Source organism: Heterodontus francisci, chromosome 31, assembly GCF_036365525.1.
Source record: "Heterodontus francisci isolate sHetFra1 chromosome 31, sHetFra1.hap1, whole genome shotgun sequence".
NCBI classification, from domain to species: Eukaryota; Metazoa; Chordata; class Chondrichthyes; order Heterodontiformes; family Heterodontidae; genus Heterodontus; species Heterodontus francisci.
The window spans coordinates 42972907-43044995 of record NC_090401.1 but is presented as its reverse complement, the minus strand read 5'-3'; the positions used below and the strand labels follow the sequence as shown (position 1 = coordinate 43044995).

General features: G+C 44.5%; 2 protein-coding genes and 1 long non-coding RNA gene across 5 annotated transcripts; all 3 read right to left on the bottom strand.

The window, feature by feature from the left end:
- Positions 1-16711: 16711 nt before the first annotated feature.
- On the bottom strand, positions 16712-27785 carry LOC137346982 (putative transmembrane protein ZNF593OS). Of its 2 annotated transcripts, XM_068010956.1 has the most exons (3): positions 27705-27785; positions 22791-22909; positions 16712-18284 (listed from the first exon to the last, which is right to left on the bottom strand). In XM_068010956.1, exons 2-3 carry the CDS (start codon positions 22839-22841, stop codon positions 18090-18092), a joined length of 246 nt encoding a protein of 81 aa, XP_067867057.1. In that variant the 5' UTR covers positions 22842-22909; positions 27705-27785; the 3' UTR covers positions 16712-18089. The 2 variants fall into 2 exon arrangements, with proteins under 2 accessions (XP_067867057.1, XP_067867059.1); XM_068010958.1 differs by lacking the exon at positions 27705-27785 and having other exon boundaries at positions 22791-22971.
- Positions 27786-29608: 1823 nt separating this feature from the next.
- On the bottom strand, positions 29609-39465 carry LOC137347203 (uncharacterized). The gene is made up of 6 exons (XR_010968908.1): positions 39349-39465; positions 34744-34764; positions 34629-34655; positions 34203-34247; positions 30469-30561; positions 29609-30155 (listed from the first exon to the last, which is right to left on the bottom strand). It is a non-coding gene; the product is annotated as an uncharacterized lncRNA (long non-coding RNA).
- Positions 39466-49450: 9985 nt separating this feature from the next.
- Positions 49451-68922, bottom strand: dhdds (dehydrodolichyl diphosphate synthase). Of its 2 annotated transcripts, none has more exons than XM_068011419.1 (9): positions 68828-68922; positions 67209-67319; positions 66027-66143; positions 57482-57624; positions 56343-56459; positions 55979-56080; positions 55559-55673; positions 51610-51717; positions 49451-50774 (listed from the first exon to the last, which is right to left on the bottom strand). In XM_068011419.1, exons 2-9 carry the CDS (start codon positions 67269-67271, stop codon positions 50523-50525), a joined length of 1017 nt encoding a protein of 338 aa, XP_067867520.1. In that variant the 5' UTR covers positions 67272-67319; positions 68828-68922; the 3' UTR covers positions 49451-50522. The 2 variants fall into 2 exon arrangements, with proteins under 2 accessions (XP_067867520.1, XP_067867521.1); XM_068011420.1 differs by having other exon boundaries at positions 67209-67391; positions 68828-68896.
- Between the last annotated feature and the right edge of the window lie 3167 nt (positions 68923-72089).

Below are 72089 nucleotides of genomic sequence, written 5' to 3'. Positions count from 1 at the left end.
GAGAGAGAGAGAGAGAGAGAGACACACACTGGGAGTAGAGAGAGAGAGAGAGAGAGAGACACACACACACTGGGAGTAGAGAGAGAGAGACACACACACTGGGAGTAGAGAGAGAGACACACACACTGGGAGTAGAGAGAGAGAGAGAGAGACACTGGGAGTAGAGAGAGAGAGAGAGAGACACTGGGAGTAGGGAGAGCACCAGGTTTAGATAGACACCATTTTCCTCCCTCTGTAAACCAGCTGATTTGGAGCTGTGCTGTAAAGTATTTATTACCCTCGTAGTGAGATAGGTTTTGCATGCCGTCTCCTTGGCCTGACCTGTTGGTACTAGTGTAGCAGGTTTGGAAAGAGCAGCGGGATGATTATCAGACTCAAGGCCCTTTCTAATGAGGAGATCCTATTAGTTCTGGCAGAAAATTCCCAGGCCAGCACTGCTGTTTGTCTCTCACCCTCCCCAGTGTAGGCGGCAGACAGTCACGAGCAGCATTTGCGAGAAAATGGATAAGGAATAAAAGCTAGTCAGGAGGTATAACCAGGAACATTGTACAATGCACAAGGCAAGTACAGTGTGTTCCCATGCGCTGTCTCTTAGCAAATGCAGACAAGTTGAATTTGTCTGTGAGTTGTGGCCTAGCAACATGCTTCCCCCTAGCAACTGACGTGGTGAAACTGCAGTGGAGCCTCCCTCTGTATATAATTATTCTATAAAACATGGCCTGACACCCGCCTTTTAAATACCTTATACATGTAACAAGAGGCAACATGTATGTGCACACCCAGAGGCATTTGATAATGTTCCACACAGGGAATTAACAGCAAAAATGAGAGCACATGGAACTGAAGAGAAACTGGTGATGTTTGTTGATAATTGGTTGGGAGGTAGGAGACAGAAAGTCTGGCTAAAGGGTTTGTTTTCTGGTTGTCAGAATGTGACATGTGGTGTTTCCCAGGGATCTGTACTGGTGCCTCAGGTTTTCACCATATAGATCAAATGGCTTGGATGAAAGGATAAAGAGATGTACATCCATGTTTGCAGATGACACTAAATTAGGAGGGACACGGTTTTTTAGATCTTGTTTTGTGCAATGAGGCAGGGTTAATTAGTAATCTCATAGTAAGGGATCCTCTGGGAAAGAGTGATCATAAGATAATAGAGTTTCACATTGTGTTTGAGAGTGACATACATCAGTTGGAAACTAGAGTATTGAACTTAAATAAAGCCCATTACATAGGGGCCTGGTGTTTGTTCTTGGGATGAAGGGCCCAGGGTTTATTGGGGAAGGGGGCTGGGTTTGTTTATTGGGAGAGGGGCCCAGGTTGTTTATTGGGGAGGGGCTGGGGTTGTCTATTGAAGAGGCCCAGGGTTATTTAAGGGGAGAGGGGCCCAGGGTTGATTATTGGGGAAGGGGCCTAGGGTTATTTAAGGGGAGAAGGGCCTAGAGTTGTATATTGGGGTGAAGGGCTCAGGGTTTATTGGGGAAGGGGCTCAGGATTGTTTATTGGGGAGGGGCCCGGGGTTGTTTATTGGGGGAGGCACCTGGGGTGGGTTATTGGGGAGAGGCCCAGGGCTTATTGGGGGGAGGGTCCAGGGCTGTTTATTGGGTGAGGAGCTCAGGGCTGTTTATTGAGGGAGCGGCCTGGGGGCTATTTATTGAGGGAGGGGCCCCAGGGAAGCCTGGGGGTTGGTTATTAAGGGAGGGGCCCAGGGTTGGTTATTGGGGGAGGGGCCCAGGGTTGGTTATTGGGGGAGGGGCCCAGCACTGTTTATTGTGGGAGGGGTTCGGGGTTGGTTATTGGGGGAGGGGTCGAGGGTTGGATATTGCAGGAGGGCCCTGGGGTTGTTTTTGGGGGAGGGGGTTCAGGGATAAGGATTGGAGCAGAGCGCGGGAGCAGAAATGGGGAAGAAAGTGGGGTGGAGAGTGTTGGCAGGGAGTGGGGCAGAGAATGGGGAAATGTAAGGGGAGAACTGGATAGGTATTTGAGGGCTGGGTGTTTGAGAGGCGTTACTGCTGGGCCTGGTTGGTTGAGCTGTAGTGTTTCTGCTTTTGTATTTTCCTGTGTTGAGTGCGGAGGACATGAGCTGACTGGTGAGAAGGACAAATCGAGAAATTTAGCTCAGTGGTGACACCTGGAGGACAATGGAAGAATGCAAGAAAAGAAATTCAACCCAAGAGGAAAAAGAATGCTTACCAGAGCTGGAGAGAAAGACAAGGAATTAAAAGGATGAAAGAAGGGGAAAAAGAGGAGAGGATTATGTGAATACAGGGAAAGAGTTGAAGGAAGAGACTAGAAATCTAAAGTAATGAAAGATAAAGGTGATGGAGGGAGTGGCAGAAGGACATGTCGAAACTGCGGATATGGATCTGGTATAGATCAAGATGCAGGAATTGGAGAAGCCCTGTGTAAACCAAACAACTCAAGGAGGGGAAAGTGTACAGATTACTGATAGAACGTTTGAAACAATCCCAGGGCCTTCTTCAAGCAACATTGCCAGAACATAGGACACAAATGCCTGCTCACGTAATCGTGCAGCAGCTGTTACAGCCCTTGAGAGCAAAGAGGAAGGAGCTGGAAAGTTTGGAGACTGATGTCGATAAGGTAGCAGGAGAAAGACTAATGACATGAGGGGAAATGACAGATGCTGGCTTGCTCATAGACCCGTTGGATCAAAATCCTAATTTCTTTTTGCAGATCTTTGCAAACTCATATGTGGAATATAGTAAGCACAACTTTGCGTGGCCATTATCTATGCAATCCACTGCCGCCTGAATTTATAAATTTAAAACTCAGGAATTTTAGGTCCTGCTCATAGTTCTTACAATACCTGCCCATGTCTGAAAACTATTGTGAGCAGCAACAACAGTAACAATAACACAGTTGCACAGCGGCTAGCACTGCAGCCTCACAGCTCCAGCGACCCGGGTTCGGTTCTGGGTACTGCCTGTGTGGAGTTTGCAAGTTCTTACTGTGACCGTGTGGGTTTTCGCCGGGTGCTCTGGTTTTCTCCCACAGCCAAAGACTTGCAGGTTGATAGGTAAATTGGCCATTGTAAATTGCCCCTAGTGTAGGTAGGTGGTAGGAGAAAGTGGTGGGGATGTGGTAGGGAATATGGGATTAATGCAGGTTTAGTATTAATGGGTGGTTGTTGGTCGGCACAGACTTGGTGGGCTGAAGGGCCTGTTTCAGTGCTGTATCTCCATAACAGCAACTACGTGCATTTATATAGCACCTTTGATGTAGTAAAACGTCTCAAGGCACTTCACAGGAGCATTAACAAACAAGAATTGACACCAAGCCACATGAAGAGATATTAGGACAGGTGACCTAAAGCTTGGTCAAAGAGGTAGGTTTTAAGGAGTGTCTTAAAAGAGGAGCGAGATAAAGGGAGGTAATTTCAGAGCTCGTGGCCTAGGCAGCTGAAGGAACAATCGTCAATGGTGGAGAGATTTAAATCGGGGATGCACACGAGGCTGGAATTGGAGGAACCCAGAGATCGCAAAGGGTTGTAGGGCTGAAGGTAGTGACAGAGAGTGGGAGAAGTGAAGTCATGGAGAGCTTTGGAAACAAGGATAAGAAATTTTAAATTGCAACATTGGCAAACAGTAACAACAATAAAAGTAATGACAACAACAACAGTAACAATAATAATCACCACTTACATTTATATAGAGCCTTTAACGTAGTAAAATGTCCCACAGTTCTTCACAGGAGCATTATCAGACAACACCAATAATAACAGCAAATTTAATAACAGTAATATATCTGCTCCATCACTAAGACCATCTACTTCCACCTCTGTACCAGTGCTTGAATCTGACCCTGCCTCAGCTTATTTGCTGCTGAAACCCTCATCCATGCCTTTGTTACCTCTAGACTTGACTATTCCAATGCTGTTCGGGCTGGCCTCTCATCTTCAACTCCCCATAAACTTGAGCTCATCAAAAACTTTGTAGCCCGTATCCTAACTCACACCAGATCTCATTCACCCATTACCCCTGTGCTTGCTGACCTGCATTGGCTCCCGTAGCTAAACTTCAATTTTAAAATTCTCACTCTTCTTTTCAAATCCCTCCATGGCTTTGCATCTCCCTATTTCTGTAACCTCTTCCAGCTCTGCAATTCTCTGTGATCTCTGTGCTCCTCCAACTGGCCTCTTTCGCATCCCCAATTCTAATCACTCCATCATTGATAGCTGTGCCTTCAGCTGCTTAGGCCTCAAGCTCTGGAATTCCTTCCTGAAACCTCTCCCTCCTCCTGTAAAGTGCTCCTTAAAACCTACCTTTTTGACTAAGCCTTCGGTCACCGGTCCTAATATCTCCTGATGTAGCTTGGTGTCAATTTTTGTTTGAAAACACTCCTGTGAAGCACCTTGGGATGTTTTACTACATTTAAGGCACTATATAAATGCAAGTAATAGCAGCAACTGTAACAATAATTACAGTAACGGGAGAAATTTAACAGCAACAACAGTAACAATATAACAGCATCAATAGCAGCAACATCTGTCTCTCCTATGCCAATCATTCAGTCTCTCAGACACTGACCCCAAACAGCGAGACTCTCCTGCTTTGAATCTCTATCAGCAAAATATTGACCTTTTCCTTCTCTCTGATATGGTGGCTGCTCCTAAGTCTGTTCCATCCTCCTGTGTTTCTGTTGCCCCTTTAAGCAGCTGCAGGTTTTATAACCAGCTGTTGTGGCAATATTCAAAGAGTAAAGAGGTCTCCTGATCAATGCTACCAAAAGCAGATCAACATATCATTCATCTCAGCACAGTTTATAGCATATTTCTGCCTTGGTTCTTTAAATAACATGAACAGTGTTGTTAGATTTGTCTGAGATGTGATAAGGCACGATACAAGTCTTTCATTTCAATGACTGCCCTTTTGAAATGGTTATGCAGTTAGCCACCAGGAGAGGTCACCATTTACTCATGTTCTATTTAATAGTTGGCCAGCACTGAATGAACAACTCTCAATTGATTAATTAATCATTAAAAAGGCAAATGAATGTTGCCCTTCATCTCAAGGAGGTTGGAATACACTGGTTATTCCCCATTTAGAGCACTGTGTTCAGTTCTGGGCACTGCACCTCAGGAAAGATATACTGGCACGGAAGGGGATGCAGTGCAGATTCCCCAGAGTTATACTGGGGTTAAAAGGGTTAAATTATGAAGACAGATTGCATTGGCTTGTATTCCCATGTGTATAGAAGATTAAGGGGTGATCTAATTGAGGTGTTTAAGATAATTAAAGGAGTTGGTAGAGAAATGATTTCCTCTGTTTGGTGAAATGCAGAACAAAGGGAACCACAGTCTGAAAATGAGAGCCAGGCCTTTCTGAAGTGAAATGCGTCACACAAACTCTGTTCTCCCAAAAGGCTGTGGAGGCTGGTTTGATTGAAAATTTGTAAAAACTGAAATCAATGGGTTTTTGTTAGGCATTGGTATTGAGAGTTACAGGTAGATGGAGTTGAGATAAGATCAGCTGTGATCTAAAAGAAAGGCAGAACAGACTCATGAGTTGAATGGCTTTCCACTGTTCAGTCCAGAAATGTGAGCAGATTTACACACAAACAGATACAGTGACCAGCCAGTAGACAGGATTGTTTACAACACTGGTAGTGTCAATTATGGCTGCATTTATATAGCGTCTGCAACATAATCAACCATCGTAGGGAATTTTTCCACAGGATATGCAAACAGTGAGCAGCAATGAAAGAGTTAGAGAACATTCAAGACACAGGGATGGCTGTTCTAAGATACATATTGTCATTTGAGTATATGTGTATGGTGTGTGTGTATATGGGGTTGGTGTGTACATGGGGATGGTGTATATATGGGGGAAAGTGTTTCTCAGTCTACCAATATATTTACTGAAGTTATATTTACAGTTGCTCTTGGCAATTTGAAACAACCATAGGAACAGGAGGAAGCCGTTTAGCCCCTCAAACCTATTCCGCCATTCAATTAAATCGTGGCTGATCCGTGACCTAATTCCATATATCCCCCTTTGCCCCATATTCCTTAATACATTAGGTTAACAAAAATCCATTAATCTGATTTTAAATTAACAAGTGATCTAGCATCAACTGCGTTTACAGAAGAGAGTTTCAAACTTCTACTATCCTTTGTGTGTAAAAGATTTTCCTAATTTCACTCTTGAAAGGTCGATCTCTAATTTTTAGACTCTGCCCCATAGTCCTGGACTCCCCAACCAGGAAATAGTTTCTCCTTATCTACCGTAGCTGTTCTCTTTAATATCTTGATCCTTCAATTGAATCACCTTTAATCTTTTAAATTCCAGGGAATGCAACCCTAGTTTGTGTAATCTCTGCTTGTAATTTAACCCTTGGAGTCCAGGTATCATTCTGGTAAATCTATGCTGCACTCCCTCCAAGGCCAATGTATCCTTTCTAAGGTGTGGTGCCCAGAAATGCTCACAGTACTGCAGGTGAAGGCTAACCAGGGCTTTGTATAGCTGAAAAAGAACTATACGCCCTTGTACTCAGTTTGACGGTGAGAAACTGGAGTCCCACACTAACGTTCTGGAGTTAAACAAAGGTAATTACATAGACATGAGGACAGATTTGGCCCTAGTGGACTGGGCAGGAAGACTAAAAGGTAGGACAGTTGATGAGCAGTGGCAGATGTTTAAGGAGATATTCAATTCCTCCCAACTGAAATATATTCCAGAGAGGAAGAAAGATAGTAAGAGGGGGAAAAGTCATCCATGGCTAAGCAAGGAAGTTAAGGGTAACATAAAGACAAAAACTAAGGCATACCACATTGCAAAGGCCAGTGGCAGGCTGGAAGATTGGGGAACTTTTCAACAAAGGGTTACTAAAAAAGTAATAAAAAGAACAAAGGTACATTATGAAAGAAAACTAGCATAAAATATAAAAACAAATAGCAAAAGCTTCTATAAGTATAGGGTGGCGCAGTGGTTAGCACCGCAGCTTTACAGCTCCAGCGACCCGGGTTCAGTTCTGGGTACTGCCTGTGCAGAGTATGCAAGTTCTCCCTGTGATCGTGTGGGTTTCCACCAGGTGCTCTGGTTTCCTTCCACAGCCAAAGACTTGCAGGTTGATAGGTGAATTGGCCATTGTAAACTGCCCCTAGTGTAGGTAGGTGGTAGGGAAAATGGGATTAATGTAGGATTAGTATAAATTAGTATAAACCACTGACCACCTCCAGGCGCGTATCCATTGTCTCTCGAGATAAGGAGGCCCAAAGAAGAAGAATGAGTATAAATGGGTGGTTGTTGGTCGGCACAAACTCGGTGGGCTGAAGGGCCTGTTCCAGTGCTGTATCCCTAAATAAATAAAAGGGAAGAGAGTAGCTAAAGTGAATGTTGGTCTCGTGGAGGATGAGACTGGGAAGTTAATTGTGGGGAACACAGAAATGGAGACGACACTAAAATCAGTATTTTGCCTCAGTTTTCATGGTGGAGGACACTAGTACCATCCCAATAGTAACAAGTAATGCAGAGGTTATACAAAGGGAGGAGCTTAGAACAATCATTGTCACTAGGGAAAAAGTACTGAGCGAAATATTGGGATTGAAGGCAGACAAGTCCCCAGGGCCTAATGGCCTACATCCTAGGGTCTTAAAGGAAGTAGCAGCGGAGATAGTGGATCCATTGGTTATAATATTCCAAAATTCCCTGGATGCGGGAAAGGTTCCAGTGGATTGGAAAAATGCTAATATAACACCCTTTTTCAAAAAAGGAGGGAAGCTGAAAGTGGGAAATTATAGACCAGTTAGTTTAACATCTGTTGTTGGGAAATTGTTAGAATCCATTATTAAGGAAATAATAACAGGACATTTAGAAAGTCAAAACGCAATCCATCAGAGTCAGCATGGTTTTATGAAGGATAAATCGTGTTTGACTAATTTGCTAGAGTTCTTTGAAGATGTAGCAAGTAAAGTGGATAATGGGGATGTAGTATATCTGGACTTCCAGAAGGCATTTGATAAGGTGCTGCACAAAAGGTTAATACACAAGGTAAGATCACATGGGGCTAGGGGCAATTTATTAGCTTGGATAGAGGATTGGCTAACCAACAGAAAACAGTGTCGAGATAAATGGGTCCTTTACTGGTTGGCACGATGTAACTAGTGGGGTGCCACAGGGTTCAGTCCTCTGGCCCCAGCTATTTACAATCTATATTAATGACTTGGATGCAGGGATAGAAGATACTATAGCCAAATTTGCAGATGACGCTAAAATAGGTGGGATAATAAGCTGCAATAAAGACATAAGAAATTTACATATGGATATAGATACATTAGATGAATGGGCCAAAATTTGGCAGATGGAGTTTAATGTGGATGAGTGTGAGGTTATCCATTTTGGTCGGAAGAATAGAAAGGCAAATTATCTAAATGGAGAGAAACTTCAGAGTGCTTCGGTGCAGAGGGATCTGGGTGCCCTCGTGCATGAATCACAGAAAACTAGTTATGCAGGTGCAGCAAGTAATAAGGAAGGCAAATGGAATTTTGGCATTTATTGCTAAAGGAATAGAGTATAAAAGTAGGGAAGTGTTGCTGCAACTGTACAAGGCATTGGTGAGACCACACCTGGAGAATTGCGTACAGTTTTGATCCCCTTACTCGAGGAGGAATGTAGTTGCATTGGAGGCAGTTCAGAGGCGGTTCACTAGATTGATTCCAGAGATGAGGGGTTTGTCTTATGAAGAGAGATTGAGCAGTTTAGAAGAATGAGAGGAGATCGAACTGAGGTATATAAGATGATTAAGGGGATTGACAAAGTAGACAGAGAGGATGTTCCCTCTTGTGGGGTTATCTAGAACGAGAGGTCATAGTTTTAGAATAAGGGGTAGCAGATTTAAAACAGAGATGCGGAGAAATTACTTCTCTCAAAGGGTCGTGAGTCTGTGGAATTCACTACCCCAGAGTGCGGTAGATGCCGGGACATTGAGTAAATTTAAGGAGGAGATAGACAGATTTTTAATTAGTAATGGGTTGAAGGATTATGGAGAACGGGCAGGAAAGTGGAGTTGAGGCCGAGATGAGATCAGCCATGATCGTATTGAATGGCGGAGCAGGCTTGAGGGGCTGAATTGCCTACTCCTGCTCTTTGTTCTTACGTTCTTATGTATTCTAGATATAAAGGCATGTTATATTATAATATATTACCATTTTGTTTATTTTCTGGACCTGTTCATGATATTTTAATCATCCCTTCTCTAAGCCTCTCTTGGAACGGAGGCAAATTCTGCCTCATATAACAAACCTGACAGACAACTCTCAGACCGAGGCAGCACAGCCTGAACATTCATCATTTCAACAAACAACCCTTTGGCAAAGTTCCTAACAGGCTGGGGTTTCTGATTCACTCGGTACCAGAGAACAGCTCTCTGCTCTTTACAAATATTGTGCATCTCTCAGTCCATGTTGGCTGTAAGCTGTGGATTGGTCGGGTGCCGTGAGGTGAGGTGCCGTGTGTATCAGCAATGTGCTTTGTTCTTTTATCCAAAGAGTTCCTTCTTGACAATAAATGATATATTTTTGAGGCCTGGTTTTCTTTCCCTGCATCAGATGCAGCTGAAAGAAAAGCTTCAGCATAATCAGCTCAAAGTCAGCCCCAGGCATCCTCAGGCAACCACCCCGCCCCCCGCGGCCTCAGCAACCAACCCCAACAGCCAGCTTGCAACCCCTCCACCACCACCGTAGCCCACCCACAGCCTCCAGCAACCTTCCACCCCCCACCCACCCCCAGCCTTGCTGTCCCAACCTTCCTCTCCTAAACTCCCTATCATGCTGTTCGGAGGGACATGGTGGAGTCAGTTAATGAAACCAACACCACCTAAATAACTGCCATACAGTAAAGGTCGTGATTCACTGACCTCACAAGGGTGGCCAAGATGCCTATACCTCATCAGACAGCCTTTACTCACCTCCTTACTGTTTCTCCCTCAGCATCTGGGTGTCAGTGGAACTCACTTTTATAAAGGCAACTTTCTGTAAGCTTTTGAGTGTTTGCAACACAGGAGGCCATTCAGCCCATTGTGCCTGAACTGGCTTTTTGGTAGAGCTATCCAATTAGTCCCACTCTCTTGTTCGTTCCCCATAGCCCTGAAAAGTTTTCCTTTTCAAGTATATATGCACAATTCCCTTTTAAAAGTTACTATCAAATCTGTATCCACCACCCTTTCAGGAATTGCATTCCAGATCACAACAACTCACTGAGTAAGAAAAAAATCTTTTCATATTCTGCTCTGGTTCTTTTGAAAATTACTGTAAATCTGTGTCCTCTGGTTACTGATCCTCTTGGCACAAGAAACAGTTTCTCCTTATGTACTCTATCAAAATCCTTCATAATTTGCAACACCCCTATTAGGTCACCCCTTAACCTTCTCTGCTCTAAGAAGAAAAGTCCCAGCTTCTCTAGTCTCTCCACGTAATTGAAGTCCCTCATCCCTGGTAACATTGTAGTAAACCTCTTCTGCACCCTCTCTAAGGCCTTGATATCCTTCCTAAAGTAAAGTACCCAGAATTGAACACAATACTCAAACTGGGGCCAACCAGTGTTTTATAACTCCAGCTCCTTCTTCACTCAAAACCATTCACATGGTCTTCAAAGACACTTGATTTAAAAGGAACAATGTACTCTACATATCATCTTATGCACTCATATGGGGGGCATGTTTATATTACTCACAGGCCTTTAACATCTATTCTCTCCCTCCAAAGGATGGCCTACAAGCAGCATCAAAGAAACACAACTGAAGGAGGTGCAGCCATGCTGGAAACCTTTAGGTATGGGAAGAGTAGGCAGAGCGAGACCCTGTGGGAGAGGCTAAGTGGAGATGAGATGCCAACAGAGGTTGATAAAATCTTATAGGTAGTCTTTGCCTTATGCACGTCCTCAAAATATCACAATTTAGTAATAATTTTTCAAGAGGCAATGTCACTTTCAGTAAAGTTAAACACGCTCTGTGTCTCACATCATTGGGAATGCCGTGCAGGAAGAGGTCAGCAAATGATGACACTTTTCCTCCGGCATGAACTGCCGGAACCGCAATCTGAACTGCTGCCATTTCCTTACCTACTCCATTACAGGGCATTACCAACACAAGGACCAGCAGGAGGAGAGTGCTGGTGAGTCAGAAGGGCTATAACTGGACCGAACAGTAGGGAGAATGAGGACCTGTTCCTTCCATGGAGAACATTGGTGAACTATTGATAATAATGTTTACTTTATCTGGCACCAGCCCACAAATTTAATAAATTCAATTTCCCATGGTGAGATTTAAACTCACAACCACTGTACTAGTAGCCCAGCATCATAACCACTCGGCTATCAGAACCAGTGATCTCATGTGCAGTTAGTGTGGACTGTTTATATACTATAATTGAAGTGTAAGGTTCTCCCACCAAGCTGGACTGAGGGGCTGGATCAATGGGAAACCCCTCGAACTGTATCGTTAATATTCTCAATTGCTGTAAATGTAAAACTGTAATTGACATGACAATTGTGAAACGGAAGGGTTGGGAAGAAACTCATGAGAGTATTGAAGGAAACTGATATCCCTTGCAATGTTTGTATTTTTTGGTGCTGTTTGGAAACTGTTTGGCAATGTAATTTTTACAGATTTTTATGAATAAAGTATATTTTGGAAATAAAAAAAAAAAATAATTGATATAATGGACAAGTAGAATGATATCCCAAGAGAGTTCTGTGACATTAAGATGCCAGAAACAGCTTTTAAGGACATTGGTGACTTCCAGAGTTGTACCTACCAGTGCTTCAATGGTCCTGAGGGTCTGCCTGAGCATCACACCTTCACTGGGCTTGCAAGACTGGGTTGAGACTATCCAACCAGTTCTGTGCCCAGGGAACTGCAAGGTGTGGGCACAAATATCACCATCTCTCCAGAGCCTGGCGGTGACCCTTGTTCCTTTAAGCCCCATTCAATCCCTCCACACGAGAGAGCTTCTGAATCCAGCATTATTGCAAGAGAAGGGCTCCAGGAGCTGGTCCCTGACATAGATGCCTCCTTGAGATGGTAGTCACCTCAGCTAAGGCTCCAAGTGACCTCAGCCAAGTACAATTCAACCCCGTCTCACTCAGAGAGCATCTTCCAGGAATCTGACTCCGGGTCTATCTGATCATAGAATCATAACTGAATTAACTAACGTAACTGAAGTTCCTCATCCATGGAACCATTCACACAAATCTTTTCTGCACCTTCTCTAATGCCTTCATGTCCTTCCTAAAGTGTAATGCCCAGAAGTGGACACAATACTCCAGTTGAGACTAAACCAGTGTTTTATAAAGGTTTGTCGTAACTTCCTTGCTTTTGTACACTATGCCTCTCTTTATAAAGCCCATGATGCCTTATTAACCACTTTCTCAACCTGCCCTGACAACTTCAATGATTTGTGCACATATACCCCCATGTACCTCTGCTCCTTCACCCTCTTTAGAATCGTATCCTTTATTTTTTTATTGCCTCTCCTCATTCTTCCTACCAAAATGTATCACTTCACGTTTCTCTGCATTAAATGTCATCTGTCACATATTCACACATTCCACCTGCCTGTCTATGTCCTCTTGAAGTCTATCACTGTCCTCACAGTTCACAATACTTTCAAGTTTGTGTCATTTGCAAATTTTGGAATTGTGCCCTGCACATCCAAGTTTAGGTCATTAATATAGATCAAGAAAAGCAACGGTCCTAATACTGTCCCCTGGGGAGCAGCACTGTATACCTTCCTCCAGTCCGAAAACCACTACTCTCTGTTTCCTGTCACTCAGCCAACTTTGTATCCGTGCTGCCACTGTCCCTTTAATTCCATGGGCTTCAACTTTGCTGACAAGCCTGTTTTGATGCACTTTATCAAACACCTTTTGGAGGTCCATGTACAACACATCAAATGCATTACCTCCTCTGTTATCTCTGAATAAAAAAAACTGAATCAAGTTAGTTAAACACAATTTGCCCTTAACAAATCCACACTGGCTTTCCTTAATTATTCTGCATTTTTCCAAGTGACTGTTAATTTTGTCTTGGATTATCATTTCTAAAAGCTTTCCCACCACCGAGGTTAAACTGACTGGCCTGTAGTTGCTGGGCTTATCCTTACACTTTTTCTTGACTAAGGATGTAACATTTGCAATTCTCCAATCCTCTGGTACCATCCCTGTATCTAAGGGAAAATTATAGCCAGAGCCTCCACAATTTCCACTCTTATTTCCCTCAGTATCCTTGGATGAATCTGACCCGGTCCTGGTGACTTATCGACTTTAAGTACTGCTAACATTTCGAATACTTCCTCTTTATCAAATTTAGCCCATCCAGTGAGGCAAGTACCTCCTCTTTCACTACAACTTTGGCAGCATCTTCTTCCTTGATAAAAACAGATGCAAAGTACTCGTTGAGTACTTCAGCCATGCCCCCTGCCTCCATGCGTAAATCTCCTTTTTTGGTTCCTAGTCAGCCCCATATCTTTTATTACCCTTTTACTAGTTATATGCCTATGGAAGACTTTTGGATTCCCTTTTATGTTAGCTGTCAGCCTCTTCTCATACTCTTATTTATTTTTTCACTTCCCCTTTGAACTTCCTATAGTCTGGTTCTCACTTGTATTATCAACCTAACATCTGGCTTATGCACCCTTTATCTGCTTCATCTTACTCTCTCTTTCGCCCTCCAGGGAGCTTTGGCTTCATTTGTTCTACCTTTACCCTTTGTGGGAATGTACCTCGATTGTACCTGAACCGTATCCTCTTTAAAGACAGCCCATTGTTTGGTTACATTTTCGCCTGCCAATCTTTGATTTGCCCATTTAAGACAGAGATGAGGAGGAATCTTTTCTCTCAGAGGGTCGTGAGTCTTTGGAATTCTCTTCCTCAAAAGGCGGTGGAAGCAGAGTCTTTAAATACTTTTAAGGCAGAGGTAGATAGATTCTTGATAAGCAAGAGGGTGAAAGGTTATCAGGGGTAGGCAGGAATGTGGAGTCGAGGTTACAATTAGATCAGCCGTGATCTTACCGAGTGGCGGAGCAGGCTCGAGGGGCCGAGTGGCCTATTCCTGCTCCTAATTCGTATGTTTGTATGTAAATTTACTTGGGCCAGATCTGTTCTCACCCCATTGAAATTGGCCCTCCGTCAATTAATTACTTTTACTCTGGATTGCTCCTTGTCCCTTTTCATAGCTAACCTAAACCTTATACTATGATCACTGTCCCCTAAATGCTTCCCAACTGACACTTGATCCACTTTAGTGACCTCATTCCCCAGAATCAGATTCGGCAATGCCCCCTTCCTTCTTGGACTGGAATCATACTGCTCTAGAAAATTCTCTTGAACACACTTTAGAAATTCTTCCCCCTCTCTGCCCTTTACATTATTACTATCCCAGTCTATATTAGGATAATTAAAGTCCCCCCCCCCTTATAACTACTCTATCATTTTTGCACATCACTGTAATTTCCTTGCAAATTTATTCCTCTATATTTTTCCCACTAGTTGGCGGCCTATAGAATACACTCAGCAGCATAATGGTATCTCTATTGTTTCTTAGTTGTAACCAAATAGATTCTGTCCTGGGCCCCTCTAGGACATCCTCTCTCTTCAACACTAATATTCTGCCTAATCAATACTGCCTCCCCTCCTTTCTTTCCTGAACATCTTGTATCCAGGAATATTTAGTACCTAGTCCTGTCCTTTTTTGAGTCAGGTCAACATTATCGCCACATCATATTCCCATGTGGTTAGCTGCACCTGCAGTTCACTAACCACATTTACCACACATGGTGTGTTCACATACACGCACAGTAAACCTAATTTAGACCTTATCACATTCTCTCTTACTCTAGTGATGTCTATTGCAATTCTTTGTCCACCTTGTTTTTCCTCTCTCGTTACCTCCGATCCTCCTGCAGTAGCACGAGCAAATCACCCTGCATGGTCATTGGTCCTGGCTCTGTTCAGTGCAACCTATATGGCCTGTACAGGTTCCAATGTTCCAGGAATCTAAAGCCCTCCCTCCTGCACCATCTCTCCCCAGCTATGCATTCAACTCTATCCCCTTATCTCTATAATCACTAGCATGCGGCACTGGGAGTAACCAGAGATTACTGCCTTTGACGTTGTGCTTGCTAAACTCTTTCCTAGCTCCCTAAAATCTGCCTTTAGGACCTCATCCCTCTTTCTACCTATGTCGTCGGTACTGACATGGACCACGAGCAATGGCTGTTCACCATCCCCCATCAGAGTGCTCAGCAACCGCCAGTGCCATCCTTGATCTTGCACCAGGGAGGCAACATACCATCCTGGATTCACGTCTGTGGCCACAGAAACACCTGTCTGTTCCCCTAACTATAGAATGCGCTATCACTATTGCTTTCCCTATCTTCCTCCTGCCCGCCTGTACAGCTGAGCCAGCTGTGATGCCATGGACTTGACTCTGGCTGCAGTCCCCAGAGGAGCCATCACTCTCATCAGTATTTAGAATTGAGTACTGGTTGCACTCAGGGGAGTGCTGCACTACCTGCTTGGTCCTCCATGACTGCCTGGTGGCCACACATTCCCTCTCTGCCTGCGTACCCTTAAGCTATGGGGTGACCACATCCAGAAATGTGTTATCCATGAAACTTTCAACCTCGCGGATGTGCCAAAGTGACGCCAGCTATTGCTCAAGCTCTGAAACCCGGAGCTCAAACTGCTCCAGTTGATGACCCTTCCTGCACATGTGGTTGTCCAGGACACAGGAATTGTCCTGGAGTTCCCACATGGGACAGGATGCACACTCCATGGAATCAGAATGTTCCATCATGCCTCTAAATATTAGACTATTAACTGACTTAACAGAAATAAACTAAAGACTCAAATTTGATGAGTTTGACTCTGGGACGCCTGCCTCCCATTGAGGTACATCCAACACATGGAACCAACAACACTGCATTTCAGTCAAAGGGGCCGGGGGCAGGGAGGCTAGGCTCAGTCTCTATTGAAAACTGCATCATGATTCCAGCAGAGTGTGGCTTACATGGACTGAAACATTACAAATCCAATTTCTGTTTCAGTAGTACAAGAGGAGCGTGTAGTGCTACCAAGTTTCTTAGTATGTGTTAATTTATTATCTGTGTTAGCAATCAGTTTCTTAAGTGTTCCCGAGCGAGGCGGTGCCCAGGTTTGCACGCGAGCAAGCCTGAGCTGCAGTCCAGCAGAGTAAAGTGCACTGTGTCCGATGAGTGTCCTCCCTTAGGCACATTCTGACTGTCACATCTGTTCGGGTTGGTTTGAAACTCAATGTTCTGTGAAGCGTATGTAGGGCAGCTCCAGGCCGGGAGCCTATTCTTATAGAAAAACAAATGTACAAAGCTTATAACATCAGCCCTTGCATAACTCGCATTTTAGTGTCGCTGGCAGTTGCCCACAAGCTCTTGTAGATATTGGCCCTGAGAACCTGTCAAACCAAATAAATAACACGACAGTCACTATGAGGAGATGGGGTGTGTCTAATGGCAGAATTTACAAACACTCCTGATCCCAGAGTCAATGAATTTAACGAGTTCAGATTTGTTATGTTCGTTCTTCAACAATAACTGAAAATCCTGGCACCAACAAGTCTGATTTTCTGTTCATTTTCATACCTCAGGCTTGGATAGCCTGGATCTGGGTGATGGGATGAACTGGGTGATAATTAAGTGACTGAAATATCGCTTTTTGTTCCAATATTCAAGTCACCAGCCCACTTCAATTCAGCACTGGTGGCATTTTTATTCAGGTCTGAAAGCACCATGATGAAGAATCCATTTGTCTTACAAGGTACTGCTGGTGGTAGGGAGCAAATGGTCTTTACCTCATAACTCAGAGCTGCTTCTTCAATCAAAGTTAACCCACAAAAATTGGCAAATATTGTCCTCATTGTCTGTAACCCCATTCGTCAGTAGGAGACGCTGGCACACTGCTCACTAGCACCACCCACTGGCACAGGTGCAGCACTACAGCAACCTCAAGTTGTAGTTGCATTACCAGTCCCGGACACAGTCCCTGTTATACCAGCTCCCTAGCGTGCATTGCTTACTGTCTATTAACTATACATATTGTTTTGTTGACAGATGTGTAACAGGTTCCTCGTATAAACTGCCTGCAGGCCTTCCCCAAGTGCAAGGCAAACAAATACACATTACAAACTGTGACATAAACAGGACCACATTTATCAGTTATGGGGCCGTGTGACATGCTTTCTCATTCTGGCCTGGCCTGAAGGAGCAGCTGGTTTTAACCGGCTCAATCTGTTCAATAACTAGGGTTGCCAACTCTGGCTGGAAGTATTCCTGGAGGCTTCATCACATGAGCTCCCGCCTCCAATCATTGCCACCACCCCCACCCAACCAAACAGCATTTTCGGAATTTCCAATGTTTTTATAACCAATAAACAAAAATGTTTGAGGAAATTGCAAACCCACATTTTTTTTATTCCTCTATGATTTTCTCCCAGAGTTTCCCACTGCAGAGTCCTGGAGATCAACCTTCAAATCCTGGAGGGTTGGCAACCCCACTGATAACAGGGGCATTTTCCACACATTGACATTTAAATTCTGAACCATTCCTAAATATTACAAAACATGCAAAGCCAGGTTACGATGCTTAAAAGAGGGGCATCCAAACTACCAAGCCCAGGCCCAGCAACTCGGCCCCTGAGCCCAGCAATCAGGTGGGGCACACAGATGGAAAGGCCCTTGCGTTACGATTTATGGGGTATACCAGCCAGCTGGACCTCATGTTATGATTGACACTGAGCAATTGCATGTGCCATGATCATATTTGCTGTCAGTATAACCAAGATGTTCCACATGTAACTTGCTGCTTAATCACAGCGACACCTCGTACTGGACCTCAGCCACCTTTCTGCCTGTTCTCTCCCAGTGGGAAGGAATGGACAGATTGCCTGAGGCAGTAACAAAGGTAATCACTGTCCCATTGACCCCATTCAGGATGGAGTGGGAACAGCAGCTGTATCAATCATTCATTTAATCAACTACTCCTCTTAACATGGCTTGTCTATTCAGATAGAATGCAGAGGGGGACCACTTTATCTGCTGGGATTCATGTGTCCATCTGTTCTTTATCCACTTTGGCGTAGTTCATTCCTCTCCTCGATGCCCTTGTTCCAAAGGTTGCTTCAGTCATCCTTCTGATGCTATAGGAGGACAGACCGATACCCCCTACAGCAAGGAGCAGCGCAGAGAAGTTAATGAGTCGGTCAGTTCTGTGGACCATGGCATCACCCGCAAGCTGCATCTGTGCAAGTCAGAAAACCATCTGTAAATGAGATGCCTTTAATTCCCCGTTAATCCCCCGCCCCTTTTAGATTCGGAGTGGTGGGGGGGGGGGGGGGGGGGGGGGAAGGAGGGGAACATTCCACTCTCCAGTTCTTTGGCAACAATTCCAATTTCCAAAGATCTTTAAAAGGTTATGATTGGTGCTTCCCATCTTTCCCCTAAACCTCCTTCAGTATTCTGGCCTGCTGATCTTTTTAACTTTCAGTCCCATCATTTTTTTTTTTAAGTTTATTTTTGAAACCCCACCCCCCCCCCCCCCCTCCAGTTATGTCTCTCTTTCACCCTCCTCAGGTACTCCTACTGCCCCATCACCTTCCTCTATAATATTTAGGAGGGATTCTTAAGCATGTCATTACATTACAAAGTGGTTTCTTTGACTATCATGTTTATTTTCCTTTCTGTTGATGCAGTTTTTCATACTCCCTGTCTCCCTTCCCTATTACTTACCCTTTTGACCATATAACTCTTGTTTTTTTTTATTCTTTCATGCAATGTGGGCAAGGCCAGCATTTGTTGCCCATCCCTAATTGCCCTTGATAACTGAGTGGCTTGCTAGGACACTTCAGAGGGCAGTTAAGAGTCAACCACATTGCTGTGGGTCTGGAGTCACATGTAGGCCAGACCAGGTAAGGACAGCAGATTTCCTTCCCTAAAGGACAGGGGTGAACCAGAAGGATTTTTACAACAATTGATAATAGTTTCATAGCACCATTACTGAGACTAGCTTTCAATTCCAGATTTTTATTAATTTTTTTTTGTTACTAGCTCAATGACATTACCAGTACATCATCATTGCCCATTAAAGACTCATTGTCCTACTTATCCATGAATTCCAGTTCTTTGCAAAGCTTCTATAACTGTAGGAATATATTTATCCTGTAACTTCTCTGTCTCATATTTAAATATCTCCCTCCCTTTGCCAGCTGTTTGACTTGCCATCTTTTCCTGGTCTGGGTCGACTTCCCCTGTCCTCCCACTACATTATCTCATTACTTCAGTGAGCAAGTTATTGTTGACTCCTTCCTTCACTGTAAGGAGACTGAAAGGGTGGTAATTGGCAAGTTTAGATTTATCCTGTTTTTTGTGGTTAGGCCGTCCTGGGCAATCTCCACATTGTCGAGTAGATGCCAGTGTCAGTACCATATTGGAACAGCTTGGCTCTGGCGGGGGGTGGGTGGGGGTGGGGGGGGGGTGGTGACTAGCTCAGGTACAGAACCACTGATAAGCTTTTGTGTTGTCCAGAGCTCTCAGCATGGAATGATATCAATTGCTTGGACACTAGTTCCTATGATGATGGAAATCTTGGGAAGAGGCCAAGGAGAATCATCCACTCGGCCTTGGGGATGTCCACGGGGTTTCCACTCCTGTTAGTTGCCTGGTTCACCATCATTCTCGCCTGGATGTGGCAGGACTGCAGAGCTTTGCTCTAATTTGCTTCTGGGGTCTGCTGCTTAACTGCAGGTGGATATTACTGGCACAGCTTTCTACACTCAGCACAACCAGGACTGCATTACAACATTTTCCTACAACAGTGACTATACTTCAAAAGTATTTCATTAGCTTTGAAGCGCTTTTAGATGTCTTGAGGCTGTGAATGATGTTCTCCTGACTCGATAGTGATTGCAGGAAGTGCCAGCTCACAGAACCCTGGAGATTAGACTTTATGCACCAAGATTTTCTTGTGTTTTTCCCCCAGGAACTTTGGTGTGAATTATCCCAAAACGCTGAACGTAGCATCATAAGGGTTAAAAGATTAAACCACTGAGTGAATAACAGTGATGCAGTTTGGCATTGGGATGTTGGTTTTAATATTTAATCTGTTGCTTATATAACAGCCGCCAATTCTAATCCATCGAGCATGGGAATCAGTGAAGTGAAAGGACAAAAACATCCAGCTGTCACGCCAGGACGGGTCAAAGAATCTTTGCAAAGAATTTCACTTCCCTCCCTCCATCAATGCTCCCCACCTGCCCCCAGCAGTGCCTCTTCTCTTCCCTCAGTCAATGCCACATCCCCAGTCAGATACACTTAACATTCCATGGATAGTTCTTATTTGTACTCCCTTCGCCTTTCCTCCACTGAGACCCTGGCTGGGGATAGTGCTGTGAGAGCTAGGAACCCAACAGTATCTCAATTAAGAGGCCACTCTTCATATGAGCGCAGTGAGTGTCTGCACCTTAGCTAAGCCTGATCCTGTGAGCTCCCCTTGTAACCTGAAGAGGAAGTGACCTGACAGGGTGCTCCTGACCTATATAGGGAAATGGGAAAGGTCATGGTATGGGAATAAGTGGAGAACTTTTCAGTAAACTGTCACAGGTATGATGGCTTCCTTTTGTGATTGAATTCCTAGTCTGGGGCTGAAGTGGCAAATCGCAATGGGGGAAAAATAGTCAGGTTGTTAACATTAACGCCAGCACTCGCAGGTTAGGGAGGTTGTGCCATTCAGTCACTCCCTGATGGAAAGTGTGTGCCATGGCATCAGGTAAAGATAGGATCAGGATCTGCTGTGATGTCCCTCCTGGTGAACAGGCTTGCTAACACTCACTGTTGATGTTCACACTTGAAGGATGAGGATGTAGCTGAGGTGTTGTGCTATCAGAGATCTACAGCCCAGCTTATTCAGGAATGGCAGGGGCGATGGGGGAAGGCAGAGAGAGAGGGAGGGAAAAAGAGTGAAGGAGGGAGAGAGGGGAGAGGGAAGGAAAGGGAAAAAGATGGGGAGGAAAGAAGGAAGAGGGGAGGGAGAGAGAAGGAGTAAGATAAAAGGTGAGGGGGTGAAAGAGAGAGAGAGAGATGGAAAGAGATAGGAAGAAAGGAGGTAAAAGAGAGGGACAGTGAGAGGAGGAGGAGAAAGGGGAGCAGGAGACTCTCACATACACACACTCTCACTGCTCTATCAATCTAAAATGACTGCAGGCTCCATGTTGGATAATGAGGTTTTTATAGAATCACATATTTAATAAAATGCAGTGCAGGACTGGCTAGGGCTTCAGAAAACAATCTCCTGTTTGTGAGAGAGGATTTGAAGATTAGTCTCAGCAAAGTCAGCCCAATCTCCAGTTTAAGAATTGAAATGGAGGAAAAGTGGAATTCTTACCATTGGAAACTTCATCAGCGAATCAGATTGCACAAATGAACCTGTTAATATCACTTTGTGTTACTGACTGAATATTACATACAATTTACAGCACAGAAACGATCAAATGGTCTCTGCTGGTTTTTATGCTTCATGCAAGCTTCCTTCCACGCTATCAGCATATCCTTCTATTTTTTTCTCCCCTGTGTTTTTAAATGCATCTATGCTATTTACCTCAACTACTCCTTTTTTTCTTTTTCTTTTTTCTGAAGGTGGCCTTTATACCGCAATTACTCCTTGTGGTAATGAGTTCCACATTCTGAGCATTCTCGAGGTGCAGAAAGTTTCTCCTGAATTCCTTACTGGATTTATTAATGGCTATCATATATATATGGCCCCTAGTTTTGATCTCTCCCACAAGTGGAGACATCTTTTCTATGTCTACCCTATCCAAGATCTCTATTAGGTTATCCCTCGGCCTTCTCTTTTCTAGAGAAAAGAGTCACAGCCAGTTCAATCTTTCCTGGTAGTTATAAACTCTCAGTATCATCCTTGTAAATCTTTGTTGCATTTTCTCCAATGACTTCATGTCCATTTTGTAATATAGAAGCCAGAACTGATCACAGTACTCTGTGTGGTCTAACTAAGGTTCTATACCTTGTTTAATGCAAGTTCTCAACTTCTCAATTTCTCTCATTAGAAATGAACCCAGTGCATTGTTTGCTTTTTCATGGCTTTGTTAACCTGCATTGCTACATTTAATGATTTATGAATCTGCACCCTTTGTTCCTCCACCCTCTACATTTCATGTAGTTTGTGGCCTCCATATTCTTCCTACCAAAATGCACCACCTCACACTTATCTATATTGAAATTCATTTGCCAATTACACACCTATTCAGCAAGCTTATTAATGTTTTCCTTTATATAGTTGAAGTTTTCTTTAATATTAACTATACCCCCAAATTTGGTGTCATCTGCAAATTTTAGAATTGTACTTCCAATTCCCAAGTATGAATCTTCAATGTAAATGGTGTTCCACAGCGTTCCCAGCACCGATCCCTGTGGACCACCACTTCCCACCTTTTGCCAATCTGAGTAACCACATTTAACTCTGACTGTTTTCTGTTTTGTAGCCAGGTTACTATCTCCATTCTGTTACTAATCCCCTGACTCCACATGTTCTGAACTTAGACATAAATATACTATGTGGCACCTTATTGAAGGCCTTTTGAACACCCAAATATATTACATCTACTGCATTACCCTCAACATTCTTAATGGTGCTTCACTGTGCGTCATTGTGTGAATGTTACTGTGGGTTACCGTGTGCATGCCACTGCACGCAATCCTGCACATTCCCCACTCCAGTTAAGGATGTTTTACTCACCTGTAATAGTCGGAAGTAACTGGGAGTTAATCTGTTCAGCCAAAGTATCATGTCCGAGGTGACATATGGATGGTACTTGATTTTAACAAGAGCAGCATGCAATTCCAAATGTTTCTATTCTGAGGAGAGGAAGACTCCACGTTATTAGCAGTACAACCGGACCCTGGCAAGATGAGCGGTCCTGCCTGATGGAGTGGAGTGTGGCGCAGCCTCCGGTCTGACTGGATGCTTATGGTGACTGGCTGTGCACAGCTTTTTATACCATGCTTCTTGCATTCAGTGACGTCATTGAACTATTGAGCCGTCTGTCAAAGGGCATCAGTGTTATATATTCAGGATATGCATTCGCTTCACTGAGTCCCAGACTCAGACACATCAGTGCTCTCTGTGATCACTGCACTGACAGGGCCTGCCTTGGGCTGAATCAAACAATACAGCTTCAGAAATGTCCACAACAGTCTGCCAGACAACTCAGGGCTTTGAGGTAGCTCATCTGTTCGACCCTCCCTCTCCCATGTAGGGACTGACACTGGATATGCTAGCGCTGACCCCCGCCCTTCAGTTTACCAGTGATGGTCCAGCTAGCGTCAGATTAAAGCAAATGAAACTCAGGACACGGTGAGGCAGATGTGTTTAAGAGGGAGAAATATCTCAAGTGATGCGTGTGCCCTTGGTAGGCCCGGAGCGGGGGTGTGGGAGGGGGAGGCACACTGTGGACAAATTCCCCCTTGTGTTCACAGTCTCCCAGCCCTACAGCAACCCTGACCTGGGAAACACAAACTTCAAATAGAGGAAGGAAGCAGGCAAGGTGCTCGGCTCAGTCCCATCACACTCAATAATCACCCAGGAACCCTGCCAAAACGACTCTGACCCAGTCTCTGGGAGGTGCCCGAGCACTAGTGACCACGGAAGCTCTGCATCACTGACCCACTCAGTAACTCACCCTCTTCCCACATTGCCAAGATGTTACAATTCTCCTTCAGCCCCTCCTTCTGTCACCAGTTCATGTTTTAGGGAATAAGCTACTCCCATTCAGGTCTCTGACTGCAGCTCTTCGCCCCCCCACCCCCCACCTCCCCTCTGAATGGGCTGTCTTTCCTTAGTGGTCAAGTTCCTGGGTGCTGGTCAGCCTACACTGCCCATTCTTCATGTGGAGCCCAGGCAGTGAGGGTTGCTGGATATTCATCAATGAATCAAGCCTGTGCTCCCTTTGATGCCCACATACACCAACAGGAGTCACCGCAGGCACTGGGGATCCTGTTTAATTTTCCCAGAGGTACTGAGCCCAAGAGTCATGCCCTGAGGCTGATGTTCACTAAATCAGCACAAGTTGGGGTGGAACATGGACTTTACTGCTTTGCGTGGCATAACACACTGTCACTGATTGTGTCACTGTCTGGCCCCTCTACACCTCCTCCGCTGACTCCAAACAAACAGTGCGTGGGAAATTGAAGATGTGAAGCAGCCCCTCTCACTCATAGGAACAAGGAGAGCCCATTCAACTCCTCACACTTCAGGACAAGTCACAGTGTCCTTTATAAACACAAATGCTGGAGAAGTCAGAAAACAAAGAGTATCCTGGGCTGCTCAGCCATCCATTTAACACCCGGCATTTTCAGAAACAAATTCCCCAGCACTCACTACAAACTGCAAGTGAAAAAGGAAGCAAGGTGCTGTCCTCAGTCCCATCACATTCTCTGAGGGGAAGGTGTAGATAATCTAGAATCATAGAATTTTACACAACAAAAGGAGGTCATTCAGCCCATCACAGTGCTACCAATTCTTTGAAAGAGTTATCCAATTAGTCTCATCCCTCTACCCTTTTTCCAGACCTCTCTAAATTTTTATTTTCCAGATGTTCCCCCACTTTTCTTTTAGCAGCAGTTACGGATTCTGTTCCTAACACTGATTGGATATTCCAGGTCTCAACAACCCGCTACATAAATACATTTCTCTATCCTCTCCTTGTTTAACTTCCATGATGATCTCAAACTGTCACCATTTGGTTACTATATACTCACTATTGGAAATCATTTTTTAAAATTTAGCTCAAAGAAAAAAAGAAAAATTTGCATTTACATAGCACCTTTCATGACCACTGGATGTCTCAAAGGGCTTTCCAGCCAATTAAGTACTTTTGAAGTGTAATCACTGTTGTAATGCAGGAAACGCAGCATCCAATTTGCACACAGCAAGTGCCCATAATCAGCAATGTGATAATGACCAAATAATGTGATTTTGTGATGTTGACTGAGGAATAAATATTGGTCAGGACACCGGGGATAATTCCCCTGCTCATTTTCAAAATAGTGCCATGGGATCTTTTGCATCCACTCAAGCAAGTGGACAGGCCTCGGTTTACTGTCTCATCCAAAAGATGGCACGTCCAACAGTGTAGTACTCCGACAGTACTGCACTGGACTGTCAGCCTTGATTTTGTGCACAAGCGCTGGAGTGGCACTTGATCCCAGAACCTTGCAATTCAGAGGTGAGAATGCTACCAACTGAGCCACACCTGACATACAAAGTACCATCAACATTTTGAACAACCCTCTGAGGTTTTGGTGTACATTCCCACACCACAATGCTGGCTACTCCTCAAGTGCATCATTGACTATGAAGCACCTTGGGCATTCTGAGAGAAGTGCAACATAAATGCAAGTTATTTTTGTTTCTTCCTAACTTTCTCTGTTCTAATGAAAAGAGCCCAAATTTATCTCCTCTCTCCTCATTCCTGGGATCATTTTAGTGAATCTCTTCTGCACTCTCTGTGGTTTTGATATCCTTTCTAAGGTAAGGCTTCTAAACTGGACACAATATTCCGATAGCAGCCTGATTGATCATTATTACAGGTTTAAAGTTGCCTCATTGCTTTTATACTCTATATCTCCATTTGTAAAATTTAGAATCCCATATTGCTTTTTAACAGCTTTCATTGACCCCCAGTTTTAGAAATTCATGTTTCTGGCCCCTAGTCTTTTTCATCTACTCTTTTTAAAGAAAAAAAATTCTGGAAAAAGAATTGGAGCAAAGACCCTGGAATCATTGAAGAAACGGGAGGAGGTAGATGTTGGGATCTCCCTGGATGGGTGATTTAAGATGGGCTCCATCTGTAAATATTTTGACATCTGAGAGTATAAGTATGGAATCTCCTGTCAGCCCCGATCTGCCTGTATAGGTAATGTACTAGATCCCATGAGCAAGGAGATCTCCTGGTTTCCAGCCCAATATCACCAAACAAATAAATTAACTGGCTGGCCGTCTCACTGACATAACAAGTGACTGCACCTCATCAATTCATTGTACAGGAAGTGCTCTCAGATGTTTTGACAAGGAATTATTACTAAGAAAGAAATGAGAAACAAATAATTTCCATGTTATTCAGTTGACAAAACAGGGAATTGGCACTCAGACTTTGTGCCTATGCCCATCCTCACATGCTGTGTTCCCACCTGCAGATTAACATTGGGACCATCGTCTTCAGTCCTCACCCCAAACTCCATCCCTCTCCTCGACCACCACGTGAGGCTGAATCAGACTGTTTGGCAACCTTGTCATCCTATTTGACTCCGAGTTGCACTTCTGACCCTCATATCCTCTCCCATCATCAAGACTACCTACTTCCACCTCCGTAATATCACCTGTCTCTGCCCCAGTCTCAGACTATCTGCTGCTGAAACTCTCATCCGTGCCATTGCTAGCTCCAGACTTGACTATTGTAATGTTCTCCTGGCTGGCCTCTCATCTTCCACCCTCCATAAACTTCAGCTCATCCAAAACTCTGCTGGCCCTATCTTAACTTGTAGCAGGTCCCATTCACCCATCACGCCCTGGGTCCATCAACACCCCAAATTTAAAAATCTCATTGTGCTTAAATACCATCAGGGTGTTGTGCCCTCCCTAACTCTAATCTCCTCCAGCCCTGCAACTCATCTTCAAATCTCAGTTCCTCTGACTCTGGCCTCTTGCGCATCCCCAATTTCCTTCGCTCTACCATTGGTGGACATGCCTTCAGCTGCTTAGGTCCTAAGCTCTGGAATTCCCTTCCTAAAAATCTCTGCCTCTCTCTCCCCTTTTAAGACACTCTTTAAATCCACCCTCCCAACATTTGTCTTACCGTTAATTTATTTGATTAATGGCTCTAATTTAGCATCTTAGGACTTTTTCTCTACATTAAAGGCGCTATATAAATGCAAGTTGTTGTTTTACGAGTAGGAGCATCACAAGCTACAGTTCCAGTGTTGGGTTTTGTGTGAAGCTGTTAATCACAGTTTGAATTCTCCCCGAAATGCCTGGACCATTAATCCTGAGGTTAATCATCGACTGTCAATCGGACGCGATCCTGTGAACCCACTGCACCCAGAGCCAAAGCTGAAACGGAAGTAAAAGCAGCCGAGAGCAGAAAAACCGTCCTAGCCCTGAGGATAGAGTTGGGACAAGTGGGGATGGACTGGAGCAAGGACTGAGAGTGGGCTACTCCTCTCTTCACTGGTACAGGAGGCATTCAGTTCAGTAATTCATTGGCTGTGAAGATCAAGAATGCAACATCTTCCCACTGTAAGAATCTGAGCATTTAGGGAATTTTTCCCAAAATGTTGATCTACCCACTTTGCATATTACAGAGTGTACAGCTCAGTGTGTATTAGGTAATTACATCATAATATACAGCCTCACTTACATAATATACAAAGTTTATTACAGGCTGAATGCCAGTTGCTAAATTTTAGTTTCAAGTTGCCCTTTAAAATGTTTCTCATTTGCCTGTTAGTCAGAATCCCGAATCAATACTGGTTATCCAGCCAGGATTTGTGTCTCTGAGACAATGCAGCCCTGCGTAGCTGCTGCAACTTCCCGCAGTAACACCACCCGCAAAACTACACTAAAGACAAGCAAAAAAAAAATGCAGAAACTTACTGAGCGGCTTCCAGAGCAAATGACCGAACAACCAGACTGGGAACAACATCGGAGCCAATACCGGAACCCGCCAGACTCTCATCACAGCTAGGCGGAGAATGGCATCGAAAGGCAGAGTCCCAGAGAATCCACACCCACCTCCTGCTCCAGTCCCAATTCACCAGCTGGGAACTTAAACCCGCCCTCTATCCCAGTCCCAACCCACCAGGTGGGAATTTAAATCCGCCCCCTGTCCCAACTCACGGGCTGGGAATTTAAATCCGCCCCCTGTCCCTACTCACCGGCTGGGAATTTAAACCCGCTCTCTGTCCCAGTCCCAATTCACCGGCTGGGAATTTAAACCCGCCCCCTGTCCCAATTCACCGGCTGGGAAATTAAACCCGCCCCCTGTCCCTACTCACCGGCTGGGAATTTAAACCCGCCCCCTGTCCCAGTCCCAACTCACGGGCTGGGAAATTAAACCCGCCCCCTGCCCCTACTCACCGGCTGGGAATTTAAACCCGCTCTCTGTCCCAGTCCCAACCCACCGGGTGGGAATTTAAACCCGCCCCCTATCCCCGAGGCACTACTCCCAAATACAGCCACAATCACTGCTCAGACTGATTAATATTCACACAGTTGTGTAGTTTTGTGGCTTAGCGTAGAGATAAACTTCACCCTGCTTGAAGTTTCACAAATTATGCTCCATGTTGTCATTTTTGGGGGTTTTCATTTCACTGTTCACCAGGTCTACGATAAATGCTGCGTTTTAAAAAAAAGTAAAAACAAATGCTCCTTTCAGACTGGTCCCTGCCCACACTTCTGCAGTAAATTCAACGCCTGGAGCTGTAAATTCAAATATACAACAGCAGGAAAGACCACGGAATCAGTCCCAGCGCCTGTGACTGGCTGCACCTGGCGATCGGTTGCAGAACTGAATTCCAATCTCAGAAGGAAGCAGGTCAAGGAAACCACAGCACGCCCTGGTGAAGTTTGAAGGAGGATTTCTTTTTTGTGAAACAGTTGGATTTTTTTCCTGCTTGCTTCCCAAACACTCACCGTGCCGGTAAAATTCACTTTAAAATACCTCTTGCTTTCAATTCTTGCTTTACAATTTCATCACAAATTGTTACTCTTCCTCTCATCTCACTAATAACAGTAATCCTAGGTCTCAAGAAGCACTCCAAATCATTAGGAGCAGGAATAAAGCAGCAGAGTTGGAGCAAAAAGAATAAATAACAGACTATTGAAGGGAGCAGAGAATGCACAGTAATCCACAGCAGGATGGAATGGGGAACATGTTGCATTTTCTATGTATTTCCCTCCGTTTTATTTTTTTCACTTCTGATCAACGATTAGGCACGCAATGTAAATTCCAGCTCTCTCTGCAACTGCCAACTGACCAGCTGGGCAATTTTACTGGCAGAATAATTGACGAATGTTACTGATTAGACTATTTTCCATTTCACAAAGTATCTTTAAAAATAAAGCTCTAGCTCCATCTGGCGTTTTACTGGGAACGGGTAATGCCTAATTCCGGGAATTTGACCAAATCAAACGCCCAGCACGGGGAGCACATAGAGGATTAGGCAAGAACTGGGATGTGAGCAAGAGGCAGGTTAGAGGTGTGACACTCCCTTACCAGGCAGGGTGCAAATTTGTGACTCCTCCGTCACACTAACAGTGGCAAGAGCTGAAACAATCTCTAGCCCAGGCTACTTCAGTAACTCGTCTGCTGATTTGTGGGAACAATAAACTCAACAGCAGGGAGAAAGGAAGAGCGGCATAAAAACAACTCACCAAGATTATATCTTGTGACCTTTCTCCACATCCTAAAGACTCTGTGTAGACTGAGGAGCCAAGAAAGGCCAATGTCAATGGAACACTGGCCCAGTAGTTTCACATGTAAAGAGAGACAACCCCCATTCCCAAGCAGAACAGTATCCAACTTTATTCAGGTAGCAAATTTAAAACTCCATGGAGATACTCAGCAAAATATGATTCTGAATTCAGAAAGATCTGAGTCAAACTACATTCCAAAGAATATTTTCACTTTAAAACAGTAATTTTAAAAAAAGTTACATTTTTCATTTTGTCAAATTGCCAAGCAAGAATAATGATTTCACACGAAGAGCAGGAAATGCCACTATAACAACTACTGACATTACAAATACAGCTTCAACCGACAGCACAGGTAGAAAACCGTCAAATTTAGGGGCTATGGGGATGGAGCAAAAAAAAAAGTTTAATCGCAAACAGTTTCAACAAGTATCATGTCAGTATACAAAGTCTATAGAAAATAAAAACACACACTGCAAGCATTCGCAACATCTGCCCACTCAAGCTAAAAAAAATGTTGCATTTATAAAAATTGATAAAAATATTCCTTTCAACTGTACAAGCGGCAGGAGATTGACAAACTCTCCAGACTCGGACAAGATTGTCGCCCATCAGCATCTTCAATTCTCATGCCTGCAAACAGAAAGGAAACCATTTACATTAGTTGCCATCTACTTATTACAGAATTTAATTCAGATGACCCAGCTGGTGAGGATGCTGTGTGGTATGATTATCAGTGCAGGAGGCGGAAGGCTGATCCCAGGACCGAGCTCCCAGGCACAGCTCTCTTGGACCATGCTTTGGTATAATACATGGGTGCTCGATGCCCTAACAAGCCCACATACAGTAAGTGGCATCACCACCACCACAGCTCAATCCAATCAGGATCCTGTACATGGCTCCAATGACCACTAAGAGACAGTGCATGGGGGCTGCAGGGTTTTACCTCTTTATTTTCCCCATTTTGGGCCGGGGCAGCACTGGGCTCCTGGGTTGAATCACTTGCTTTCCCTTTGGTGACCTTCGGCTTCTTGACTTTCTACAAGAGAGAAAAATATTACTGTCCAAAACAAAAGAATGACATTCAATCCAATAGACAGTAAACTCTTTAAAAACTGCAGGGGGAGGGGGGGGGGGGGGGGGGTAAAGGGGCAGAGAAAGAGATATCCAGTCACATGACCTTAGCACTTTTTCCCTCTTTCCCCCACCAACCCTCCCAATAAAAGTTACAACATCGTCCTGGAAACAAACAGTTCATTTGTCTGCACCGTTCCACCCAGATCACAACCACCCCCAACCCCTTCACACCCCAAACACGTGGCCATCACTGGGATTGAACAGCTCCCTGCACGACTGCTGTCAGAGGACTGGATTGCTCCTTTTGTAATTCACATCTTTATAGATGTTCAGATTCTGTTATTCCCCAAAATGCACTATTCTCTGTGAAAATGTTTTTCTAATGCACATTCCTGAGGTTGTTCAGGTCCCTGGACTGGGCTCAGAAGGACATTTGAATAATTCAATAGGGTCCATAGAGACATTTTTTTCCTCCTTTGGGGTGTCCAGAACAAATGGTTTGTGGGGGGGGGGAAATGGAGAATAACCTTAAAATTAGAAATACTGCAAATACTCAGCAGGTCTGGCAGAATCTGTGGAGAGAGAAGCAGAATTAATGTTTCAGCTTCTCGCAAAACAAAAAGAGCTTCTCGAACAGGTTAACAAAGCAGTTAATAAACGTTTCAGAACTCTGCTTCTCTCTCCACAGATGCTGCCAGACCTGCTGAGTATTTCCAGCATTTCTTGTTTTTATTTCAGATTTCCAGCATCTGCAGTATTTTGCTTTTATAACCTTAAAATTAGAGCTGGGCATTCAGGTGATGTCAGAAATCACCTCTTCACACAAAGGGTACTGGAAATCTGGAAAACTCTGCCCAAAAGCTGCTGGGGCAGTCAACTGAAAATTTCAAAAACGAAGCTTGATGGACTTTTGTTGGGTAAAGGTATGGACTCTCAAAAGGTGTTTGAAAGTACTACACATTAGGCTTGTTAGCAAAATTAAAGCCCATGGGAGTTTAAAAAAAAAAAGACAGTAACGGCACGGATACAAATTAGCAGAGGGATAGAAAACAGAGTTGTGGTGAATGGCTGTTTTACAGACTGGAGGGAAATGTATACAGTATACAGGGTTCAGTACTAGGACCACTGCTGTTCTTGATATACATTAATGTCTTGGACGTAGAGGTACAGGGCACAATTTCAAAATCTGCAGATGACAAAATTTGGAAGCATGGCAAATAGTGAGGAAAATAGTAATAGACATCAAGAGGACAGACAGGCTGGTGGAATGGTTGGGCACATGGCAGATCAAATTCAAGGCAGAAAAGTGCAAGGTGATACATTTTGGTAGGAAGAATGAGGGACAAAACAAGCTAAGTGGTACAATTTTAAAGGCGCTGCAACAAGTGAGACCCCCGATTTGTGCACAAATCTTCGAACATGGCAGAACAGCTTAACAAGGCAGTTAATAAAGCACATAGGATTCTGAGCTTTATAAATAGAGGCATTGAGTAGATGCGCTAGGAAGTTATGCTAAACCGATATAAAACACTAGATTGGCCTCAGCTGGAATAGTGTGTCCAATTTTAGACAACACACTTTGGGAAGGATGTGAACGTTTTGAAAAGGGTAGAGAAAAGATTTACTAGAATGGTTCCAGGATGAAGGACTACAATTATGTGGATAAACTGGAGAAGACAGGGTTGTTCTCCTTAGAGCTGAGAAGGAAAAGAGGAGATTTAATAGGTGTTGAAAATTATGACTGGTTTAGGTATAGATATTTCCAATGGCTGAAGAGACAATAACCAGAGATTAAGGTGATTGGCAGAACAACCAGAGGAGACATGAGGAATAACATTTTTACATGAGTGTTTAGGATTTGGAATGCACTGTCTAATAGAGTGAATACAGATTCAATAGTAGCCTTCGAGGGAATTGGATAAATATTTGGAGGAGGAAAAAATTTCAGGGATATGGGGACAAAACAGTGGAGTGGGACTAACTGGACTGTTCTGAAAAAGAGCTGGTGCAGACTCAATCAGCTGAATGGCCCCCTCTCGTGCTGTAACATTCAATGATTAAGGGCTACAGAACCAAAACGGGTAAACGGAATTAAGGTACAGATCAGCTCTTGTCTGAGTCACAGAACAGACTCAAAGGGCCTGGTCTCCTCCTATGCCTATGCTCCATTAGGAAACAGCACAGTGATGGCTGTGGATCGCAACATCATCCTGGCTATTGTACTGAAGACCTGTGTAGCAAAGCTAGCCACTTCCCTATTCAGGCTATTCCAGTACAGCAATGACACTGACCAGCTTTGGCTCATTTACAATTGCAGGCCAAATCTAACGTGGCCAGTAAAACGATGGAAGGAGTCATCAGTAGTGCCATCGAGTAACACCCACTCTCTGACGTTCAATTTGGCATCTGCCTCAACCAATTCGGCTCCAAATCTCTTCATAGCCTTACTCCAGACATGGATGCAAGAGTGAATGCCAGATGAGAGGTGACAGTAACTGCCGTTGATATTAAGACAAGGGGACACCATGGGGCCCCGACAAAACAGAGGCCAACACGATCAAAGGGTAAAAGCAAAATACTGCGGATGCTGGAAATCTGAAATAAAAAGAAACGCTGGAAATACTCAGCAGGTCTGGCAGCATCTGTGGAGAGAGAAGAGTTAAAAGGATCAAAGGGTAAACCCTTCAGTGGCTGGAGTCAACTGATACAAAAGGAAAATGGTAGTGGTTGAGAGAGGTGAATCATTGCAGTCCCTGGACAACACAGCAGTTCCTTAGGGAAGCAGCTGTGACCATACAGCATACCCTCCATAAGGTAAGGAGTGGAGCCGTTTTCTGACAATTACATGGAATTCAACTCTGGTAATAAGGCAGCCTCTGGCAGCTTACAGCTGTACCTGGGCAATATCTGGGATTGAACTGACAGGTAATATTCACACCACATATTGTGGCAGCAAATAATCTTCAGTAATACAACAACCCAACTAGCTCACGCAGATCTTCATCATCCTCAAGTCCTCCCACTGTACAACAGTCAGGGGGTCACCAATGCCCAAAAGCTTAACTCGACCAACCACATTCACACTGTGGCTACAAGAGTAGGACAGAAGCTGGACACTCTGCAACAAATGGCTTACCTTCTAACCCTCAAAGTCTCTCCACCATCTATAAAGCTACTGAGAGTGTAATGTAATACACAGCACACACCTGATAGACATGGTCCAGCAGACAGAGCAACTTGTTGCTGGACTCACCACCAGAATAATATTTAGGCTCACCACCTCTTCAGAGGAATAAGGGTGGGCAAAAAAAAAAAATGCAGCTTTGCCAGCAAAGTCTGATCCTGGCCTCACTCAACCTTCAGCGAGATCCACTAGATCACAATCAGAAACCATGACAGATTCCCACATCCCTTTCCAGAATGCCGAACGCAATTATAGAACCCCAACTGACATCAACTAACTTAAGAGCCCAGGATCAAATGAGGAACCATTCTGATCTGCAATCATCAATATCTGGTTATCTGGCTAAAGTTAACAGCACAGAACATTAACTGAAATTGAACATTTAGTGTCAGGTTTCCAGGATGTGGTGAAAAGCTTACCTTGGCTGGTGCCTTCTTGGTTGAAGCTGCAGGTTGGACAGTATGCTGTTGGGCATCAGAGCGAGAAAGAGACTAAGTGACAAATTTCTACCAATAATTGATTAAAACAAATAGGTACAAGCCACTGAGAGACACTCCTAGTTGCCTCATTTATCACTTCCACAAGTTAATCAATATAATATGCTAAACAATTCTACATGTGACAGACTCTAGTCTTTTTAATGCCATTCGTAATATTGGCCGATTTTCCTCAATGCCTCCAGGAGAGGGCAGTAGCTCCCAATGAACTTGACACACACCAGCCATGCAACCAAGCCTTTAAGGGATCTTCACTGCACTATCGCCATGCTTTCGCTATAGCCTGTGACCGTATACACGCAAACTTAAAAATCCAGCTGACTGGACTCGAACTACTCCGACACCTACCTTAGTTCGTAACGATCTCCTTAGTTCCTGCAAAACAAAACAAGAGAGCTTAGAAATGGGCAAGTCAGCTTTTAATGGATAACGGTAAAACCTGTAACATAAAAAAGATACTTACTTCAGGTTTTGGAGCCTCAACCTAGAACAGTAAAGAGAGGAGTGTTAAGTGTTTTACTACAAGGTTTAACAGCCATTCCTACAGCAATAACTTGAAAGTAGATAACTGACTAGACAGACCTCATGCCAGCTGGCTGTTGAAAATCCAATTACTCTCTAAATGCAAACATTTTACTAAATCCACAATGGACTGTTTCATACTAATTCCTAACATTTTAATCCTAAATTTGAAACTTAGAAGGTATAGTTCAAGGATCTATTTGCTCTACTCCCTGATTACACAATAGTCAGGAGGGATAAAGTAGGAAATAGATGAGAGTTGGCATTCTCAAAGATCCCATTACAACAGAACAAAGGGATGCTTCAAGAGATGGTGCAAAAGATGAAAGAGCCGAGGAGGGGACTGTTACTCTACTGGGAATAGTATTAGACAGACACGGACTAATTCAAGAAAAATGGAGCAGCGCCATAATGGCTGACTTGAGTTATCCAAAGATAGACTGGGGTAAGTCATGTAAGCAGCAAAGAAAGTGTGTGTGGGGGCCGGGGGGAAAGAGATAAAGAGAAAGAGAATGTTTCTGCTACGTGTGTCCAGTGTTACTTTCTGCATTTATGTTTTAGGCTAATGGCAAAATAGGTAGAAATTGATAGTTCTAGGAAAGGAAGTGGGACAAATAGGTATTCTAAACGATGGGGGAAAACATCAACCAGAACACAATCAGGGACTGAAAGGGTGAGGCGGAGCAATGAGAAAGTATAACTATACTAGGGAGGTGGAACTAAATCCTGGAACATTGAGCGAGGTCAGAAGAAATAGCAGATCCTCTGGCCACAATCTTTGAATCTGGAAGTTGTACCAGAGGACTGACAACTTAACACCAGTTTACAAAGTGGGAAATGTGATAAACTAGGTAACTACAGACCAATCAGCCTACCATTGGAAACTTATGCAATACCAGTGACCATAATACAGGATAAAATTAATACTCATTTGGAAAGACATGGGTTAATTAAGGACAGAAAACAGAACTGGTTAATGGGTGTTTGTTTCAGACTGGAGGGATGTAAATACAGTGTTGTTCCAAAAAATAAAATATATAAAAAAAATTCAGAGCATGACTGGCCTTGTCTTTTTTTTCCCATGTGCCTGTTTTTCATGTAGTCAGAACTACTCATTATTCTGCTATTAATACTCTCTCTGAACTAATGCTTTGTCTTTCACCACAAGCATTAACACACTCTTTGCTTTTGTCCCAGGACAGCTTTGTTATTTAATCTCTCCTGCCCTCTACCCCATCAAACACCTTCCCTGTTCTCTTCCCCCACCCCCCTCCCTTCACTTGATTAAAACCCAATTCTTTTCTAACTGTTGCCAGTTGTGATGAAAGGTCACAGACCTGAAACGTTAACTCTGCTTCTCTCTCCAGAGATGCTGCCAGGCCTGCTGAGTATTTCCAGCACTTATTGTTTTTAAGACAGTAAGACTGCTTGTCTGACCTCCAATTTTGCATCAGACAGGAGAGGGGTTAGGAGAAATGTAGAGATAGAGCTGGGCATTGTTGGTGTACACATGGAAGTTGATCCAATGCCTTTGGATGATGCTACTATGGAGCAGTATGTAAACTAGGGAGAGAGATGGGACATATACAGATTGATCCTTAGGTGTTGATTATGCAAGAGTGGATAGAAAAGGCATCATTTAAATTAATTGACCAAAGTCTTGGGCGGGGGAAGCAGGTCAAAGAATACACTTGATTTCAATGGTCTATAATTCACTGAGATGTGGGCAAGATTAGTAAACTGAAGCTTCCAGATATGAAAAATAACTATGGAAACTTTCAGATTACTACAAGATGGGCAGCATTAGAGGTCATGTTTAACATTACACCCTATAGTGCAGCTGAATGCTGCTCACTTTTACCAGCTTCAAAACTCCCTGAACAGGATCCCTGGGCTGGATTCAGAATCCGTCCTTCTCTGTAGTTCCTCAATAACATTACTATGCTTCAAAAGTATTAACTGGCTGTAAAGCTCTTTGGGACGTCCTGAGGCCATGAAAGGCACTATATAAATGCAAGCCTTTCTTTCTAAAATGATGCACTATCCAAACATTCACATTCCAGTGAGACTTCTCACAACGCACCAGAGTTCTGGCACAAAACTTTCCATCAAATTCTTAAAGAGCCCCATTTAAAGATTGCTCTTGGGTCAGTTGATCCCAACTATCTGCTTCTATCCAAGGCTGGTTTCTGTGCAACCCACTACTCCCTGTTAATGGTAACCAGTAACAATACAGCCAAAGCAGTAATGGACACTGGAGTAATTTCTGGAGACTATTCAGTGAGAGAGACAGGCCTCTAAATTAAGTGAATCAACTAACTGGACCCACATCCACCTGAAAATACAGATGTTTGAAGGGAGGGAAGGAAGGCTTGGTACAAAGACCTGGTCCAAAATGGTTACCCACTTCCTGCCAACAAATTTCACAACTCCCAAATGACAAGATGAGTTTCATTTTCTGAAAGCAGCTAGCGACATATTTGCAGCAATAGCACAGCCTCTGCATTCAGTACAAATCAAACTTCAAACCATCCCCACCTGCAGAACTGATCACCTACTTACAATCGAGCACAATTCCAATTTCAAATGGTTAGACTTGGTTTTTACAAAAACACAAGGTAAACCTAGCGCAGGTTTCGTCAGCTGCAAGACTCAGCAATCACTTGCTCCCCCCTCACGTACCGGCAGACATGGAGGAGATAATCCCACTACCACACGAGTCTGCTAGTATTAAAACAGTTTAACCAGAAGCCTGAAACTGGAATAGGGCAAGTTTTCTGGGACTACAGTGCATTTAAACAAACTCCAACGTACTTTTGAAAGATGTGTCACTGCTAAACAAGGCCTTGTTTTAACTTGTTATGAAACACCTGTTCACAAATCCCACCAATCCTTCACTGATACAACAGGAGGCGGCTATCAAACAATAATGAACAGCTTGACAATCCAGCTCTCGGCTATGGACAGAATAGTTTCCTTGATCATATCCCATGCATCATGCAAATTAAAATTCAACATCACTTTTAACCCTTTTCTTGCCAACTCACTAGTCTGGATTAATGACACGAACAAAGCATCATCCACAAGTGAATGCAGATATACTCAGAATCCCTTGGATTAATAATTGGTCATTTCTTGGGAGACACAGGCTCTAAGTTACCAGCAGTCATGTTCTGCACATGAAAACAGAAGTAATAATTTACTACACACTAAAAAGAACAAAGAACACCCCACCCATAGGAAACATACCCTATTAATAACTGTAACCAGCCCCACCATATCCAACAGTACTGCAATAACATGCTGGGATGAATGGAGACAGCAGCAAACTGAGACCAGTCCCCACAGCATGACATGGAATTCAGCAAATTTGAAAGCATTTACTGTTTCAGTTCTAGATTCATAAGCAGGTTGAGGCACATCCAATAGAGTGCTCCTATTAAAAACCCTATCAATTATCAGTCACATCACAAGCAAAATCCTCAAACTACAAATTAAGTATTTCCTATTCAATCACAAAGCAGAACACAGATCCATCTATTATGGGTGTTACCCATCCATCAGACAGCAATATGGAGGGGAAAAGAGCCAGGTTAGAGATTTCAATAACCTGCAACAGTGGACCATAGTGCAACTAAAACAATGTACAGATGGTATACTGGGAGCCACTTGTAAAGTCCTGGGAGGTGTTGGGTGGGGAATGTGTCTGTGGAGCAATCAATGTGCAGTATTCAGTATGATCGTTCAAGTCCAGTAACATTATACATTTTGGGGAGCCAAGTATTAAATTACAATTGTTGGTTAATCAGTGATTTCAGCAACTGTACCCCAATTCCGTAATCTGTCTCCATTAAAATTATTTTGAAAAGAAAATCAGTAATTGATAAAAACCCGTCACTGCCCCCCACCCCCCAAACAGCAGCAGGCAGGGCAGGGAGCGAGGACGAGCAGGAAAGAGGCGCCAACAGAGATGCCCCTGCGGAGGAGAGGGGCGGGGCCTAGCCCTGTGCACGCGATTCAAATTGAAACGACGCCAAGCGCGCTCCCGAGTTCCCGCCTTTTCCGTTGTACCTGATGGACAGTGGAGCATAAAATAATGGCGGCCGCTGCCGCCTTCCCCCCCCCCCCCCTGTGATCAGGGCCCAAAGCCTGCAGAGTGCCAAATCAGAGTCACTAGATCAGGCTAGAGTATATATTTGACATCGAGGTCTGACCGAGGCCCCTCAGTGATCAGGGCCCAAAGCCCGCGCAGCGCCGAGTTTGAGTCACTAGGCTACAGTATATATTTGACATCGGGGGCTCGCCTAAGCTTAGGGAGCCCCCCCTCAGTGATCAGGGCCCAAAGCCTGCGCATCGCCGAGTTTGAGTCACTAAATCAGGCTAGAGTATATACTTGACATCGAGGTCTGACCGAGGCCCCTCAGTGATCAGGGCCCAAAGCCCGCGCAGCGCCGAGTTTGAGTCACTAGGCTACAGTATATATTTGACATCGGGGTCCGGCCAAGGCCCAGGATATTGATCGGGGAATGACGGCACCATAACTTACCCGCTTGCGAGGCATATTGGTTATCAGTTGGACGGGTGGGGCTGGAAGCTCTAGTTATCAGGCTGCAAGTCCGCTCGGCACTGCTTCTCTCTGCGACTGGCCGTGGGGCGGAACCGGTTCTAACCAGTTGCCTGTGCTCGGCAGCCATTGGTCAGAGCGATCACGTGAACGCCCTGCCGGAGGGGAGGGAGGAGGAGGGAAGAGCTTGGGTCTTCTCTTTACTGTCCTGGGCAAGATTTGCCCTTCAACCAACAGAATGTGTGATCATTTATCTCATTGCCGTTTTAGGCGCTTGCTGTATGAAGGTTGTCTGTTTCCAAAATTACAACAGTGAGCACACTTCTAAAATACTTCACTGTCTGTAAAATGCTTTGGGACATCCTGAGACGGTAAAAGGCGCGATATAAATGCAGGTACTTTATTTCCTACCCTGTGGCCAAACTTCCGCTTCAAACAACGGGCTTTCTACATTATGATAAAGTTTGGTCAACATGAGCCCACAGGCAAAGAGTTCCACTTAAAAACCAGCATTTGGAGGTATGCAGCCACACCCTACAATAGGTGTGGGTGAATATGGTTTAAATTTCCCTGAAGGTTTCTGCAAGATTTACTGCTACATTATTCATTAAGATAACTGCACATACAATGATGGATTCCCAGGAATGATTTGTAGGCTGAAATATAATTGGTGATCTTTCAACAGTCCTTAACATGTTTGCCCACTCCACTGTCCTCTATGAGCTGCCTTTGCTATGCTGGTCTTTCACAAACTCATTTCTTCCTGTTTCTTTGTAGCAGCTCCTCTCATCCCACATGCTCACCTCCATTGTGCTCCAAGATTCCATGCTTAGCCCCTTCAAGTTGCCATTTTCATGCAGCTTTTCGATATTAGCTTTAATTTTGGATTTAGATGCCATGTACATGTGAATGGGGCTCTGCTTTCCTCTCCATGCCCTCAAACTCTGCTGCTGGGATGTGCTGAAGTCATGGCTGAACCAGAACTTCCTCATTGACAAAACCAAAGTCATCCTGTCTCATTCTCAGTAGGAGCCCAAGTCCTCGCCCCTGATTCCGTTCCCATCCTTCCTTGCTCAGCCGAGCTGAACACCAACAGTGACCTCATGGCCTGCGTGACCATCCTGTAAACTCAAACCGAGAATTCACAGCCATAAGTGGCAGTGGACTCGACCTCCAAAATGACCAGCGGTAAGAACCTGTGCCCTTGGACTGGGATGTTGGAGAGGGAGAGAGTGGTCCATGGATTGGGGGGAGATGGGGAGAACAGTGGTCCATGAACTGGGAAGGGATGGTGGAAAGAGGGGGGGTCCTTGGACTGGTGGGGGCAGGGGAAGATGGTCCATGGACTGGTGGGAGAGTGTGGTCCATGGATTGGGAGGGACAGGGGTGGAAGTCGTTCATGGGCTGGGGGAGTGGAAGAGAGTGGTCCCTGGATTGAGGGGGGGGGGGTAGGGGGAGTGGTCCATGGATGATATGGGGACTGAGGGGAGAGAGTGGCATATGGATAGGGGGCGAAAGAGAGTGGTCCATGGACTAATGTCTGTTTCAGATCCCCCACCCAGCAGGCCCGCGACTGTGTAAATGAGGCCCGAGATCCAATATCGGGGGCAGTTACTTTATTTCCTAGTCTGTGGCCAAGCCTTCTCTTCAAACGACAGGATACTTTTGTTATTGTAAACTTGGATGAACATGAACTGTACTGGGACCCACAGGCAAAGAGCTCCCTTATGAACCAGCATTTGGAGGTGTGCAGTCAACTTGTCCTGGCACCGGAATAGTTCTGTGTCCAGACTGCACTAGCCTGACCTCGCCAATCAAGTGCTAGGCCCGTTAATTTTTGGTTTGTTTAAAGTTTGGCTGCATAACCGGTTTGGGAATTTAAAGAAAAATGTTGCCAATTTAGGAAGCTGAATCATTTCAGCTTGTTTCCTTCAGAAAATATTTGGCACAAAGTACAAAAGGAATATAAAATTAAAATGTAGAGGCCCAAAATAATTTCACAAAAAATGGCAGAGTGACAGAGCACCCATGTGTGGAGGGGTTGGGTAGCAGGGGGCAACAATTTTAAGGAGCAGGAGGGAGACGTAGTGTGGGGCCTGAGCAGAAGTGAAGTAATATATTTGTTGCTAAAATCAAAACAAACATCTTCAATTTAAAAGTTTAAAATGAAGTTATCATCTGTTGGAGACGGCGCCACAGTCTGCAATTACAATCATTATATTTGGCAACAGATTTAAGTTCAAAATGGGGACATAGGAATTAGGAACAGGAGTAGGCCATTCAGCCTATCGAGCCTGCTCCACCATTCAAAACAATCATGGCTGATCATCCACTTCAATGCCTTTTTCCCACATTGTCCCTATATCCCTTTATGTCATTGATATTTAGAAATCTGTCAATCTCTGCTTTAAACATACTCAATGACTGAGCTTCCACAGCCCTCAGGGGTAGAGAATTCCAAAGATTCACAACCCTCTGAGTAAAGATATTTCTCCTTTTCTCTGGCCTAAGTGGCTTCCCCCTTATTTTGAAATTGTGTCCCCTTGTTCTAGACTCTCCAACCAGGGGAAACATCTTACCTGCATCTACCCTGTCTATCCCTTTAAGTATTTTGTAGGTTTCAATGAGATCACCTCTCATTCTTCGAAACTCTAGAGAATACAGGCCCAGTTTCCCCAATCTCAGGACAGTCCCGCCATCCCTGGAATAAGTCTGGTGAATCTTCGTTGCACTCCCTCTATGGCAATAATATCCTTCCTATGGTAAGGGGACTAAAACTGCACACAGTACTCCAGGTGCGGTCGAACCAAGGTTCTATACAATTGAAGAAAGATTTCACTACTCCTGTACTCAAATCCTCTTGCGATAAAGGCTAACATACCATTAGCTTTCCTAGTTGCTGTTGCACCTGCATGCTAGCTTTCAATGACGTATTGATGAGGACACCCAAATCCCTTTGTACATCTACACTTTCTAATCTCTTACCCATTTAAGAAATACTCTGCACATCTGTTCCTCCTACCAAAGTGGATAACCTCACATTTTTCCACATTATATTCCATCTGCTATGTTCTTGCCCACTCACTAAGTCTGTCCAAATCCCCTTGAAGCCGCTTGCATCTTCCTCACAACACACATTCCCACCTAGTTTTGTGTCATCTGCGAACTTGGAAATATTACATTTGGTCCCCAGATCCAAATCATTGATATATATTGTGAACAGCTGGGGCCCAAGTACTGATCCTTGTGGTAGCCCACTAGTCACAGCCTGCCAATGCGAGAATGACCCGTTTATTCCTACTCTCTGTTTTCTGCCTGTTAACCATGCCAGTATATTACCTGCTATCCCATGTGCTTTAATTTTGTTAACCAACCTCTTGTGGAAGACTTTATCAAAAGGCTTCTGAAAATCCAAGTATACTATGTCCATCAACTCCCCTTTATCAATTCTGTTAGTAACATCCTCAAAAAACTCCCAACAGGTTCGTCACACATGATTTCCCATTCATAAATCCAAGTTGACTGTGCCCAATCAGATCATTATTATCCAAGTGTCCATTTTCCCTACTACTGATGTAAGGCTGTTCCGCCATTTACTTAAATCATGGCTGATCTGTAGCTTAACTCCATCTACCCGCCTTCGTTCCATAACCCTTAACACTCTTACCCAACGAAAATCTATCAATCTCAGTTTTGAAATTTTCACTTGATCCTCTGCCTCAACAGCTCTTTGGGGGAGAAAATTCCAGATTTCCACTACTCTTTATATGAAGAATTGTTTTCTGATATCACCCCTGAATGGCCGACCTCTGATTTTAACGTTAAGCCCCCTTCTTCTCACTGTTTATCTGTAGTTTTATCTGTAGTTACACTCAGTCTACTGTGGTCAATCTCTGCCTCATCCCTTGAAAGTCCACCTTACCAAAATTTAAAACCTTGCTTCGTGACTCACTCTTCTCCCTCTCAAACCTAATATTAAATTCAGTCATGTTATAGTTACTGCTAACAAGGTGTTCCCTTACCATTAGATTGTTAATTAATTCTGTCTCTGAGCCGAATGGCTTCCTTCTGTACCGTAAATGGCTCTATTATTAAATCTAGTATAGCCTGTTCAAACTGAAAGCCAACACAAAAGTGTAACCAAAAATATGAGAACAGGAAGTAAGGTTTGTCGACCGGAATTAAGAGCAGATATAAATCTTTCAATAAGATGCACAGATGGAGTGATACACTGATACAACACTGTGCAACAAACAGAGGTTGGAGTTTTAAACAGAACTTTGACCGTCATGTGGAGAGATTCTATACTGGATGCCCCCAACTCCACACCCAACTGATTACCATCTGGTGAATATAGTCCCTGGAGAGACACCACATCAGCCACCTCCATGTATCATACAGATAAGAAAAGAGATGGTGGCGAGAGGCCAGCTAGGTGCAACTATGTGTCACAGAATCAGGCCTATATTGTTGTAACTATAACTGCGTCCCATACTCCCATGCTGGTAATGGAGACCTACAATTGCTGCCCACATCAATTCCTGGTGCCACAGACAGTTTTGAGTACCATACCAGCCCAAGACTGCACAACAATGCCCTGGGGCAATAAAAAACAAGAAATGCTGGAAATACTCAGCAGGTCTGGCAGCATCTGTGGAGAGAGAAGTAGAGTTAACGTTTCAGGTCAGTGACCCTTCATCAGAATGCCCTTGGGCGCCGAGACCAATTCTAGTACTCTTATTGTTGAGATCAGCCAACGCAGAACAGACTGGGAGTAAACCTGAGATTTTCTGATCTCTCTGGCTCAGCTGCTCAATGCTTCTAGCAGTTTGTTTCAGTTCTGGTGTTTCATATCTAACCTTCCCCAGTTTGTCAGCAATTTTCCCCAAGGCCAATGTTTCTAGATCAACCCCTCCCTTTCATTAATAATTAGGAAGAAATGTTTATGAAATTATTCTCATTTTATTTCTGACTCCTGTCATCCTTGGGTAGGGGGGAGATGAAAAATGGTTAAATAAAGACAAAATTCTCTCAGTATCTGGGAGATACTGGCAAGGTCATGTATATTGCTCATCCCTAGTTACCCAGAGCAGTATGGTGGCCTTCCTGTTTTGATGTTCCCAAGTGGTGCTAGGAAAGGGAATTCCAGGACTGACCAAGTGGCACTGAAGAAACGGCAAAGTTGGGATGGTGTATGGTTTGGAGGTGAAAGCATTTCCACAATATTGCTGCTCTTGTCCTTCTTGGTCATAGATCATGAGGCTGTCAAAGTCATAACGACTCAGAATGAGGCCATTCGGCCCATCAAGTCCATGCTGGCTCTCCACAGAGCTATGCTGTCAATCCCACTCCCAGGCTTGATCCCCGTAGCCCTGCAAGTTTATTTGTGTCAGGTGGCCATCCAACTTCCTCTTGAAGTTGTTGATCGTCTCTGCTTCCACCACCCTTGTGGGCAGCGAGTTCCAGGTCATTACTACATGCTTGCCACACTTCATTGAGTGTTGCCTTGGTGTCAAGGGCAGTTACTCTCACCTCATCTCTGGAATTCAGCTCTTGTGGATCTAGGCTATGATGAAGTCTGAATTTGAGAGGTTCTGGCAGAACCCCAACTGAGCAGCAATGAGCAGGTTATTGATCAGTCAATGTTGCTTGATAAGACTATTGATAACTCTTTCCATCATTTGGCTGATTATTGGCAGGAGGCTGGTAATTGGCCAGGCTGGATTAATATTGCTTTTCACCAGTTTGTCGGGTAGTTGCCAGTGTCCTAGCTATACTGAAGCTCTGGTACACGTCTTCAGTACCACAGCTGAGATGTTGTCAGGGCCCATAGCCCTTGCTGTGTCTAGTGCATCTGCTGTTTTCCAATGTAGTCACATGGAATGAATCGAATTGGTTGAATACTAGCATCTATTGCAGAAGGTGCTTGCAAATGCTTCAACCTTGTCTCTTACACTCCAATGCTGGGCTGCTCCGTGGTTGAGGGTGGGGACATTCATGGAGCCTCCTCCTATTAGTTGTCTGGTTGTCCACCACCATTCTTGGCATAGGTATAATATCCAAACAATGACAGACAGGTAAAGATCCTTTGGTCCATCCAGCCTGTCCCACACAATTGAGATACCTTGTGTATCACAATAGCTCATAGAATCATAGATAAAGCACAGCGTGCCAGCTCTCTGCAAGAGCAATATATACACTCTTGACCCCACCCAAAGCCATGTCATCTCCTGGGAGAGGTGGGAAACCAAGATGTGGCAGGGCTGCAGAGCATTGTTCTGATTTGGTTCTGGGGCCACTTAGCTCTGTCTCTAACCTGCTGGTTTTGGTGTTTAGCTACAGGTAACTCTATGTGGTAGCTTCACTAGGTTCAGAGCTCATTCTAAGATAGGCCTAGTCCTGCTCCTGGTATGCCTTTGTACACCGAGCATTGAACCAAAATTGGTTTCTTGGCTTGATGGTGATCGAGGTGGGTGAAATAAAATTCTGCTGCTGTCCACAGCATCTCATCGATGCCCAGTTTGGGGCTACTAGATCTGTCCCACTTGGCACAGTGGTAGTGCCCCCCTGCACAATGGAGGGTGGACTGTGCAGTTGTCATTTTTACCAGTGTTACACGAATAGACATCTGCGACAAGTAGGTTTGTGAAGATAAGGTCAACTAGTTTATTACTTTGTGCAGATTTTCTCATCGTCTGACATATAATCTGCCTGGTAACTGTTCTTTAGAATTTGGTCAGCTCGATCAGTCGTAACCCCACCATAGAATGGTTATGGCACAGAAAGAGGCCATTTGGCCCATCAAGCCTATGCCAGCTCTCTGCTGGAGCAAATTAGGTAGTCCCACTCCATATCCTTTTCCTTTAGCTCTGCAATTTTTTTCCCTTCAAGTGCTTATCCGATTCCCTGTTGAAAGATTGAATTTGCCTCCACCACCCTTGCAGGAAGTGCATTCCAGATTGTAACCACTCAGTGCTTTACAAATGTTTTTCCTTATGTTGCCTTTGGTTTATTTGCCAATCACTTTAAATCTGTGGCCTTTGGTTCCTCAACTCTTCTGCCAATGGTAACAATTTCTCTCTATCTACTCTGTCTAGAACACTCATGAGTTTGAATACTTCTATCAAATCTTTGAACCTTTTCTTCTCTAAGGAGAACAGTCCCAACTTCTCCAATTGATTCACATAACTGAAGTCCCTCATCTTTGGAACCATTCTTGTAAATATTTTCTTCATTCTCTCTAAACTCTTCATATTCTTCAGAAAGTGTGGAGCCCAGAATTGGACACAATACTCCATATGAGGCCAAACCAGTGTTTATAAAGGTTCATTATAACTTCCTTGCTTTTGTACTGTATGCCTCTATTGAGAAAGCTCAAGATCCCATATGCCTTTCAACCACTTTCTCAACTTGCCCTGCCACCTTTAAAGATTTGTGCACATAAACACCCAGGTCTCCATGTTAGAATTGTACCCTTTAGTTTATATTGCCTCTCCTCTTTTTTCCTAGCAAAATGTAGCAGTTTGCACTTCTCTGCATTAAAAATTGCATCTGTCATCCCATTCCACCAGCCATTGTCCTCTTGAAGTCTATCACTGTCCTCCTCACAGTTCACTACTTCCAAGTTTTGTCATCTGCAAAATTTGAAATTGTATCTGTACACCCAAGACTAAGTCATTAATAGATATCAGGAAAAGCCAACAAATCAAAGCTATCAAATGCTTTTTGAAAGTCCATATACACCACATCAACAGCATTACCCTCAACAACCCTCCCATCAATAAACTCAATCAAGTTAGTTAAACATAATTTGCCTTTAACAAATCAGTGTTGGCTTTCCTTAATTAATCCAATTATCCAAGTAACTGTTAAATTTTGTCCCGTTTCTAAAAGCTTTCCCACCACCAAGGTTAAACTGACTGGCTACACTTTGCAATGGGCATTGAAGGTCCCCCATCCAGAGTATATTCTGTGCCCTTATTATTCTCAGTGCTTCCTCCAGCTGGTTTCAACATGGACCTGTACTGATTTATGAGCTGAGGGAGGACAGTAGGTGGTAATCAGCAGGAGATATACATGTCCATGTTTAGCCTGAGGCCATGATACTCCATCAGGTATGAAGTCAATGCTGAGGACTCCCAGGGCCACTCCCTCCCGCTTATACTACTGTACCACCGCTTCCAGTGAATCTGTCCTGCCAGCAGAACAGGGCATTCCCAGGATAGGTAATAGAGAATAAAAACAAAAAATGCTGGAAATACTCAGCAGGTCTGGCAGCATCTGTGGAGAGAGATGCAGAGTTAACGTTTCAGGCCAATGACCTTTCATCAGACTGGCAAAGGTTAGAAATGTAATAGGTTTTAAGCAAATAAAGTGGGGGTGGGGCAAAGAATAACAAAAGGGAAGGTGTTAATAGGGCAAAGAGTCACAGAGAATAACTGACCAGAAGGTCATGGAGCAAAGGCAAAGGGTGTGTTAATGGTGTGGTGAAAGACAAAGCGTTAGTGCAGCGTGTGCATCTGTGGCTATCAGGTGAAGACGGGATCAGACTTCAGTGTAATGCCTGTGTGATAGCATAGTCTGCAAAAACTTTGTCTATATTCACTCATGCAGAATGGCCAATGAGAGGAGATAGTGGACAGCATCTGGTGTGGGTGGGAATGGTATATCTTTGTGAGTTAGCACCTTCAGGATTTGTTCAGCCAGAGAGATCACCTGTGCACCAATAACCTGAATCTACATGGCACCTTTAATGTAAAGAATGTACCAGATACCAATCCAGGAGGAGGAGGAAGATTAGGAGGGATGTTCAAAGAGATGGGTTAAGGGAAGATAGCACTGAGTTGCTTTTTGTAAGACCTGATCTGACCGAAAAACTTCTTGGCCATGGGGGTTAAACCATTCTTCCTCTCTCTCCTCCTTTAAGACTTTCTTAAAAGCTACATCTTTGACCAAGCCTGTGCTCATATCACTTTATGTGGCTCAGTAGCAAATTTTGTTTGGTAACATTCCTGTGAAGCACTTTGGGATTACTACATTAAAGGCACGATATCACGCAAATAGTTGTTGTTCAGCACCATCTGAATCAGCAGAATGAAGACAAGGTCACTTTGTCTCTTTAAAGTCAAGAATTTTGGCCCTTCCAGGAGTTGCGGAAAATGAGAGAACCCTCTCCCCACCATACCCCAGGTCCTGTGACTCTCACCAGGGTACACTTGTTGAAACTCCCTGGGGTACAGTTCCTGAAGGTGCTGGCACTCACTAGGGTACAGTTCCCTTGAATCTTGCTTCAGACAGACAATATGTCATTAATTAGTGTTTCTGCTACTTTAGGCACAACAGATCAATAAAGTTGAAACTTCATTCTTACTACTTCTTACAGACTGTTGATTAGAAAGTGGTGAGAACAATGGCAGAGGATTCACTGAGTGAGTTCAGCAAAGCTCCAGGGTCAGGATCACATTACCTTTGTGTTTATCCTAAAGTATTGAACAAGCAAACACCACATGAACACAGATTTAAACAGCTGCTTTTGGGGCAGATGTGGGAGAGGGGAAGGGGGGGGGGGGGGGGGAAAAAGAGAGTGAGAGAGTGTGTGCAAGCGTATGCACGCAAGGAAGGAAGACACTGGACTCGTGAGCTCCAACTCCCAGCACTGAGTGCACAGAGCAGAAATCTAAACAGTAACTGGTGGAATACACAGCCAGAGAAAAGAGTGGTTAAGAATTTCAGCATAAATTCATCAGAATATTCAAAAGGTTGGGGTCGTCATCTGTTCAGATGCTGATGGGCCTGTTGTAGATTTCCACTGTTTGTGGTTTATCTTTTAGTCCCACCTAAAAGAATCCAATTCCATAACTGACTCTTGGGTCTGTGACCCCAACAAACACCTCCGATTAAATGAGCCTCTTTAGGTGAAGCGGGTTCACAGGTGAAGCTCTGTGTAGGGCCTTTTCCGAGATGGACTTACACAGATCAGGGAATTGGACTGCACACCTACACCCCTCCAAAGTATCCAATCCACACTATTTTGTGTTTATTATCTAGCTAAAAACACAAATACAAAACACACTGTAGTCATTCAAACCTCTTACAAAGTGCTGTTTTATATTATTCAGATGAGATATTAATCTCAGAATTGACAAATTAAACAGATAGGCCGTGAAGGCAACAGGAGAAACTCCTCACATAAAAATTCATACCCAGAGCTTGTACATATCTGGGGGAAGGGGTACTGTACAAATACTTTGCCCTCACACTTCTCACAGGATCCTTTTCAAACACTGTCCATGCTCACAGGCTCAAGCATCTTGCTGAAGAGCTGATCTCCATAACACAATAAGTGTTTTCAGCACCTGCCTCTCCCAGCAGTGCAGGCTCTCTCAGACAGTTCAATGACCACTGGTTCCTCACTTGTGACAGTTCCTAATGCAGGAGCCCAGAAATTGTACGTCAGCAGGTCATTCAACTTTGGAGGGGACACAGCTGAACTCGATCCCATTCACACACACACATTAGTCAGTGGTCAATGGATACTGATCAGGAGTAGGAAGCTTGGTAATGTACTGCTGGCAAGTGTCAGAGTGCTGCTGCTGGTGGTCAAGACTGCTGCCGGTGGTCAGACTGCTGCCTTGGAAGTCTCATATTGCTGGCCCTGGGTTGGGTGGCAGTGGAGGTGGTCACAGTGCCATGATGCTGCATGTTAGAATGCTGCCACTGAGGGACAGAGTGCCACCATGTTTTGGCACCAGGTTGGCAGAGAAGACTGCAACTACTACATTGTTCCCATTTGCACCAGAGGATTCACAACTCAAAAAAATCAATCTCCATGTCAGTGGTCATCACCTTTCACAACATAATGCAAGGTGTAGCAGTCAAACATGAGTTCTGTATTCCCACCAGGGGCTGCCAACACATCACTTTCCCTTCCTGGCATATACATTTGGAGACAGCTGCATTTAAATAGCAGCTCATGTCACAGTGAGAAACATAGCAGGCAGGAACTGCAAGAGCGAGGAAACTCAGAATCCAGCACTTGCACGGTGAATTTAACAGACAGTGGAACAGTGACATCCAATAACACCACAAGACACCCGTTATAGATTTATCATTGGTTACACAATGGATGCTCACCCTGCTGTCTGAGCCTATGTCCCCTAAACACACAGAAATGGTACAGAGCCCTGCACTAGGTCAGTGAGGAATTTCCTCCGTTTATTCTCTAGCCTCTGCAGGAAGTTGGACACTCTCTCCTCCCGTTCTCTGCCGTACTTTAGGATCAGTTCCTGTTTGCACTCTGTGCCTCCTGTCTCTCCCACTGTGCCCAACTGCTCCAGCTCCAGCGCACAGGCGAGATCTGCCTCCATCTGCTGACGCCGACACGCTGCCTCGTGTAACAACTTCGCTTTCTGCAAAATAAAAAGCCAACCAGTTTAAGTTCATACATAAAGGTTAGGATATTTAACTATAGCTCATTATGTGCTGGTTTAATCCACTCCCAAGTCACTATTTCGATCCAGTGAGCCGTTGCATATCTAAATGACAGCTTGTAATCAACATTCCCTCTAAAATGTAGTCGTTGTGCATGACCAGTTTTTTCAGTGCACAGTCCCTTTAAAGTTTTTTGCGCCGCCACATACCCATGCAGTTCAGCAGGAATACTGTTTATAAATCCTATAGGGACTGAAACAAGGGAGCCAGCCATCCAGCACAGGGCAGCGCAGACTGTTCCAGCCCAGGAGGATATCACCGCCACTCACCCTCCTTTCTCAGGGGGGTTAGATTCTGAAGCATCAGTGCCTCTATGGAGTTCGATACACCATATACATGAAAACTTAAAGGTGCTGGTTCCTGGGTCCACACGAATCCTCAACTTGTTAAAATGCCATCAGGATCTGGTGTGAAGATAAACACTCAAAGTGCTAAGGAAACAGCCTGTGACCAACAGCTCATGTCATTGTGCACATGGTTAAACTTTGGGCACCATTGTCTAAAACTAGTGCTGTTTGACTCTTGGATTGAGGCAGCTTTGGACGGTGGCTTCTCGTGCAGCTGAGAGAGACCCAGGACAGAGATACACATTTCTACTGCTCCTCACTACCACCCTCTTCCAATAACCCAATACCCCCCACCCTTGCACTGCCTAGGAGAGAAGACCTGGAATGCTGCTTCTCCCCCTGACAAAGATTTAGTGGCAATGTGCCACGTTCCTGACACACCTGCTGCAGGTTTCCACACACTCACCTGAAGGGCAGGATGGTTGACCTGATACTGCAGGATGGCCTGACACAGATTCCAGAAAGAGTATTCTGGCCACAGCACAGGTTGGAACACCAAGCACGAGTGAGAGGTCTGCAAAGGTAAACAATCACCATTTAACTAATGAACAGAGACAGTGACGAAGACACTGAGAAACAATATGAACAGGAAGATTATAAAAGGATACAGGGAAATGGGATTAGATAGTTCCAGCTGTAGAACTAGCACTGGCATGAGGTGATGGGCCAAATGGCCGCTGTGATTTCTATGATTCTATTGATTATGCTTTGATGTATCACTATTCAGCAAGGAGCAGAAGTTCTCCCGGGGACAGGGAGCATTCTTTACAGAACCAACCTTTCAAAAACAAGTCACATTAATGAGCCATTTATTATTCCTTTTTGTGGGATCTTGCTGTGTGAAAATGGCATTCATGTTTCCTTAAATAACACTTTGAAAGTAAATCACTGACTGAAGAGCTTCAGGATGTCCTGAGGACCTGACAAAATGCTGAATAAATGCAAGTTTTCTCTTTCTGCTCGCAATTTAATTTCAGACCATACAACACTTTTCTGCCTGTGAAAGAGAAAGACAGACTAACTAACGTGTCCAAGAGAATCTGCGCTTGCGATGGCCTGACGTCAAATGGTCAAATGTTCACGTGTCTTGCCTCTTTTGGATGTGAATGGCTTGTTATGTATTTCCACATTCGCTGTTCAGTATTTGCAGTAGGGGAAGAGGATAGCATACCAAACATCCCAAACAAAGTAATACTGAATCAGGGATGGGGACTCACCAACATTACTGTAAGCAAAGTAACAGTAATAAAGAAGATAAAGAATGACAAATTCCCAGGACCAGATAGTTTACATCCCAGGATTTTAAAGGAAGTAGGTGAGAAAATTGCAAGATACCCTAACTATGATCTTGCAAAGTTCTCTCAATTCAGGAACGGTTCCTTTAGATTGGAAAATTGCACTTGTCACAGCTATTTAAAAAAGCTGACAGAAGGAAACTAGGGAATTACAGGCCAGTCAACATAACATCTGTTGTTCGGAAATCACTGGAGTCTATAATTAGGGATAGAGTGACTGAACACCTGGAAAACTTTCATCTGATCAGATAGTGCCAGCATGGATTTGTAAAAGGTTGGTCATGCCCGACGAATTTGATTGTATTTTTTAAAGAGGTGACTAAAGTAGTGAACAGGTAAATGTCTATGATTATTTATATGGATTCCAAAAGGCATTTGATAAAATCCTCATAAGAGACTGTTAGCTAAAATTGAAGCTCATGGAATTGAAGACAAATTACTGACCTAGTTAGGAAATTGGCTGAGTGGCAGGAGACATTAGGGGTAATGGGCAAGTGCTTTAATTGGCCAGCTGCGAATAGTGGTATCCCACAAGGAAGTTTGTGTGTTGGGGCCTCAATTATTCACCATATTTGTTAACAACTTAGATGATGGGATACAGAAGCACATATCCAAGGTTGCCGGTGACACAAAGATAAGGTGTCATTGTAAGCAGTATAGATGGAAGCATAAAATTTCAAGATGTTAATAGATCAAGTGAATGGGCAAAACTATGGCAAACAGATTTTAATGTAGACAAGTGTGAAGTCATCCACTTCGGACCCAAAATGTATAGATCAGAATACTTTCTAAATGGTGAAAAGCTAGAAAGAATGAAGATCCAAATAGAATTAGGGTTCTATGTACACAGATCATTAAAATGTCATGGACAGGTACAGAAAATAATCAAAGAGGATAATGGAATGCTGGCTTTTATATTTAAAGGATTGGAATACAAGGGTTAAAAGTCATGCTACAGCTATATGGACATACGATTTAGGAGGAGTAGGCCACTCAATCCCTCGAGCCTTCTCCATCATTCAATAAGTTCATGTCTGAACGGATTACTCCACATTTCCACCTACCCTCGATAACCTTCCACCCCTTTGCTTATCAAGAATCTGTCTACCTCTGCCTTAAAAATATTCAAAGACTCTGATTCCACTGCCTTTTGAGGAAGAGAATTCCAAAGACTCACGACCTTCTGAGAGAAAAAATTTCTCATCTGTCTTAAATGGGTGACCCCTTATTTTTAAACAGTGACCCCTAGTTCGAGATTCTCCCACAAGGGGTAACATCCTTTCCACAAAGCCCTGATTAGACCACATCTGGAGTCCTGTGTTCTTTTTTGGGCATCACACCTTAGGAGGATACATTGGCCTTGGAGGGAATGCAGCACAGATTTACAAGAATGATACCTGGACTCCGAGGGTTAAATTATGAGGAGAGATTAAACAAACTGGGGTTGTAAACATCACATCTCTTTTACTTCATAAGTGTGAAATAATGGCAGTACCTGGTGTGTACTTGCCCTTTGCTTGCAATGTGAGCATTACGAGGGTTCTTTGACAGTGTGGATGTGGATAGGATGTTTCCCCTTGTGGGAGAATCTAGAAGTAGGGGTCACTGTTTAAAAATAAGGGGTTGTCCATTTAAGACAGAGATGAAGAGAAATTTTTTCTCTCAGGGGATCGTGACTCTTTGGAATTCTCTTCCTCAAAAGGCATAGGTAGATAGATTCGTGAAAAGCAAGGGGGTGAAAGGTTATCAGGAGTAGGTGGAAATGTGGAGTAATCAGTTCAGCCATGAACTTACTGAATGGTGGAGCAGGCTCGAAGGGCCGAGTGGCCTCCCCCTGTTCCTAATTCTTATGTTCGTATTCCCTGGAAGTTAGAAGGTTAAGGAGTGATTTATCAAAGATTTCAAGATATTAATTGGAACTGATAGAGTAGCCAGAAACTATTTCTGTTGGTTGGGGAATCTAGGACTAGGGGATATAACCTAAAATCTAGAGCCAGATCTTTTAGGAGTGAGATTAGGAAACAGTTTTACATGCAAAGAATGGTAGAAGTTTGGAACTCTCTTCTGCAAACAACATGAGGCCAATTGTTAATTTTTAATCTGAAGTTGATAGATTTTTGGTAACCAAAGGTATTAAGGGATATGATGAAAAATAGGCATTTGGATCTCATTGAATGGAAGAACTGACGTGAGGGGCTAAATGGCTTTCTCCTGTTCCTATTAAAGCGTGGCTACCCGACCCGAACCCGACCAGACCTGACGACATGTGTCGGGTTCGGGTCAGGTCGTGTCTCTCTTCCAGGTCCAGCATTCGGGCTGGACATGGACAGTGCTGCCTTGCTCCAGGAGGTAATCTTCAAATGAGCATTCAAGACGTCAAGGTGGGAAACGTGCAGTCCAGACTCCGCACTCTGCAGTAAAACCTGGCTACCCGACCAAACCCGACTACATGTGTCAGGTTCAGGTCGGGTCGGGCATTTAAAAAAATTAAAAGGACTCGGGCCCAGGTCGGGTTCGAGTTGGCTGTTGTCTTGCGGTTCCATTAAAAAGTTTACACTAGTTTAACCAGTCTCACTCATTCACAATCAAACCAGCCCACATCTCTCAAATGTGACAAAAAAGCAGATTATGTAAAATAATTTCAGCAAAATTAAAGCTGCAGTTGGTGTGTAATGAGTGTAACTGTTCACACTTGCCCTGAGTTAGTTCATGCACTGGGCTTAGTGTTTAACATCTTCATCATATAACAAAAACCTGGACTGTGCTGTTTCAGCCACACTATTCAGTTTCAGGAGATGGAGCTGTAACCCTAAACTCAGAGCAAACCTGCTCTATAATATTTACACTGCCACATTTCACAGCAACACATCTCTCCTCTGGGATCCTAAACGCCAGCCTCACTGTCTTATGGATATATTTTTACACCTTTAGAAAGAGGGTCAGTGTGCAGGATTGTTAAACCTGAAATATATTTACAGCAGATATTTGTGAACTGGTATAATCGATGGTGTGGATTTTATGATAAATGATTAAAGCAATAGCCCAGTGTTAGCTCCTCACCTGCCACAGCAGGAAGTCACTGAGACGAACCTCCCCAGATGTGCGGATCAGCAGGTCTGGGTCTGGGGAGCTGCTCGAGTACAGACACCTGCTGAGTAGAGGCTCCGAAAGATCACTGCAACACAAAAGGACTCAGATTAATGCTGTGCAATGGGGCAACGGGCCCTGTATAATCTCAATTCCGAGGGGCAGGGCAAAGACCAGCCTCTCCCCAGGCTTGACACTGATTAACACCTTCTGCCCTCCCCAGGTTCGACACTAACCGCTGCCCACCCTCCTCAGGCTCAGCACAGCTGCCTAATCCCTCCCCAGACTCCATTCCAATTAACCCCTCCCCGGACTCAACACTGATTAATTGTCTCCCTTGAGGCTCGACATTGATCAGCCCCCATCTCAGTATGCCCAATGAGGTAACATTACCTGGGCCTCAGTAATCCTTCCTCCACTCCCAGAGCCATCTCACAAACCGCACTGGTGATCTCATGCCGAGAGGTGTAGGCGAAGCACACATTCAGGAAACACCTGCAACACAGTGGAGCAGTTAATGGAACCACATCAGGAGAGAAAAGAGGAGGGAGAGGGCGTCCCACACAGCCGGACCGGGTATCAGTGACACACATACACCCACCCATGGATACACATACACACATGTACACAAACAGAGGCAGACAGACACATGCAGACAAACACACAAACAGAGGCAGACAGACAAACACACAAACAGAGGCACCACACATGCAAACAGAGGCAGACAGACACACATACAGAGTACGGTAGAACTTACTTGTTGTAACTCTGTGTTGCTAGGACTGCCTGTGCAATCAGCTCCTGAATGTCAACAGGCAGCAGGGTCAGATTTCCCAGGACTCTGATACAAACACCATGTTTCTTCAAATTCTCTCTGGAGATTGAAAATAAAAGCAATTCATTTACTGTTAACAAACTCTGCATGGGAACTTTACACTCTATATCCAGGCAAAACCATAATCCAACCAGTCTAACCCTGATTTCACCAGTGTGCATGACATTGTGTCAGCCATGGCTCAGTTGGTAGCACTCTCACCTCTGAGTCAGAAGGTTGTGGGTTCAAGTCCCATGCCAGGATTTTGAACACAGAAATCAAGGCTGACACTCCAGTGCATTACTGAGGGAGTGCTGCACTGTTGGAGGTGCCGTCTTCCAGATGAAATGTTAAACAGAGGCCCTCTCAGGTGCCTGTAAAGATCCAAAGGCACTATTTCGAAGAAGAGCAGGAGAGTTATCCCTCATGTCCTGGCCAATATTTATCCCTCAATCAACATCATTAACACTTTGCTATTTGTGGGAACTTGCTGTGCACAATTTGGCTGCCACATGGATGGAAAATGATGAAATCCTTTGTCAATCTAAATTTAAAATAAGTAAATCAACAAGTTTGATTTTTTTTGCATGGGGAGGGAGGGTGATCTCTTCACTGGTATTTTCAGCACTGTTACTGCATACACGAATACCAAGAGGATTCTGGTTTTAAAGAGGAAGTCCAGAGGTCAGTGGACAGTGATCAGGAGCGGAAACCCTGGCTGATTTCCACTCATTCTAATCCCAAGAGGAGAAGGAACCCCGGCTGATTTCCCCTCTCTAAACCAGGGATCTGTATAGTCCACGGGTGAGTCAGTACCACACCTGAAGGGCTATTGTGATCATTGTTTTTGGATGTCCCCGCCTCCCCTTGGTCCTGGGACCCGCGGTCAGGGGGTGGGGGTGCCTTGGGTCAGGCACAGGGCCCTTGCCAGAATGTTAGTGAAAACACCAGTAATTTGCTCATGCTTTGTTTGTACAATTTGTAGTCATTGAAGCTCTGGCTGTGTGAGAGCGACAACGTGGGGACCCGTTATTAGATTCTGCGTAGTTACTTAATGTTGTTGCAATTTCCTGAAAGCCTACTGTTCCTCAAGGAGTCTTGTGAATTTCTGCCGCGCAAGTTCCATCAGCCCATCCACTTCCTCTTTGGAGCGTTTGAAATTCTCGATACTGAAAGCGTAAACAGTCACCTCTCGGATATTCAGGTTCAAACACCAGCGAAGGGTCTGTAACAAAATGCCAACTTGCCGTCACTTCAAACAGTGTTACACCTCACAGCCCCTCACTCCCCACAGCCCCTCACCCCTTGCATTGCAGTCTTTCCTACCCTACTCCAGATTGTCTTGGATTTCATATCCAACTCCCCATATCTTAGAGAATCTCAGATCCAGGTGAACTGTCAGTAACATATATGATTTTTAGCAGTTGTGAAATTAATAAGATTGTCTGGGAGCATTGAGCTCCTGCCATTTCATTCAAAGAATCATTTTTTTTTATTCATTCATGGGATGTGGGCGTCACTGGCTATGCCAGCATTTATTGCCCATTCCTAATTGCCCTTGAGAAGGTGGTGGTGAGCTGCCTTCTTGAACCGCTGCAGTCCATGTGGGGTAGGTACACCCACAGTGCTGTTAGGGAGGGAGTTCCAGGATTTTGACCCAGCGACAGTGAAGGAACAGCGATATAGTTCCAAGTCAGGATGGTGTGCGACTTGGAGGGAAACTTGCAGGTGGTGGTGTTCCCATGTACTTGCTGCCCTTGTCCTTCTAGTTGGTAGAGGTCACGGGTTTGGAAGGTGCTGTCTAAGGAGCCTTGGTGCATTGCTGCAGTGCATCTTGTAGATGGTACACACTGCTGCTACTGTGCGTCGGTGGTGGAGGGAGTGAATGTTTGTAGATGGGGTGCCAATCAAGCGGGCTGCTTTGTCCTGGATGGTGTCGAGCTTCTTGAGTGTTGTTGGAGCTGCACCCATCCAGGCAAGTGGAGAGTATTCCATCACACTCCTGACTTGTGCCTTGTAGATGGTGGACAGGCTTTGGGGAGTCAGGAGGTGAGTTACTCGCCTCAGGATTCCTAGCCTCTGACCTGCTCTTGTAGCCACGGTATTTATATAGCTACTCCAGTTCAGTTTCTGGTCAATGATAGCCCCTAGGATGTTGATAGTGGGGGATTCAGCGATGGTAATGCCGTTGAATGCCAAGGGGAGATGGTTAGATTCTCTCTTGTTGGAGATGGTCATTGCCTGGCACTTGTGTGACGCAAATGTTACTTGCCACTTATCAGCCCAAGCCTGGATATTGTCCAGGTCTTGCTGCATTTCTACACGGACTGCTTCAGTATCTGAGGAGTCACGAATGGTGCTGAACATTGTGCAATCATCAGCGAACATCCCCACTTCTGACCTTATGATTGAAGGAAGGTCATTGATGAAGCAGCTGAAGGTGGTTGGGCCTAGGACACTACCCAGAGGAACTCCTGCAGTGATGTCCTGGAGCTCAGATGATTGACCTCCAACAACCACAACCATCTTCCTTTGCGCTAGGTATGACTACAGCCAGCGGAGGGTTTTCCCCCTGATTCCCATTGACCTCAGTTTTGCTAGGGCAGTTTTTACGGCACAGAAGGAGGCCGTTCGGCCAATCGTGTCTGCACCAGCACTCCGAATGAGCAGTTCACCGAGTGCCACTCCCCTGCCTTCTCCCAGTAACCCTGTACATTGTTCCTTTGCAGATAACAGTCTAATTCCCTTTTGACTGCCTCGATTGAACCTGCCTGCACCACACTCTCGGGCAGTGCATTCTGACCTTTTCCTCATGTCGCTTTTGCTTCACTTGCCAATTACTTTAAATCTGTGCCCTCTCGTTCTTGATCCTTTCATGAATGGGAACAGTTTCTCCCTATCTAGTCTGTCCAGACCCCTCATGATTTTGAATACCTCTATCAAATAGGCGGCACAGTGGCGCAGTGGTTAGCACCGCAGCCTCACAGCTCCAGGGACCCGGGTTCGATTCCGGGTACTGCCTGTGTGGAGTTTGCAAGTTCTCCCTGTGTCTGCGTGGGTTTTCTCCGGGTGCTCCGGTTTCCTACCAAAAGACTTGCAGGTTGATAGGTAAATTGGCCATTATAAATTGTCACTAATATAGGTAGGTGGAAGGGGAATATAGGGACAGGTGGGGATATTTGGTAGGAATATGGGATTAGTGTAGGATTAGTATAAATGGGTGGTTGATGGTCGGCACAGACTCGGTGGGCCGAAGGGCCTGTTTCAGTGCTGTATCTCTACTAAAACGAACCAATTCACATTTCTCCATATTGAACTTCATCTGCCACTTGTCCACCCATTCCAACAACTTTAAATGTCCTTTTGAAGTTGTACACTATCCTCCTCACAGTTCACAATGCCTCCAAGTTTTGTATCATCTGCAAATTTTGAAATTGTGCCCTGTACATCAAGGTCATTAATATACATCAGGAAGAGCAAGGGTCCCAACAATGACCCCAGGGAACTCCACTACAAACCTTCCTCCAGCCCGAAAAACATCCATTAATCACTACTTTGTTTCCTGTCACTCAGCCAATTTTGTATCCATGTTGCTACCGTCCCTTTTATTCCCTGAGCAATAACTTTGTTCACAAGTCTGTTGTGCGGTACTGTATCAAATGCCTTCTGGAAGTTCATGTCCAACACATCAACAGCACTGCCCTCATCAACCCTCTCGTTACCTCTTCAAAAAAACTCCAGCAAGTTAAACATGATTTTCCCTTGACAAATCCATGCTGGCTTTGCTTAATTAACCCGCATTCATCCATATGCCTATTAATTTTGTCCCAAATTATTGTTTCTAGAAGTGTCCCCACCACCAAAATTAAACTGACTGGCCTATAGTTGCTGGGTTTATCTTTACACCCTTTTTGAACAAAGGTATAACATTTGCAATTCTCCAGTCATCTGGCACCACCGGAGTCTAAGGAAGACTGGCAAATTACAGCCAATGCTTCTGCAATTTCCACTCTCACTTCCCTCAGTATTCTTGGATGTATCTCATCTGGTCCTGGCGCTTTATCAACTTTACGTATAGACAGCCTATCTAAAATCTCCTTCTTAACACCTTTGAATCCTTCTAGTATATTAATTACCTCCTACTTCACTGTGGTCTGGGTAACATCTTCTTCCTTAGTAAATACAGATGCAAAGTATTAATTTAGTACCTCAGCTATTCCCACTGCCTCCATGTGTAAACCCCCTTTTTGGTCCCTAATTGGGCCGACTCCTTCTTTTACCACCTTTTTACTATTCATATGTCTATAGAAGACTTTGGTATTCCCTTCTATTTTAGCCGCCAGTGTCTTTGCATACACCCTCTTTATTTCTCTTATCTATCTCTTCATTTCCCCTCTGAAGCTTCTATATTCAGCCTGGTTCTCCATTGTATTGTCCACCTGACATCTGTCATAAGCACACTTTTTCTTCTTCATCTTAATCTCTATCTCTTTTGTCATCCACGGAGCTCTGGATTTGTTTGCCCTATCTTTCCCCTTCAAGGGAATATACCTTGACTGTGCCTGAAATATCTCTTCTTTGAAGGTAGTCATTGTTCAGCTACCATTTTTCCTGCCATCCTTTGATTCCAATTTATTCGGCCCAGGTCCATTCTTACCCCATTGAAGTTGGCTTTCCCCCAGTTAATTATTCTTACTCTAGATTTTTCAGTGTCCTTTTCCACAGCGAACCTAAATCTTATGATACAACAGGTTGTCCAACCTTTCACATTACAATTTTTGTCTTACATTAGTGGGGGGGGGGGGGGGGGGGGGTGGGCAGTGAGACAATTTTGGAAAGATAAAGGCATTAAAAATTTATCTTACTATCAAAACAACAGCAAATATGCATTTTTGTGAAGAAGCTTTAAATGAGAATATTAATTTACTGACTTACTTTCTCATCACTATGTTGGACACTGATTTAGTGCGATACCTGGCCTTTTTTTGCTTGCACAAGTAGTCAATGTCTGCCCGCATACCCGTTGTAGCAATGCGGAGTATTCCAATAGATATCCATCTGTCAGGAGTGATCTTGATCTCTCTCTCGTCGCTCCCTGTGTTTCCCCCTCTCTGTGTTGTTCCCCCACTCTTTGTGTCGGCCTTGCTCTGTGTCACCCCCCATCCCCCCTTTTCTCTCTCTGTCCCCCTCTATCTGTCTCTGTATCTCTCTCTCTGTTTTCCCCTCCCTCTCTCTCTGTCCCCCTCTCTGTTTTTCTCTCTCTCTACGTTTCTCGCCCCCCTTTCTCTCTCTGTTTCCCCCACCCTCCGTTCTCTCTCTTTCTCTGTTCCCCTCTCTCTGACAATTGCAGGGAGCGCTTTTTAAAAAAGTCAAAAAACCTTGAATCTGTCCTAAGTTGGGAAGCGCATTCCTGCTTCAGCAGCTATCAGCTGTGAAACTGACAGTGCAATGTTTTTAAAAAGGCAGGTCTGCAAGAAGATGACAAAGGGAAATTTCCCATCTCCAGTCATGAATCCCTGATGAGGATGAGGAACGGCCCTGGGTACAGTTTACACCCATAGGCCAGATGGGAACCTTTGGCGGGCTGGATCCTGGCCCGCGGGCCCTATGTTGGACAACCCTGTGATATAATGATCACTGTACCCCAAGTATTCTCCTACTAATATTTGATCCACTTGGCCCACCTCATTCCCAGGAACCAGCCCAGCAGTGTCTCCCCTCTAGTTAGACAGGAAACATACTGCTGTAAAGTCATAGAGTTATACAGCACAGAAACAGGCCCTTTGGCCCATCGTGTCTGTGCTGGCCATCAAGCACCTATCTATTCTAATCCTATTTTCCAGCACTTGGCCCGTAGCCTTGTATGTTATGGCGTTTCAAGTGCACAGCTAAATACTTCTTAAATGCTGTGAGGGTTCCTGCCTCTACCCCTTCAGGCAGTGTGTTCCAGATTCCAACCACCCTTTGGGTGAAATTTTTTTTCCTTAAATCCCCTCTAAAACTCAAGCCCCTTACCTTAAATCTATGACCCCTGGTTATTGACCCCTCCGCTAAGGGAAAACGTTTCTTCCTATCTATCCTATCAATGCCCCTCATAATTTTGTATACCTCAATCAGGTCCCCCCTCAGTCTTCTCTGCTCTAAGGAAAACAACCCTGGCCTATCCAGTCTCTCTTGATAGCTGAAATGCTCCAGCCCAGGCAACATCCTGATGAATCTCCTCTGCACCCTCTCCAGTGTAATCACATCCTTCCTATAGTGCCCAGAACTGTACACAGTACTCCAGCTGTGGCCTAACTAGTGTTTTTTACAGCTCCATCATAAACTCCCTGCTCTTACATGCTATGCCTCAGCTAATAAAGGCAAGTATCCCATATGCCTTCCTAACCACCTGTGCTGCTGCCTTCAGTGATCTGTGGACAAGTACACCAAGGTCCCTCTGACGCTCTACTTCCTAGGGTCCTACACCCATTGAATATTCCCTTGCCTTGTTAGTCTTCCTAAAATGCATCACCTCACACTTCTCAGGATTAAATTCCATTTGTCACTGCTCTGCCCATCTTACCAGCCCATCTATATTGTCCTGTGATCTAAGGCTTTCCTCCTCACTATTTACAACACCAATTTTCATGTCGTCTGCGAACTTACTGATCATACCTCCGATATTCACATCTAAATCATTAATGTACACTACAAACAGCAAGGGTCCCAGCACCGATCCCTGTGGTACACCACTGGTCACAGGCTTCCACTCACAAAAACAACCCTCGACCATCACCCTCTGTCTCTTGCCACTAAGCCAATTTTGGATCCACTTTGCCAAATTGCCCTGGATCCCATGGGCTCTTACTTTCTTAACCAATCTCCCATGCGGGACCTTATTAAAAGCCTTACTGAAGTCCATGTAGACTACATCATGCTTTACCCTCATCTACACATCTAGTCACCGCCTCGAAAAATTCAATCAAGTTTGTTAGACACGACCTCCCCCTGACAAAGCCATGCTGACTATCCCTGATTAATCCCTGCCTCTCCAAGTGGAGATTAATTGTGTCCCTCAGAACTTTTTCCAATAGTTTCCTACCACTGATGTTAGACTCACTTGCCTGCAATTACCTGGTTTAACCCTGCTACCCTTCTTGAATAATGGTACCACATTCACTGTCCTCCAGTCCTCTGGTACCTCTCCAGTGGCCAAAGAGGATTTGAAGATTTTTGTCAGAGCCCCTGCTATCTCCTCCCTTGCCTCACATAACAAACTGGGATACATCTCATCTGGGCCTGGGGATTTATCCACTTTTAAGCCCACTGAACAGCTAATACTTCCTCCCTTTCAATGCTAATTTGTTCAAGTATATCACAATCCTCCACCCTGATCTCTACACCTACATCATCCTTCTCCATAGTGAACACAGATGAAAAGTAATCATTTAAAACCTCACCTATGTCCTCCGGCTCCACACACAGACTGTCACTCTGGTCCCTAATGGGCCCTACTCTTTCCCTGGTTATCCTCTTGCCAGATTTTCCCTTATCTTGCCCACCAGTGTTTTTTCATGTCCCCTCTTTGCTCTCCTAATTACTTTTTATTTTAAGTAGCCCACCCCCCCCACCCCCCCACCACACTTTCTATACTCCTCTAGGGCCTCCGTTGTTTTCAGCGCTTTGAATCTGCCATAAGCCTCCTTTTTTTTCCCTTATCCAATCCTCTATATCCCTTGACATCCAGGGTCCCTGGACTTGTTGGTCCTACCCTTCACCTTTACGGGAACACGTTGGCCCTGAACTCTCACTATTTCCTTTTTGAATGACTCCCACTGGTCTGATGTAGACTTTCCTACAAGTAGCTGCTCCCAGTCCACTTTGGCCAGATCCTGTTTTATCATATTGAAATAGGCCTTCCCCCCCCATTCAGAACTTTTATTTCTTGTCCCTCTTTGTCCTTTTCCAAAACTACCCTAAATCTTAGAGTTATGGTCATTATCCCCGAAATGCTCCCCCACTGACTTCTACCACTTGTCTGGCTTCATTCCTCAGGATTAGGTCCAGTACTGCCCCTTCTCTTGCAGGACTTTCTACGTGCTTTCAAAAAGCTCTCCTGTATGCACTTTAAGAATTCCGCTCCCTTTAAGCCTTTTGAACTAAGACCATCCCAGTTGATATTGGGGAAGATGAAATCCCCGACTATTATTACCCTATTATTTTTACACCTCTCTGAGATTTGCCTATATAACTGCTCCTCTATCTCTCCCTGACTGTTTGGAGGCCTGTAGTACACTCCCAGCCAAGTGACTGCCTCCTTTTTGTTTTTAAGTTCTACCCATATGGCCTCATTTGAGGAACCTTCTAAGATATCATCCCTCCTTACTGCAATAATTGACTCCTTGAACAACAGTGCAATGCCACCTCCTCTTTTACACTCTCCCTTGTCACGCCTGAAGATTCTATACCCTGGAATATTGAGCTGCCAGTCCTGCCCTTCTCCCAACCACGTCTCTGTGATAGCAATAATATCATATTCCCATGTGTTAATCGACGCCCTCAATTCATCTGCCTTACTAGTAAGACTCCTTGCGTTAAAATAGATGCAATCCAGTCTTGCATTATTCGCTTGTGCCTTAACAGGTCTATATTTGCCCTGCCTTCCAGACTGACTCAGTTTTTCTTCTATATTTGACTGTGCATCACCCCCTACTGTACCTCCACTCTGTATCCCACCCCCCTGCCAAATTAGTTTAAACCCCCCACCAACAGCACTAGTAAACCTCCCAGCAAGGATGTTGGTCCCGTTCCGGTTCAGGTGCAACCCGTCCAACTTGTACAGGTCCCACCTTTGCCAGAAACAGTCACAGTGATCCAGGAAACTAAAGCCCTCCCTCCTGCACCATCTCATCAGCCACACCTTCACCTGCTCTATCCTCCTATTCCTATACTGACTAGCACGTGGCACCGGGAGTAATCCAGAGATTACAACCTTTGAGGTCCTGCTTTTTAATCTGCTACCTAGCTCCCTAAATTCTTGTTGCAGGACCTCATCCCTCTACCTATGTCGTTGGTACCAATGTGTAACACGACCTCTGACTGTTCACCCTCCCCCTTCAGAATGTCCTGCAGCTGCTCCATGACATCCTTGACCCTAGCACCAGGGAGGTAACATACCATCCTGCAGTCACATTTGCAGCCACAGAAATGCCTATCTGTACCCCTTACAATAGAATCCCCTATCACTATAGTTCTCCCACTCTTTTTCCTCCCCTCCTATGCAGCTGAGCTACCCGTGGTGCCACACACTGGGCTCTGGCTGCATTCCCGAGAAGCTATCTCCCCCAACAGTATACAGTGTAGAAAATTTTCCTGAACACACTCTAGGAAGTCTTGTCAATTTACTGAAGTCAAGCCTAAATGTAAAAATAAATTCACAGCATTGCAGCTGCCCAGACTGTATCCCAAGGGAGACGTGCAGTTTGGGAGTATCCCAAACAGAAGTGTTCATAAGCCAGATGTTTTGATTTAAAACAAAGCCCCTCCGTGCCACCTGAATGGAAAGAAGTAACTCTTTGATGCTTCAGCAAGGAAAAGGAATAAGCACTTGGGATGTGAAAGTGATACATGATTGTAGCCTATTACCTCAGCCAGCTTCTCAAACCCCTGGGAGTGGCCCTGCTCTCTCTCCACTCGACATTTCTGTGCATAGCGTCGATTCCCATCCATGATGAAGGCCACATGCTCAGGCATTGGACCAACCTGCAGAACAGGATTACATATGCTTAGAACTGTCTACTGTAGAAAGACTAATTATTCAGATTCTTCTGGTATAGGGCAACACACCAAACAGTGAGGAGACAAATCATTGTTTTGGTCAACCAAAACAATTACTGAGCTCCAGAATCTCCAAAGCAACCAGCTGGGGTTTTTGTTTGCCCGTTATGGAGTGCACACTCTTTTCCCTCCATCCGTCCCCACCCCAAGCGAAGGGACATAGCCCTTATGGATGCAAGGTTTAGGTGGTTAGCAATGGACATGGTTCCCCCACCCCCATACTGCAAACAGTACTGTTGGAGTTTAACAAGCTGAAACTTTGCAGCCTATCAGCATAGGCACACTCCCCACTTGTGCACACTCTGCTCATCAAGGCATTGGACTGCAGGAATATCAGATGAAATTGAAAGGCAACAGAGCAGCAGATCACAGTATGGCCTGGTGAGAAGGAAGAGAATAAAAATGGAAAGTGTCAGCCTGGACTACACGCACACCAGGCTGGTGACAGTGCAAATAAAACTTACATCTTATAAAGTCAATTTGGAACATCTATGCTGTGTGTGAATTGCAGAATTTAAGTTTAGTTTATGACGATCTCCTCACATCATTAAAGAACTGTTAGCATCTGGAGCTAGGAACACAAAGAAGCACATAGCTCCTGCTAAAAGTGAAGACATTGTGAGGAGTATATCCTCAATTACATGTATAGGAGGCTGTACTAACAGAAGCTGGACGCAGAAATCCACAGCAGATACAATGACTGTACTTTTCTGGGAGTGTTTTTCCCATAGGGTCAGGCTGCCCAGAGACTAAATTGAGAGTCTGACCCAAATGAACACAGAAGCCTCTCTGAGAAACAGATAACTGTAACTGGTCAGTGACCATCAACTTGAGTACAGAGAGGTAAAGCAACGGGTGGATGTGCAACAAGAAATTTGAAGTTTATTGTAAAAAGCTAGATTTCCTTATCATCTGGTTTTCCCAAGTTGTAGCTCGCTCCCCCCGCCCACCAAATTTGCCTTCCCTTTGAAGATAAATGAATATAATTACCTTTAAAATGGATGCACACAGCCTCTCTACAGGGTTCAGCTCTGCCTCCTGGATCCAAGACATTCTCAGGGGTTGGATGCTCTTCACTGCAGAGACAGACCTGGCAGGAGTCTATAAAATGGGAGAGGAGTAGATTATGAAGATCAGCTGGTCCATTCGTTCTCACCAATGCCTCCAGGTTTCCTGCAGCAAGTAGCAACACACAAGGTTGGAGAAAAGCCCTTCAGTGCCAGAGGAACTGAGTGACTTTTCTCTGAAGGGAGGCCCAGAAGTATCATAATCAATTCTTACAACTGGCAGAAGTAATTTGAGCTCTCCAACATCACTGTCAATTTATGTTACATGGAATGTTGTGTACAATTCTGGGCACCACACTTTAGGATGGTCAAGGCCTTGCAGAAGATATAGAGGAAATTTACCAGAATGATACCAGAGATAAGAGGTTTCAGGTATATGAGAGATCGGAGAAGCTGGCATTGTACTCCTTGGAGCAGCCAAAGTTAAGGGGACATTTAATAGAGGTGTTCAAAATTGAGACATTTTAATAAAGCAAGGGGGAAAAACAGTTTCCTCTGGCAAGTGGCTCAGTAAACAGAGGTCATAGATTGAAAATAATTAGCCAAATAAGTCAAGGAGAAATTAGAAGATATTTTTCCCCACACGGAGGGTGATCCGGAATGCATTCCTGAAAGGGTGCTGGAGGCAGATTCCATTGGAACTTCCAAAAGGCAATCAGACATGTACTTCAAGAGGATTAATTTGCAGGATTATGGGGATAAAACTGGGTTATGGAACTAAATTGGGCAGTTCTTTTAAAGAGCCAGCACAGGTAAAACAGTCTGAATGAGCTCCTTCTGCGCTGTATGATTTTATAATCATGTCCAGCAGAGCACCAGGCAATTCAACCAAACAGGTCTATGCTGGTGTTTACGCTTCCCTATTCATCTCACCCTAATACCATAACCTTCTATTCCTTTCCCCCTCATGTGTTTCCATTAGATCAATTTCCCCTTTGGTGCATCTACACTATTCACCCAACAACTTCTTGTGAGCAAGTTCCACATTCTAACACAAAAGCAATATTCTGCAGCTGCTGGAAATCTGAGAAAAACAAGAAATGCTGGAAATTTAGTATTTCTTGTTTTCATTCCAATTCTAACCGCTCTCTGCGAAAAGAGGTTTCTCCTGAATTTCTTATTAGATTTATTATCGACTATCCTATTTATGATATTCGGTTTTGGTCGTCTCACAAATGGGAACATTTTCTCTCCGACTCCCCTATCAAACCCCTTCATAACCTTGAAGAACTTCAACTAGCAAGTCATCACTGAGCCTTCTCCTGAACTTCAACCTTTATCTAGCCCCACCCACATGCTGTTCGGATCCAATCAGATGCCAGACACCAGACAACCTCCCTCCGATTGACAGTAGACCAAGCCAATAAGAAACAGCAACGTCACCCTCCTCGCTCAAACTGCCAATCAGCCAAGCACAAGGTTGAGCTCTAGGCTTAAGCGAAGCTGCCGTGCGGTATATTCCTCGGTCTCCCATCCTCTTCCCCCGATATACCAATCCCAGACCCCATTCCGCCGGTCTCCCAGTATCGGCCTCCGACTCACTAAGTTCCCAGTGGCCTCACTGCAACAAGCGCGGGGCTCCAGCCGCCACCTACGTGGTCACGTCATCGATGCAGCAACAGCGCGCCTGCGTCAACCGCTCCACCACCTCCCTGCTGATATCATTCCGCGGGCTCCATTTATTACTTTCAATTTGCAAACATTATTTTTTTTTAAATCACAGTTTGCGAATCACTGATGATCAGGAAAGTAAAATTCTGCTGTGATCCAATAAGCGTTTACTTAACGTCGAAACGTTTTATCATTTAGTTGTGGACCTATTTTCTATGGGAGTTTGTTTCAGAAATCAAGGCGTTAGCCGGTGCCTGTGTGACCGGCTGAGAATTAAAGTGCTAGTTGTTGCTTAAGGGGGAGGAGTACTTCAAATATCCATCGGTCTACATTTATAATCATAACATCTACTGGGGCAGTGCACATTTCTTTGCCTCTGATGACAGTTTAGTACCAGTTATGCCTGTCGGTGACACTGTGATGGGATGTTTCGCAGAATTGTTACAGTGTAGAAGGGGGCCATTCGGCCCATCGTGTCTGCACCGGCTCTCCGAATGAGCAATTCACCTAATGCCAGTTCCCCCGCCGCCTTCCCATAACCCTGCACATTCAATGTCTTGGTGTCACAGGTTGCTAGTCACACACACATTGGCATCCCACATAGCCCAGTGTCCAGGGAGGGCCAGAAGAAACATTTCCTGATCTATAGTGTAAAACTGAAGGGAAATAGTAATGTCAGTTAACTCATCCGACTCTCTCCCCACCGCCCCCATTCATCCGCTTCTGTCCCTCCCCATATAATCTTTGCAGCTGCTGTTGGTATTATTTTCTTTAGTTATTTCCTACTCCCATTGAACCTCAGCATCTTTAAAGTATTTAATTGTATTTGAAAAGTGTTACGGCATTTGTGAGATACAGCAAAACCTGGATAACATTTAGGCTTAGGCTGAGAAGTGGCAAGAAACATTTGTGTCACACAAGTGTCAGGCAATGACCATCTCCAACAAAAGAGAATCTAACCATGTTCCCTTTATGTTCAATGGCATTACCAATGCTGAATTCCCCCATCAATATCCTGGGGGTTACCATTGACCATATAAATATTGTGGCTCCAAGGGTAGGTCAGAGGCTGGGAATTCTGCAGCGAATAACTCACCTCTTGTATCCCCAAAGCCTGTCCACCATCTACAAGTTACAAGTGAGGAATGTAATGGAATATTCTCCACTTTCCAAGATGAGTGCAGCTCCAATAATACTTAAACGCTCAACACCATCCAAGACAAAGTAGCCTGCTTGATCAGCACACCATCCACCACTTTAAATTTTCACTCCTTCCACCACTAACACACTGGGTCTTGTCTCACCGGCAGGACAGACACACGAGAGGTGTCGGCACTGTGGTATACAGTTGGGAGGGAGTCCGCAACATTGATTCTGGACCCTATGAAGTCTCATGGCATCAGGTCAAACAATGGGCAAAGAAACCTCCTGCTGATTAGCACCTACTGCCCTCCCTCAGCTGATAAATCAGTACTCCTCCATGTTGAACACCAGTTGGAAGAAGCATTGAGGGTGGCAAGGGCACAGAATGTACTCTGGTTGGAAGACTTCAATGTCCATCAACAAGAGTGGCTCGGTAGCACCACTATTGACCGAGCTGGCAGAGTCCTGAAGGACATAGCTGCCAGACTGGGCCTGTGGCAGGTGGTGAGGGAACCAACAAGAGGGAAAAACCTACTAGACCTTGTCCTCACCAATTTACCTGTCGCAGAGGCATCTGTCCATGACAGTATTGGTAGGAGTGACCACTGTACCGTCTTTGTGGAGACCAAGTCCCATCTCAACACTGAGGATACCCTCCATCGTGTTTTGTGGTCCTACCATCGTGCTAAATGGGATAGATTCAGCACAGATCTGGCAGCTCAAAATTGGGTATCCATGAGGCGCTGTGGACCATCAGCAGTAGCAGAATTGTTTTCAACCACAACCTGTAACCTCATGACTCAGCATATCCCTCACTTTACCATTATCATCAAGCCAAGGGATGAATAATAGAGTGCTGGAGAGCATGCCAAGAGCAACACCAGGCATACCTAAAAATGAGGTGTCAACCTGGTGAAGCTACAACATAGGACTACTTGCACGCCAAAACAGTGGAAGCAGCACATAATAGACAGAGCTAAGTGATCCCACAACCAACAGATCAGAACAAAGCTCTGTAGTCCTGCCGTATATAGTCGTAAATAGTGGTGGACAATTAACAATTAACCGGAGGAGGAGGCTCTACAAATATCCCCATTCTCAATGATGGGGGAGCCCAGCACATCAGTGCAGTGGAAAAGGCTGAAGCATTTGCGACCATCTACAGCCAGAAGTGCCGAGAGGATGATCCATCTCGGCCTCCCCCTGAGATCCCCAGCATCATAGATGCCAATCTTCATCAGATTCAATTCATTCCACGTGATATCAAGAAACAGCTGAAGGCATCGGATACTGCAATGGCCATGGACCCTGACAACATCCCAGTTGCAGTACTGAAGACTTGTACCGCAGAACTAGCCATGACCCTAGCCAAGCTGTTTCAGTACAGCTACAATGTGGAAAATTAACCAGGTATGTACTGTCCACAAAAAGCCGGACAAATCCAATCTGGCTAATTTCTGCCCTACTCTCGATTATCAGCAAAGTGATGGAAGGTATTGTCGACACTGCTTTCAAGAGCCACTTAAACAGCAATAACCTGCTCACCAATGCTCAGTTGGGGTTCTGCCAGGGCCACACGGCTCCTGAATTCATTACAGCCTTGGTCCAAACACGGACAAAAGAGCTGAACTCAAGGGGTGAGGTGAGAGTGACTGCCCTTAATATTAAGGCAGCATTTGACCAAGTATGGCATCAAGGAGCCCTAGCCAAATTGAAGTCAATGGGAATCTGAGGTAAACTGTTCACTGGTTGGAGTCATACCTAGCACAAAGGAAAAATTTTGTGGTTGTTGGAGACCAATCATCTCAGTGTTGAGTGTGGGAAAATGGCGCACTGACACGGAACACAAAAGTCCGAGTGTATCAAGCCTGTGTCCTCAGTACCTTGCTCTATGGCAGCGAGGCCTGGACAACGTATGTCAGCCAAGAGCGACGTATCAATTCATTCCATCTTCGCTGCCTCTGGAGAATACTTGGCATCAGGTGGCAGGACCATATCTCCAACACAGAAGTCCTCGAGGCGGCCAACATCCCCAGCTTATACACACTAC

Excerpts from the sequence above, each read along its gene's own strand:
- LOC137346982 (XM_068010956.1), bottom strand. The coding sequence starts at position 22,841 with ATGATACTTTGGCTGAACAGATTAACTCCCAGTTACTTCCGACTATTA. Across the intron at positions 18,285-22,790 it reads GTTACTTCCGACTATTACAG|ATGCAGCTTGCGGGTGATGC; the intron begins GTGAGTAAAACA and ends TGACTTGCACAG.
- dhdds (XM_068011419.1), bottom strand. The coding sequence starts at position 67,271 with ATGTCTTGGATCCAGGAGGCAGAGCTGAACCCTGTAGAGAGGCTGTGT. Across the intron at positions 56,460-57,481 it reads ACAAGACTCCTTGAGGAACA|AGAGAATTTGAAGAAACATG; the intron begins GTAGGCTTTCAG and ends TTCAATCTCCAG. Across the intron at positions 56,081-56,342 it reads GCAACACAGAGTTACAACAA|GTGTTTCCTGAATGTGTGCT; the intron begins GTAAGTTCTACC and ends ACTGTGTTGCAG.